Source organism: Onychostruthus taczanowskii, unplaced genomic scaffold (assembly GCF_017590055.1).
Source record: "Onychostruthus taczanowskii isolate IOZ18803 unplaced genomic scaffold, ASM1759005v1 scaffold35, whole genome shotgun sequence".
NCBI lineage: Eukaryota > Metazoa > Chordata > Aves > Passeriformes > Passeridae > Onychostruthus > Onychostruthus taczanowskii.
The window spans coordinates 7,580,112-7,643,036 of record NW_024500905.1 but is presented as its reverse complement, the minus strand read 5'-3'; the positions used below and the strand labels follow the sequence as shown (position 1 = coordinate 7,643,036).

The 62,925-nt window shown below is 38.6% G+C and overlaps 1 protein-coding gene across 7 annotated transcripts; it reads right to left on the bottom strand.

Annotated features, from left to right (window-relative positions):
- Nucleotides 1–5,184: 5,184 nt before the first annotated feature.
- SCAF11 (SR-related CTD associated factor 11) lies at nucleotides 5,185–52,616 on the bottom strand. Of its 7 annotated transcripts, none has more exons than XM_041411192.1 (16): nucleotides 51,756–51,893; nucleotides 44,103–44,295; nucleotides 36,592–36,667; nucleotides 35,612–35,766; nucleotides 26,621–26,698; nucleotides 24,823–24,920; nucleotides 23,699–23,766; nucleotides 22,990–23,069; nucleotides 20,613–20,719; nucleotides 19,588–19,677; nucleotides 18,137–18,258; nucleotides 11,832–14,321; nucleotides 9,511–9,854; nucleotides 6,872–7,090; nucleotides 6,308–6,427; nucleotides 5,185–5,930 (listed from the first exon to the last, which is right to left on the bottom strand). In XM_041411192.1, exons 2-16 carry the CDS (start codon nucleotides 44,127–44,129, stop codon nucleotides 5,802–5,804), a joined length of 4,203 nt encoding a protein of 1,400 aa, XP_041267126.1. In that variant the 5' UTR covers nucleotides 44,130–44,295; nucleotides 51,756–51,893; the 3' UTR covers nucleotides 5,185–5,801. The 7 variants fall into 7 exon arrangements, with proteins under 7 accessions (XP_041267126.1, XP_041267125.1, XP_041267129.1 ...); XM_041411191.1 differs by having other exon boundaries at nucleotides 51,717–51,850; XM_041411195.1 differs by lacking the exons at nucleotides 44,103–44,295; nucleotides 51,756–51,893 and adding an exon at nucleotides 52,533–52,616.
- Between the last annotated feature and the right edge of the window lie 10,309 nt (nucleotides 52,617–62,925).

Below are 62,925 nucleotides of genomic sequence, written 5' to 3'. Positions count from 1 at the left end.
AGCTTTGTTGTGGCTTGGCTCTACAGCATCTTCTTGAAGACAAGTATAAATTTCTTTGGAGAAAAAAAAAAGCAAAACTGATTCCAGATTAGCTGTATTTTTAAAATGAGGACTTCTCTTGTATGTACAAGTACATTTCTTCCTTCAAAGTGCTTTGCAGCATAGTAAGGATGCTGAAAGCCTCTCTTGCCGAAGCAAACATTATTCCTCAATCATCAGCCTGAATCCTCTAGGGGTCGTGAAGCTGTCGGAGCAGTAACACAGCACTTTGTTGGCCTGTGGTCTCACTCCACTGAAAGCTATTGCAGCACCCTTGCCTGGAAGGAGGAAATGTGCTGCAGTTGATCACCTCTAGATCAGCCCTCTTTTTCCATTACTTTATGCTCAGCTGTGCTTGATGATGCAGTTCTGGTGTTCCCTGCGTAGAGCGCGATGGCCGGGCAGAACTGCGCAGCTATTGGTGTTAATTACTGCCTGCCTGCCTGCAGTTTGGGGCAAAGCACATCCTGCATTTGAATAATTTTATTATGACTAAAAATACACTGTTCTCATTTTTTCTTGCTAGTTTCAAACTTCAAAGGGGGGTAACCTGGAGGGAGAAGCCCAGAGCATGTGGTGAGGAGTGAGTTCAGTTCCCACCATGGTCCAAGATCTGCTGCCATGCAGCAGCTGCAGACGCACGTACTCATCCCCTTGTGCTTCCTCCCTCCTCCGCCTTTTTTGCCAGGTAATTACTGGGCTGTTGGACATTGCTCGCTTGAGTGGGTGCAGAGAGCTCCATGGCTGATGTCCCTTGGCTTGCTGGATCAGGGGATGTGTGTGCAGGCTGCAGAGCGTGGCAGGGGCAGGAGCTGAGGGAGCCAAAAAGTTGCTCAGTGTCCTGTGTGGCAGAGGCTGCACCTGCAGCACGTGGGCTGCAGCTCTGCAGGGGCAGAGCAGCTGCCTGGAGCTGGTTTTGGTTCATTAATTTGTTCCCTCAAATATCAATTAATGCAAAACTAGCACAGTGGTTCCCCTAAGGGAATGAATGTGGGGGATTTCAGAGAGGGGTTTGAATTCATGAATCATTTTCAAGTGGCAGACAATTCAAAGCTGACTCTAATGAGTATAATCTAATGAGTATCACCAGTTTCTTTGTGGTGGGATGGTAATATCTTCTTAAATGATCACTACTTCAAAGCCATCTTGGTTTTAGAAGCCTGCTGGTTTTCACCTTGGGTCTCGGCTTCTCCTTCTCTGTGGTGAGATAACCAGAAAATATTCGGAGCCCATACCTTTATAAAAAAAACCTGATTTACTGCAGGTGAATAGAAATGCAATAGAGTAACAAATCTCATAAAGGTGAACCATGGTAAAGGCTGTCTTCTGCTAGGATGCTATGTGGCTGTTGGACAGCTGCTCTAAGGTGGATTTCCTGCAAACTGCAATCTGAGTGGGTATATAGGTTTTGTTCTTTGGGGGTTTTGAGCCTGCATGTCCACAGGAAAGTTGCTGTCCTGGAAAAACAGTAAACTTTTCTTTTACACCAATGCCTGGTTGTCCTGACCTTTGGAGAGGACACGGGCTTGCATCCTCATTGCAGTTTTCCTGCTGGCTTTAGTGGGCTCCTGTGAAGTTTGAGGTAACTGACCTGCAACTAAACTCGTAGTTGACCCACAGCACCTCAAAGATGGAATCCCTCACCCTGACCCACGTACTGCAGTGCCTCCACTGTACAGGGGGTGTTGGATTTCCCCTGTACCAAGTATCGCTCGATTGTTATTAGAAATACTTGTTTAAATAGTCCTCTAGGAAAAGCCCTGAGATTCCAGGTTCAGGCCTTGACGCAAGTCCGTGTGTAGGCTACATTCCCAGTCCTAAAAACCCCTGAATTTTTGTAAAGGGCTCTGGAATTTACAGTGAATTCTGACTTCCATGAGTTATTTTCTGTCACAATGCTTGCTACTGCACCAAAGGATCAAGAAATGCCTGGCTATTTCTGATTGATACTCCTTATAATACTCTGTGGGTTTTAAATTTCTTCAAAACTTGAGGACTAATTATATGACAACCTGCTGCCAAAATCTCATGTGTGTGGCAGTAGTTTGTGTTGCATTACAGTCTGGGTTTGAACATTTACCATGTGTAAAGGGCATTGACTTTATTGCTGTCAGCCCCTGTACTTGCTGCACAGTGCAAGACAATGATGATCAGGTCGAGCTTTATTGTTGGTGGGTGAGTCTGGGAGCTGTGACTGATATTGGAAGTGCCGAGTCAAGTTCCAGATCCCAGCCTTGCTCTTCCAGAGCTTCATCTCCTTCTATACAAGTAGTTACTTGTGCTCTTACTGGTTTTCTTACTAACCTAGTGATTAAAAACTTTTAAAAAAAAATTTCATAGACCTCCATTAGTAATAATTAGTACAATTAGTACATTAGTAATAATTAGTAGTCTTCAGTTACTGAAATTGATGATACACTTTATTGTCCTTACTGTCATCTCTACTATTTATCAAGTATTGTTCAATGTGAATATTGTAAGGTGTAGTAATGAAAAATGTTGCCAGCATATCTCCTTGACTGTAACTCTCACACCTGTGCCAACCTTACCTGTGGAGCTACCTCATGAAAGTACAGTGGAGCTAACTCTTGGAAGCAGAGATGCCTGGAATTTTGTTCCCAAGGCAGGCCAGCTCTCCTGCACTAAAATTCCCCGAGGGTATTTCAGTGAAGCTGCTCCCTGCTTAGGTGGCACTTGTGCATAGGGCACACCCACGGTTTGAATCCCGCCCTGTTTGCTTCCCACAGCAGAATTCCACTCATGCCCTGAACCCCTCCCCTCCATGTTTTTCAAGTCCAGGGTGAAGGGGCTCTTGGCACCTGCATTTGTTTTTTTCTAGCTTGGAGCACCTGCAGATGGGCAAGGCAGAGTGAAGACTAACTTAAAACAAATGAGATGTAAAGGACAGGGTGCCCAGACAACCCAGGACAAGATAAATGCATGCGCACAGAAGGAACAGGAGCTACATTGCTTTCCAAACCACACCACTTGAGCCAGAGTCATTTAAAACCAAACACTGCCAGCTGAGAGAAAAGAATTTATTACAAACTGTTAAACACTACATGAAACTAAAATTTTCAGTAGACAGCACTCCAGCCTACATACACAGTACTGTGGACTTTGGACAGCCACCGTGTTCGTAAGGTGTATCTTTAGGATGAGACGTTCAAGCAGCATGCACAGTGAGAAAGGGGAAGGGGTGCAAGGAAAACCCTTTTGATTCGCATAAGTTGACAGAAGGTACACTTTTGTAATTGTTTCCCACAAGGTAGTTTGGATTGAAGGAATCACCACTACCCTGGAGGCAGCAAGGGGCTCAGCTCCCCTCCTCTGCTCTCAGTGCTGGTGCATGTTGGGATGTTCCAGTAGAAGGTGTTTCAATGAGCAGAAATACACCTTTCACCCTACTGGAACACAACCAGGACTCTGAGGTTGCCATACTCCCCTTCTCATGCAGCTGCACCAGCAGAGACCTTGCTGCTCTTCAGCAGAAACAGGAGCAGAGTCTACAGATTAAGGCAATGCATTTATTTAATTCAACATAGAAATTGTAACAAACTGCGTATTTTCTGATAAATTCTGAAGGATTTAATTGTAAAAAATAAAGTTACTGATCACATGCTACTCTATTTGGTATTCTTCATTAGGTTTTGAAATACAGTGGAGCATCACTATAGTCACTGCCCCAACATTGTGGAAGCCAGTGACAGCTTTTCTTCCACCCAGGAGCTGCAAAACAAGAAACTAATTCACCCCTTCCTTCTCCCAGTTCAAATCCTCCCTTGTTTCTTTCCCACCTCCCCCAATTTCCACCTCTCTTCCAAAAGAGGAAAAAAACCCCTTGAAACACTTATCTGACTCCTGAAAGGAGCTTTATAGCAAGGCTCAACTGTATAGACTAGAAAAAGATATAAAAGTGATTAAAATCCAAAAATTCAGAGAAGGAAAATATAATAAAGTACGCATGGCGTGACAAACCAGGATACACATAGCAATTTGCTACATTTTTCAAAAAGTGCTAACCAATTTTAGCTTAAAATAGTTCAAGAGATCTTACAAATTGCTATCATAGTGTAAAACTGAGTATATTGAAAAGCCTAAAACTTGACTTGACTGTAGAAAATGTATTATATCTGTTTCTAATTTACATAGCATTTGTATTTAGGCACACAAAAATAAATATAGACAGTCAAATGCTTCATTAAGTCTGCAGAAAGTTATAGTCAAAACCAAACAATCACCTGCTGTGACAAACATCATGCTTTTACACCTCTCTCTCTACACCACACCTGTGTACAGGGGTGGATATCCCTTATGTCATCCTTAGGCTTCTGCAAAAGTTACTTAAAAGGTGAGACTGTTTTCTGCCAAAACCAGGTAATTTGGGAACTACTGGCTCCAAAGAGAGAATTCCTCAGAAATCTCAACTGATACATTCTGTTTAAATGCTGTTTTATTCCTGCTTCTGGGCCAGGAGGCTTTGGGCTGGAGCGGAAGCCAGGCTGATCCAACACCAACAGCACAACAGGACTGTAGGGTTAGTGACAAGATTTTAATAGCACTGTGTCAGAGTAAGGGAGCAAATCAGAGTAAGGCTCCTTGGAGAAGGATCTCCAGCTGTTCTTCTGCTAAGGAACACATGTGATCTCAGTATTCCAGCAACCCTCCCTGCTGCTGCCTCAGTAGAAGTGGTTTTACCTGAGGTGTAAGGTTTCCCCAGGCACATTCAGTGACCTGACAGCTCTTTTTAGAATGCTTGTGGTACCTCTAATAATCTGTCTCCAGTGCTCAGGGAAGCAGGAAGACAGTTGGCTTCTGATGGCATGGGCTCACCAATACCAGTCTGGTGATTCATGCCACAGTCCCTAATTAATGGAGAAAAGTATTATGCAGCTGAGATTGGCACAACTGGCAGTCTCTGGTCAACTGGGAGCCTAACAATAAATTCCAGCTTTCTTGATTTTACTTGAAGAAGAAGAAACTTTTCTGTTTCTGAACATCTAGCTTTGGTACACTAATCTCCTGCTAGCCTAAGTGCATAACCTAAACTGAGGTTACCAGCGTGTGGTGATTGAGGACTTTCAACACAAAAATTATTCAAGTTATCCCACTATCTTGAAACAAATTAAAAAACATCACAAACAATACCAAGCAGCATAATTTTTATTTGGTGTTACAACAGCTGTGCAGCACCCATGCTTTTGGGCACCCCATTTTACTGTTTATGACTTTTCTTTTTGAAATCTAACAGTTGTGTTCAGACAACTCTATGTGCTTTTTTAATATACACATTGTGACCCCTGCATTCAGCCTGTCCAGTTAACAGTAGAAATATTTGTCAAGGCAATGAATTATTTCACCTTTGCTATAATTAGGGAGCAATCAAAAGAAAAATTTTACTTTAATCTGACTGATCACATGTACTGTACATACCTGTTCCAAACCCAACGTACTCGAAGTTTCTAAGTTAATGCACTCTCTTATTCAAGTCAAAATGCTGTACATCTAAGTATCCACACAAGCGTACATTCCTAATGATTCTTCTTTACACCTGTATTCTTTTTAGAAATCTGTTTTTAAAAAGGAATAAAGAAGTTGCTCTGCAGATCTATATTTCTTTAGAACAAAACATCATACACTACCTTGAAAAATAGTTTTATCAAAACCAAATTCAAATCACTGTCATGTACAATTTTCAGTTAACAGTTCACATTGAAATTGCACTTTGCATATAGAATAAAACTAAAAAATGAAAACATATTCTATTTCCTTTCACAGGAGACTGCCTCTTCAGGATTTTTCTTCCGTGAATGCTTGTATTTGTCTACATACGCTTTCACTAGATTTGCCACTTTTGCAGAATTAACTTCTCCGCTCTTGCTATGACAAACCTGCAACAGTTTAAAGAACAAAAACGTTTGAAATGATTCAAACATTTCCATTGATTTGCCACAGTTCCACATTAGTCATTTATTTCCCGACACTTCTGATTCTCCCATCCCAGGCAAAACATATTTTAAAACTCCTAATACTTTCCAATTGCTTCCTAAATACTTCTGAATTCCCATTCAATTCTTCCACACAATAACCAAGTTCTGTTCTGAGAAGCCAAAGAAAGCTCTTGTGGATGGAGAAAGAAGAAAGGTATTTTTGCTTCTCCCTCTTCCCCCTTTCCAGCAACTATGAGCTGTTCCCAAAAATGAGAAACCCACCCCAAAGCTTGCCCCAGAGTGAAATGTGTGCAGCTTGGATTACTGCACCAACTTACTTTATCTACAGCTTTCCTCACAATTTCTTTGTATTCCTCCTTAGTGATATCTTTGTTTTGGTAGAAAGGTTTGATTGCAAGCTTGACCTCTTGTGCTGCTTTTTCTTGAATTAACAATTTCTGAAGAGAAAACAAACTTGAGTATTACATTTCACTGCCTATGTATCTTTATCAATCACACAAGTTAAAACTTCACAGGAAAAAGGTTGCTACAGAAGATTAGACAACCCCTTCCCCCCCCCCGACATACACATTTCAGCCCTCATGGGAGCTGCCTGTGCTCTGCTAAGCACAGAACATTTTCCCACAGCAATTCAAGTGATATTTATAATAAGTGCTTTAAAGAAGACTACATTAAAAAGAGTCAGAGGCTAACCTGTGTCCTATGGCTGCCACAAAAATATTACATACATGATGGTATGGAGTATATTACACTGAAGGGTTATTGTCATAACTTGCTATTTTTTAGTACATCAAAATGCATTTATATAAAAATTAAATTTTATATTTTAATGTAAATATATAAACAGTGTATATAAAATATATGCTGAACTTTGAACTTGCCTGGTCCTTCTTCGAGCTATCTGCACTGGCTTCCACTGTTACACTTCCTTTGTTTTCTCCCAATTTTACAGCTGCATTAGAGCTCTTCATGTGACCTGATGACGTTGCATTACCCGAATTTGGTCCCTGAACTGTTCCCACGTTTCCCAGGACTGCTGCTGGAGCAGGCAAAGCTGGAGCACTCATGCTGTTACTTACATGAGAAGCATTTGGAATACCCTGTTTTAAAAAGTTAGCAGTAGTTAATACGTTATTCTTCTATACGGCAATGTGGCTTTCTAGGAGTCTCAGCTGCTTTAGAATGAGCACAAATACTGCATGCTTTGCTTCTTTACCTGATTTCCACACTGCCCATTATTTTGGAAGGTACACACATTACATTAGATCGACTCAAAGAAAAAAAAAACAAAAAGAAAAGCTTGAAAAGTAAAGCATCTTCCATGTCACCACAATGGCTGCAATTTCTAGCTCTGATCCCAGTAATAAAATACCCTGCAAATAGGCACGGAGGTACAAGGAGAAGGAAGTTTATGGCTGCAGAATCAATCTGATTTACAAAACAAGGATGTGATAAGTAGACATTTTCTAAAAATATCACCACCCAAACACAGATGCAAAAGGTACCACCCAAAGCCACACTTGCATTCCTGCATCATAATGATGTTGCTTTGAAAACATCTATTTTCATGTTTGTTTTCAGCTTGAACTTGCAAATATAAATACACAGGCAAGAGATGAAATGCTGGCTGAAGTACCAGGATCTGTTTTTCAGCAATAGCCATTTTCTGGCCATTTCCAAACATCACCAAAAGACACTGTACATACTTTGGAACTGAGAAATTAAGTAGCACTCAGACTTCAGATAGAGGCCATTTTTAGCAAAAGCCCAGAACATCCTCCTGACATGTTTCTGGCAGGCCACACTAAACACTGCTTTTTTGCAGGTCATCAGCATTACTCTTTACACATCTGCATTTATCTAGATGGAAAATAATGAAACAGGAATCTGAGCTCTTTGGAAAGGACAGAGAAATGGAGCTGTTATAAGCAGCATGCTAACGCTCACCAGTGTGCTGTCTTCATTTCCCTTTCAACAGGAAGGACAGGTGGTGTCCTGCAGTATTCAGTCATTTCTATTGTGCTACCACTGAGGGGTTGTTGAATGAAAGCTCAAAGAAAAAGCAGCAACAGCTGCAAGAGCATTCAGGTTCATGGACACGAGTCCACAAAAGCAGGTAAGAGCAACAAGTGTAACATGGGCTTTACAACAGGTAACTGCGTTTGCAGCAACACACAATCTTTACAGAAACATATTTATTGCTGCACTAGATACTCATTTCAGAGGTTTTGAAGCCTATGTTCTGACTTCTTACATTTTTAGAGGTTAAATCTACTGGATTTCCAATTGTGAAAATATTTTAATTAACACAGGAGGTATTAATTAAATCAACAAGCAATCTACCAGTATTTTAGTTCCAGCAGTACCTTCTTGGTTTACTTTGCAGTGTATTAAGTTATTTCATATGGCCTGTAACCCCTCTCAGTATTTCCCACAGCACTCAACTCTCCTTGTTCTAAGTTAATGACTATAAACAGATGACAGCAGTGAAAAGTGAGAACAATGTAGGTAATTTATCAGCTCACTTCAGATCTTTACAGATGATGCATGAAAACAGAGGGTTAGAAATCGTTTGCTCGCTTTTTCAACCTGGAATGTAGGGGAAGGTGGTTTAGGTTAGAAAAGGCAGCAGCAAAAGAAAAGCACAAACCCCAGTCAACTCCTGAGGAGCCCTTTACTTAATATAAATACAGTATCACATCTTGCAGGGCCATGGGTTCTCCTCCAAGTTGTTAATATTATTTTCCTTGATAAAAAAGCTCTTAATATGAACAGCCAGCTACAGGAGGAGCTCACATACATAAGAGTTGTTTTAAAGATATCATGAGAGTCATAAAAAGATGGTCTGACCTGCCCTAAGCATGGCAGAGTCTTTTTGAAACTGGAGAAATAAAGTGGGAGTTAGGTTTCAAACAGGGCATGCAAAACCAGGAGAATCAGGTAAGAAGGCAGAAGTAAAAAACACCAAAAAGACCTCAGAAATTATTAATAAAAAGGCTCAAAAGATTAAACAATAAAAAATGCGTGTGTGGAGAAGCCACTGAGATGGTGACAGCTGGAGAATGGAAGTGGAAGGGTGCCATGTAGTACTTGGTAATTTTCCTCTGTTGGTAGACCCCCATGGGATGAGAACTGCAACACAGAAGTTTAGATCACTCTATATGCTGCTGAAAAGGTATTCAAGCATTTCCTAAAATGCTCAAAAATCAGGTTTGAAAGGGGAAGATTTAGTTTTGGAAGCAGGTCACTTCTAAGATAAAAAAGATAATGGACAACACTGATGAAATTTCTCAGTGTTCCATTACCACAGAAACCTGGTTATGATGCTGTATGCTGTTATTTTTTAAAAGCTACAACCCATATGCTCATGGATGCTTCCACTTCAAATTTGGTGCAAGGTGGAAGAAAATAGGCAAGAGAGAAAGAAACTGCAAGTATAAATTTATGATATTGAAGATAAAGAATCCTTAGCTGGTATTATTTCACCACTGTTCTTGCCATGGCTTCTGATAAAGCATACCTGCAATTGTTTTCCATCTTGCTGTGAAGCAATGTAGTTGACTTGTTGAGATGGTGGGGGTGGAGGTGGAGGCGGAGGTAATCCCTGAGAAATATTTGTGGGAGCAGCTACCTGTATGAGAGGCACTCCAGTAGGGAGATGCATGGGCATTGCAGGGTGGATGTTGAAAGGATTTCGTTGCATATTCATCAAGGGAGGATGGACACCCACTGGATACGGGAAGATGTTCATAGGTTGGTGCTGTGCATTCACTTGTGGCATTACATTCATTTGTTGCTGCATCATATTTATTGGTAACTGAGAGCCATCATTTTGCTGGTTGCCTTGATCTTTGAGGTTTGGATCTGCCAAAACAAAACCCAGACAGTATATCAAGAAGAATTCTGTACTTCATAAAGCAAAATGGGAGCAAGGTGTCTGAACTCTTAATTAAGGATGGATTATCAAAAAGCTTTCTATAATCTGAGTATTTTCAAGATATTGCACAGCACTCACCACCACACATGCCAGGAAACCAAATGCTAATTTCCAAGTTTAAAAAATGTAGGTTACTATGAAAGCCTGCATTTTGAATTTGTTTTCTATACTCGTTCCCATAACAAATCCAATAAATTATTTCATCACAATGAAACTGCAATTTTTCACCTAAGAGTGGGAAGACAACATAATTTACCCAGTAAATTTGGCTTCTGCAATTGCAGAAGGTTAGTCACATATTACTACATCAGCAAGTGTCTGCTCCTGATTCACACACACTCACTGTACAGTTCTGGTAATTACAGAAATACTCTGCTGAGATTTTTCACACTGAGCAATAAGTCATCCTCAAACCATTTAAGAGGTATTCATATTCAGAAAGAGCTGTTCAAAAACCCTGTAATGGTACAACAGGTAAAACCTAGAAGTAAAAATAACCTCTTGGGGTAGCAGGTAGCACTTCTTAAATAAATTACTTTGATATCTCATCTTCTTTTCAACAGAAGCCAATAAGTTAAAATCTAGACATAAGCAGCAGCCTTCCAGAAGTCAATAAATCAGTTTGGAGAAATGATTGATAGGCTGCAATTTAGATGTCCTTCCATAGAATCCCTTCCTTGAGGAACCCTGTCATCTAATTCACAGAGATCACAATCTAAGGCCTTACATGTTAGCCCAAATCCTCATTTTTAAAGATAATTGGATAACAGAGTCAGTGAGGTTGGAAGGGACCTATTGAGACTCTCTGGTCCAGCCTCCCTGCACAAGCAGGGTCAGCAAAAGCAGGTTGCCCTGGAGGACCATGTCATGATGGCAACCTATCCTGTTTTAACCAGTTATCAGAGATATTCTCAGCTTCCAAAAGTGAATAACAGCATGACTGTGCCTGAACTACATGAAAAAGTCTTTGAACCACAATATGCTTTCAGCTACAGGTTTGGTAAGTCTTCCCTGCAGCAGATAAAAGGGTGACAATGTTGCCTCAAAACTAGGAAGCCACTGATGCAGTTATCTCTCAGAAGAGGGAGAAAACTGCTTGCACATGGAATGAAAATGGATAAAAATGAAAGGCAAAGCAAGGAGAGAGTGCAAGAGTGCAAAAGTGTAGTTGTCTTCAGAAATATATTTCATAATTCTTTAATTCAATTCACACCTATCCTTAAAGGTTATTAATCAGGGCATTAATAATCTGTGGATGACTTCTAAAATATTCAGAATCAATCTCATCAACAGTTCAGTTAACTTACTTTCTACCAAAAAGTTTATTTCTGTCAGGGTGGTTGTCTTTTAGATAAACCCCTCCAAAACTGATTTAGACTTATATTAACATTTTGGAGGCATTTTAAAACTGAAATACAGTAAAGGCACTGGTTTTGTATTTATAAATTGCCCTAGATTTTTTTAAAGCATTTAAACAGGACTGCGCTTATCTAGGAGCAAGATAAACATCAACATGCTGCTTGGCTAAGATCTGCCATGTGGGTCTGCACAGGCAAATTCATGTATTTTTAAAATGAAGTAGCCTTTTTAAATTTGTGCAAATACTAAAAGTAATTACGAAGATATGCCTTCTCTTCAGCCAAATCAATTTACTTCATCAGCGCTCTTCAGATGCACAGTCCTTAAACCTGAACTTGGGCTTTAAGCAAAACCAAGAAGCCATCAAAACACAAGAAATCACCAAACTCCACCTTTACCCCTCCATATTGCAAAAAGAGTATGGATTCACCCCAAATAATTTTTTTAAGAACATATCAACAGATGAGATCACAGGACAATGTGACAGGATTGTGCTCAGCTACTGCATCTGTGACTAAGCTATTATACTTCAAAACCACGAATACCTTGTTCAGGTGTTTCCTCTTCTTGTCTCATTCCCCATCCAGACTGTGGGCTTGATGAATTGCGTCCCCTTCTGGAATAATAGTTCTGCACATCAGCAGGTAAAGTCTTCCTCACAGCCCAGCTGGACGCAGATGTCCACCCAGACCTGTCAGCGGGTGTATCGAACGAATACTCTTGCTCATTCTTACGCTTGCATGGCTGCTGTTCTGAGAACCTTGAAGCTTCACTCCCAGAACCATCTGAGTTCCCTGAGAGAGGTTTTCTGTTTTGCCAGTGACTTTCACTCTGGTCTCCATACATGAAACCGCTTCGGCCATGGCCACCTCGGCCACGCTGACCTCTCCCTCGATTTGGAATCCAACTTGAACCAAAGTTTTTATTCCAAGACTGTCCTCCATTGTCATGCCTGCCTTCTTCCCAATGTGGTTTCTCTCTCTCTCTGTTCCTGACTTCAGGAACAGAGTTTATCCTCTCCATTACCCAGTCTGGACAATCATTTCTCTGCTTATCTGAAGAACATTGATCATCATTGCTTTTTTCTGTAATATTGTCCTTCTCTTTTTTAAGATTTTCATTCTGTTTCTCTTGATCACTTCTCCTGTATCGATCATTTCCTCTGGGACTTCTCCAGCTGTCATTTCCCCATCTCTCTTTCCATCGAGGTGAATGACTTTCCCTCTCATTTCTAGTGAATGAAGAGCCTTTATTTCTAGTCCTAGATCGTGATCTTGACCTAGAGCGTGACTGTGACCTAGACCACTTCCTATTTCTTCTTTCTCTGTCACGATCTCTTCTTTGATTATCTCTATCACTGCTTCGAGACCTAGATTTTCGCCTTGGAGATGAATCCTTAGTTCGTGATCGAGAAGATGATCTCCTGCTTTCCCTGACAGTTTCCCTTTTGGGAGATCGAGATGGTGGTTTTTTCTCATCTCTGAGTGTCTCTCTCTTTGGAGAACAAGATAAGGATCTCCTTCCCTCCTTCACAATTACCTTCTTAGGTGATTGTGAGCTCCTGTCTCCAGTTGTCTCCCTTTTAGGGGATGGTGATTGAGATTTCCTGCCCTCTCTCCCAGAAGGAGACCAAGTTGTCGATGGAGAATGAAATCTAGATCTTCTAGTTCGAGCCTTTTTCTCTGTTTTGAGCTCTGGCTGGCACTCTCTTGCTTGAGGAACAGTTTCATCTTTTTCATCAGAACCTGATACACAGTTTCCCACATCACACTGTACGGAGTTCACTTCTCCTTGCTCTGTACTTTCAGGTGGTACTAACTGCTCAATCTTCAGTTCATTCTGGTCACTGCAAAATGAGTCACAGTCCATTGGTATCATTTCATTATTATCTTCACCAAAATGTTTATGTTCAGCATTTACTGGGGAAGACTCTGAAGCTCCACCCTCTTCACTTTCTGAAATGGTGTCCTCTTTTAAGGGCTGTTCTGATGTACTGTCCACAGAAATACTGTGTATTAATGCATCTGGTTCTTCATCTTGAACAGGTTTTGTATTTGCACAGTCTACTACTGGTTTTAGTTCAGTCTCAGAATTATCTGTTTCCATGGTTTCAGGATGCTCAGGCAATTCACTTCCAGGGCTCTCCAATGGCTGATCTTTTCCCAGAGGTTCCAAATGTTCCAACAATTCATTTTCTGGACTAGCTATGGGTTCATCTACTTTTGTCAAAGTTTCTGTGTTCTCCATTAATTCTTTTTGAGGACTACATGATGTCTGATCTACTTTTTCAGAAGTTGCATGGTCACATACATCATCTTTGGGACTAGCTACTGTTTCCACTTCTTCAAGAGTATTTTCACAATTGTCCTGACTGCCAAGATCTGCCTTGTTTTCAGTAACATCTTTTACTTTAAATTCCTGACTCTCACTTCCTAAAGTTAGTATTGGGAGTTCTTGGAGAGAAAAACTAACATCTGCATTGCCTGAAGTGTATTCATCTCTGTCACATTCTCCTGTAGTTTCCTCGGTTTCTGCATGCTCACTACAGCTTTCCAATCCATTAGCAGATTCTGTTTCTACATTATTCTTCTGTGGGAGGCTTGCATTATTGCTTTCATTATCTGACTGGTGGTCTTTATCTAAAGTTAAGACAACTTCAGGCTCAGCAATGTCATCATCTTCCACTGAACCACAGGGTGATTTTTCAGAATGTGCAGAACTTCTAAGTTTCTTTTTAACTGCAGGTGCTTGTTGTTTAACTGCTCTTTTAGACCTGCGTTTTGGAGGAGTATTCTCTGCTTCTGAATGAGTTTTATTCAGAGATGGGTTACTGCTTTCAGGGGCACTGCAAGCAGAACTGCTTGATCGAGGGGAGCTCCGAGACTGAGTCAGAGCCTCGTTTTTGCTGTTTCGTGCAGACCTTCTCGTAGGAGTAGTAGCAACTGATTTCCTCCTACTTCCTCTAGTGCCAGATGAACCAGAAGCTTCCTTTTTCTCTTCCCCTTCTTGGGTACATGCAACAGCATATCCTTTGCCTAAATATTATAATAAAAACAGAAGACATTAAGATTTGATAATAACCATTTATCTGAACATATTTAAGAACATAAAAGGACCTTCTACAGCATAACAGATATCCCCAAATAATACAATTTAAGATTTAGAATGTAATACTGCCACAGCTTTTTTTATTTTTAAATGAAAACTGGTTGTTTCAAAGAACAGAAACAAGGTGAAGTGACACATCAGACATCTGAACACACAGTTTAGAAGCAGTGCTGGCATGACTACATGGACACTGATAGCATGCACAGTGAAACTGTTATTTGTTATTTATGAACCGGCTGCTCAAAGATAGTCAGCATTTAAGCTGTTAGAAAAGTAATGAATTAACCACACAACAGTGTTAGCATATAGCAGTTCCTGTCACTATAACAGGCTTGTTGATATAGTGAAATGCAGCACTAGAGAAAGGGACATTTCCCAGCGGCCATTACTGGACGATCACATCATCCAACAGCAGTGCAGCAGTTGATCAGATACAGCAATGACACAGTGCAAACTTATTCACCAGATATAGAGCAAACTGAACTTAAACTCTGCCACAAGACACTCAAGGTGCCAGCAGCACCTACAGTGTGCAGCCTACAGTGCATCAAAAAACCAAAAGCTCTACAAAGAATGACTAAGGCACACCTAGCAAGCAGCTCAGCTCTTGTGTTGATACTGCACTAATTTATTTAATGCCATCTACCATTCAACAAAAGTCTTGGTAGGGAAGCTAAAGGTTTTATTCACTGCACAGGGAGACTGATTGACAGCTGTGAAAGCTTCTGGTAGATAATTCAGGAATTAAAAATTAATGATAATTAAGTAAATATGCTTGAATGTAATACTTCAGAATTAAATTAATTTCTTGGGATGTCAATTAATTTATTTCACACTTTGTGTGGATTTCAGGAAGAATCAAGGATGTGGTGTTAAAATGAATTCTTTCACAGCTTCAATTTCATACATGAACAGTGCAAACTAAGAAAGATTAAGTGCTATAGATTTTGCAATAAATCTCTCACATCACAAACGTGATTTTAACTCTGTTCATTATTTCCCATGCTTCTGCTACAGTAAAATATTTGGCTAATGTATTCACAAACATATTTTAGAGAAGTAAGACTGGAATAAGAAAACTAAGTAACTGCAAAAAACCCTCTTTCTACCACTTACTACTTTGATAGCAGAATAAAAAAACCTATCACTGTATTAAATGCAAACAATAATCTCAAGAGAATGAATTCCATAACCACCTTGCTAGCTTTTAAAAGAGCACAGGACTCCAATCACATCCTCTGACCTTCCTTGCAAACACACAATAATTTGCTTGAACATGAAAAAAAATTACTGGTTCTGGATTTTGCATGTCTAATGATCAAAAAATCACTTGAGAAAATGAAAATCAACATCAATTGTATAGGTACAGAAGGTACCATGTATTTAAAAGGAACCATGTATTGAAAAGAAAATAACATGGTGGTAAAGAACTTCAGAGGAATTTCAGGTGACTGACAGTATTTCAGGGATTTACTCTAACAGTCTCACCAATCATTTTGTTACAAAGTGACTTTACAGTGGTTAAGCAGCACTTATTCAGCAACAGGTGGCTGTCTCAGACTAATTATGTCTTCAAACCTACTACAATAGTCAGGAAACCAAGATGTTACATGACATTTCAAATTTTAATATCTGTGACAATTTTCTTCACGGGAGAAGAAATCATCTTGCAAGAATAAAAAACCCCCAGCAGAATACAAGTGGAATGTGGGAATCTGGACAGAATTAAAATGCGAGTTATTTTTCTAGCACATTCAAAACCTACATGTGAAGCACAAACCCTTTTTTAGCATGCCCTACCACTTGTAAAATTTTAACGGAAAAGCTTCACAAGCTTTGGACTTGGACCAAATAAAAGGCATTTCAGCTCACTGACTCTTTATTGAAATATATTTTAATCACATAAAAACTGCATAATGCCAGCACAAATCTTAGTGGTATTCGTAGATTCACTAAAGTATTTTCAGGTCAAGTTAGTAAAACAGACTATTTAATGGTACCAGACTACTAAAACTGCAGCAGCCACAGGGATGATTCAGACACTACAGTTATATGGTCATCATTGATATTTGTATGCCTCCTTGTACAACCCTGGAAGCCAGTGTCAGCTGTTACTCTGCTGCAAAGCTGTATACTTTAGGTGAGACCAAAAGTTGAGAGAAGCGTAAAAAGAAAATAAAAAACGCTTATGCTATGATGTTTCAGGCACCATTTAGTAAGAAATGAAAGAACCAGTTTGCATCTTTTGAAAAATGCATTTATTTTCTTCATTCTCCTTTTCTTCACCTTTTTAAAAAGTTGGTGTCCTTTTACATATACACTTGCTGTACATCTCTAGCAATATTCAGATTAGGTTTCTCTTTACCTTTGTCTTTACCTTTTCTTATGCATGTCATCCTTTTACTCAGATGCCATATAAAAATGAAACGGGGTAGGAACACTCACTCAACAGAATGTGACTAAAATCCTCAAAGGACATCTCCATATCCACCATCCCCTTGTTTTACTAGGTAATCTTAAGACTCTTACTTCTTGCATGCTCCTTATCAATAGAAAGTATTTAAATAAAATGTGAAGATGACTTAAAACTCTGAATCTTAAAACACTGCAGTATGTTGGCACTATCTTTGAATTCAATCTCTGTCCACAGTACAAGTATCAAAATTCTAATCAAAACAACTGACAAGATTCTGCTCTAAACATAATTTTTTAATGCTTCTGGTGCGTCCTAACAAAAAAGCTTGACTATAGAAGTAGAAAAGTAGACAGGGAAGTCAAGAGGTACAAGCTAACATGTATATTACTAGAAGCAAAATGGTTAAGGGTCAGTTACATTGCACTGCCAAACATAAGAGACCTGAGGAAGCAACCTATCCATTTTTCACTGGGAAATGTGGAGGTGAAATACATACCTTTAAAAAGAATAAAGAATATGAATGCAACTTCTTCATGATACTTCTACTACTTAATTCCTTCCGGCAATTTATTTCCACACAATTTTCATAAGCCAGGAGACCCAAATCTGTCCTATCTCTTTGCCTACTAGACAAGTGAAAATGGTGTGATTCCCAATTCAAAGAATGTATTAACTCAAGCTTTATAAAATATGACTCCTTTGTTTCCACTTCTTTGAACTCATGCAGCGTTTTGGAAGAGAAACTACATTCTTGCTGAGTATGGAGACAGAGGCTGTTTAAGGAACTGGAGGAAGGCAACTCCTTCCATGTCTTGTCTTCTGCTGCTTTCCTGACAGACCATGGAGCTCCAGGACTTTTGCAAGGTTTTGCCCTGTAGAGCTTGTAGGCAAATTGAAAGAGATCCTTACATTTCACTGCTTCCTGACTAATATTCTTCTCTGCTAGAGAGGTTTGTTCCCCACTCTGCACAATATACCTCTGAAATATGCCATTCATAATGCATCAAAATAAGATTTATCCTTGAACAATGGGAAATGAAGAAGAGCATGAATGGAGAAAATGTTGCAATTAGAAATGGAATTAAGTTACAGAAATACTTATTAATTTAATCTTCAAAAGAATAAGTTACACCAGCTTTGGGGTGGATGATTCATGTTCTGTATTCCTATTTCAGAAATTAAGTAGCTGACTTTGAAATACTACCTTTGAAATAGAAACTGCATCAAAACATATTTTCTTTTTCCCCATTAAGGGTAACTAACTCTATTTAATTTCTGATAATCATCTTGTAACAATACTCCACATGAGCTATAAAGAAAACTTACAAAAAAAAAGTTTACCAAAGTTTTCCAAAGGCCTGATATTTGTTGGAAGAACTCTTCCAGCCACTGCAGAAGAAGTGAGAAGAAAGGTCTCAGCTTCAGCTCCATAAGATATTAAAGGAACACTGCAAAGTAAAAGCAAAAGCAGTAACATTAGTTGTTTTAGCTGTTTGCAGCAAGTCTTGGAAACAATGCACAAAACCAAAACACATTAGGCAACTACAATCGTTTTAACTTCACCAGAGCTAGAGAGAAACACAACACTGGCAGCGAACAAAACCTTCCTTGTCATATTTAATTTCAGATTTATTTTACTGCCTAATCTATTAAGACTGTCTGAACAAGGTATGTTATGTTAAAGCAATATACATCTGGCTTTCTTTAAAGTCAAATATAGAACAGTAATAGGCCAGTCCAAAGTAGTAGGTTAGAGCACTGGAAATAAGGGAATGAGTGCTGATTTAGTACATCAGCAGAACAGCAACCTTTTCTGCAGAAACATGAGAAATAGTCTACATAAGAATGTAGAAAATACTCCTTTATTTTTTCCTTCATACAAACAAACAAAAAAAGAAATTATTCAGACTCCCTCAGAAAACCTTGAGCAAAAACAGAGTTCACACAGAGATCTACAATTTTTGCATTATCGCTGAGTTGGAATGAAACTTCTCCTAAGAAAATGTACATGTAATAAATTTATTATTTCAATCCCAGATGAAATTTTTATTATAATTTAAAAACTCTTCACTTGCAATTTTAACTTAATCTTTTCTTTTACTCCAAAAAAATCAAAGAGATATGTAATGAAATTAAGATCATAGAACCAATTTCTTATTGTATTATTTTAAAATCAGTTATTTTTATGGTTCTGCTTTATACTCACAAAAATACCCTTAGGGTATGCTTTAACACACATCTGTTCCCTGACAAAAAAACCCATAGAATTATTTTATGTTCTCTGTTTCACTTGATACAACTCCTGTTAGTTCTTTTTAGATGTAAACAGGATATTTTTATAAATGATTACAGAAAAAGTGATAGAACCAACCCATGAAAGCAGGGTACAGAGTGCTGTGGGGAATCAGAATCAGACTGATGCTAAAGCAAGCATAGTCTGATATCTAGGGACAGAAATAATTTTAAAAGCTCATTGAATATTAGCTTCCAAATAGAAAACACATTCAAATTCACATTTCTGTGAAAAGCTGAAATGTTAAGACACACAAGTCAGTGGAGTTACTATGCTTGTCACAAGTACCAAGAAAAGTATTAAGACTTACAGAAAAAACCTATTGACATAAAAACACCAAGCAGCAAATACACAAAATATTTAACAAGTTAAATGCAAACATTATTTAGTCTAATGAAAATGACATTCTATCTAAAGACCAGTTTGAATTAATCAAACTCCAAACTTGAAGTATGAAGATCCACTACGAATCCAAAACACAGACCTTTCAACTCTAGCAATCAGAGATGAACAGGACAATTCCAGTTCTTGTCTCTTCTGTCTGATCCCTGAATTGATTTCTGTGAATTCTGTACTGAAAGACAAATTTCATACAAGAAGTTATAAAAAGTAACTTTGTGCTATGATAATTTTGTATTCAGTAACTGCTCCTATCAATGACTTAAATAATTTAACTGTATTAGAACTTTCAACAGTCATAATTAAACTATGCATTGGTTATTGCTTAGAGGAAAATCACAGTCTCAGCAAACATAAAAGAAGTCCAAAATAAATAAAGCAGATGGAATGGAAAACAGGAGGTGAAGTGTGTCTGCTGGAGAGTTGAAAGATGGAGAAACTTTACATCCTTGACTATTAAGTTCTGTTGCATGGATGGCAAAAAGTTAATCTTTTACGGACTGTCAAAAACATACATACTTTTTTTTTTTTAAATTAGGCCATATTATCCAAGTAACATTCTTTTAGACTGTTCTTTTTCTTCCACCTATTCAATGAAAATTTATTCATACATGCGTCCTTAAGTATTAGGCTTAATTAAGTATTTTGCTTCATGCAAAATTGCTTCATGTATGTTTAAAGTATTCCTCTTGGAATCAAAGAACAACAAAGCAGATTGTTTCTGATACAAACCAGGGTATTCACCATTAACTTTTTTGGTAACTGCTGTTGTAGTAAGAGGGCTAAGCCTTTCCTATCCAAGGCTTCAATTCAGCAACGAATTAAACATGAAGTCAAAATACAACTCTTGTGAAATCAATGAGATTAAAATACTCGAGTGTGTGCTTCTGATGCTGAACACAGGACAGAAATTGAGTGTGTCCTTAACAGTACTCATATTAAAATGTTTGTGTTTACCCTTTAACTGCTCTTCATCAATGAATAAATACTCTGCCAATCTTCAAACTATTTCAAGGCAGTATATATACAGTACAGGTAGGAGCAGAAGGAACTTCAGAATCTACAATACAGTTACTCATCAATTTGTATGACACACTAGTACACACTAACCAGTCATTTCTACAGCTAAAAAAGGATTCTTCACTGCTACCACCAGCCAGAAGTGTGCTGAAGAAATTAGTTCTGATGCGCTCATTCCAGCAGGTCTGTCTTCTGGGCTACACAAAAAAATTATGAATTAAAGACCCCAAAATAAAATAATTAACATTAAACACATGAAGATGCAATGAAATTAAATTAGGTCAGCAAGACTTTAGTTCATAAAAAACAGACACCATAATAGCTCCATAGGTATATGTAGATATTTGAAGTTATAGTGAACAAATTTTCTCTATTCAGTCTCTAAGTTTTCAACAACTGCTCTTTGCAGACAAATTTCATATTTTATATAAAGCAAAATCTTTCATGCTTCACACAGACATCATGAATAAATAAGCCTGATCTTCACTACTGCACAATTCTGCGACCTAATGCACCATAGTAGGTACAGCTCAAGCACCTTCACACCCCTGCACAGCAATTCACCAAGTGTTTTGTTTCAAGTAACAAGAAAACCTAATGAGGGTAGCTGGGATTCTCCTTGGTCCTCAGGTAGGATTGTGGAACATGAAGATTATCTTGGTGTGTCTAGTTACTGGACCCTCACACAGAGGCACAACACTCAGAACCCACTTTGTATTTCAAAAGTTACCACCACCACAAATTTATGCTGCTAACACGGCCCAGCCATGTGCCACGTGCTGGCCCGTTGCCATTTGCAGGCACGCAGGGAGCTCTGGGGCTGGGCACTGCACTGGCAGCAGGGGAAAAACCAAACCCCAGCAACAAATCACCCGTCCTCCAGATACTCTTCCCACACTAATATATACCTACACTGATCCATTTTTGTTCCAGCACAAGAAGGGCCCATACCACCTCAAATCTCACTAAAACTTTCCTGTTCATTCCCTAGGACTGGGGAATTACTCCTGTAATTTTAATTCAGAAAAAAATAAACTTTGTAGTGGAATGTATAAGAATACATGTTTCAATATGCAGTCATTATCTGTATGCTCCCTCAAACTTTGGCACACAAAGCTGCTTCTGCAGGAAAAATATCCTATTTTACCAGCATAAAAATTTTAAGTTTTGCCCAAAAAACTGTTTGGTTTAAGTTTTATTTTAAGAGTAATATACATTTTAAATATTAACCTTTCTCCCTCCAATTAAGAGCTAACGAGATGTTCCGTAAATATCCTTACGAAGTAGTTGCTAGTACATCATGGCTTTCTTTTAAATTTTGAACATTTCTTGGATAATTGAGTCCCATGCTTCCTCCTGAAGGTTTTTAATGGTTATGCTTTTGTTTATGTACCTTTTTTTTTTTTTTGCTACAGATATTATTTGAGACATTAATGCTATTAAACACTTTCCCATAAATCAGTAGAACTAAAAATGAAAGCATTCCCCAGGCATGAAGTCACATTAGTGGCTGATCTTTCCAGTTCAAAACCCCCTCAATGCTGTGAAATGTACTTTAAGTTTACAGGACAACAGAACCCAAATTTCCAAATACCTGAATTAGAAGGGGCAAACCGGAGCTATCCCTGACAACCATGGTGTAATGAGTACCAAACAGAAGTTACAATTCACCAGCTGCTGAAAATACACAGGATGTGCCCCATACTACATAAACAAAGCAGTCACCAGAACAGGGACTTGAACAAAGCTTTTTCTTCAAATATTCAAACTTCAGGTAAGACAGAATGATGGCAAATATTGCATTTTCACTGCAGAATTAAATTTATGGCCTAAAACTTTTTCTTGCACATGCATTTACAGGTACTACTATGAGTAAGAAAGCACTGATCAAAAACTTGCATCTCAGACAAAGTATTTTTGAAAGGAAGGATGGTAGAAATCAAACAAGAGCCTTTACAGCTCCTTATAAATCTGGCATCTGGTGATCCTGTGTTTATAGGCTAAGATTTATGAACAAGAAACCTGGAAACAGAAACCTTCTTCACAGAAATCTCACACTTAAAAAACTCCAATTTGATGCAAACCATAATGTCTATGCCACATTCACATAAATTACTTGGTTGATTACGTCTATATATTTTATTGAAAATAATGAAAACCTTCATATAATGGTGCTTGAATGACAGCTTGTACATGAAACCATCTTCCTTTGGATGAAAGGAGATGGATGAAAACAGGGTTCAGGATCTTATAATGTAATGTAAATTAAAATATTTACCACCACCACAAAACTAATTTTAATCTGAGAAAGAAGCTCATATAACCTGGCACTATATTCTAATTATTTCAAGACAAAAAGAGAAAAATAAAAGAGTTTGAATCATACCAAAATTAACAAATAGAAGTTAACCTTAAAAATAAGCAGGAAGGTAGTCTTTAAAATGCTCTAACAAAAGAAAGCACTTACAAATGTTTCCTTATCAGAACCAACCTTGTTTATCTTCACAGAGAAAGCTTTCTTGTTTTGTTTGTCATGCAAAATATTACCTGTGGAACAAGGAACAAAACTTTGATCTTAACTTTAGCATATTAGTTCTTGATTGTTCATCAAAATCATTAATGCAATGGGAGGTTAACAAAATGTGTATCTTGAGTGCATTTACAATGTTTACATACAAACTGAGTAAAATGAAAATGCACGCACCTTCACAATAGCTTTTTAGATACCAAGCAGTTTTTACCTCTTCAGATATTTTCTTCATTTCCTAAGTTATGAATAGACTTATCAAACAACTTTTCTTGAATAAACCCCTCAGAACAGCAACGCCAAAACACAGCTAAATGTTGCTTGTGTTTGAACTCTCACAAAAAAAAAACTTCTGTGAATAAAAGCTAGGCATTTGCTGTTCCCCAGCTGCCTGATGCAGAAAATTACTTGAGGCTGAAACCACATCCATTTGAGTTATGACTGAAACTGAAGAGGCACTTTTCCAGTAATATAAAAACAGGAGTGTCACATACTGCAATTCTGCTCTAGAAGTTCCACATTTCTACTACTTGGAATTTGAGTTTTATATACAAATGTAAGGAATTTTAAAAATTAAATTAGCTCATCAAGAAAAGATATTCTAGAGTTCCTTAATAAAATACAGCAATTCTGGCAAACACCAACTTACTGTATTTTTTCTTCACAATTCTGCTCAATTTTATTGTTACTGGCCCTCTGTCTGGACATACAGCTCTTCTGCAAGATCAAAAAAAAAAGACATTAAAAAAGCAGTTTCTAAGCATCCAAACAAAATCCTCTCCTATTTAAAAGTACTTTTATTTTGTGCAAATAAACCAAGTTCTAACTGCTATTAAAACCTGAAATTGCATCATGAATATCATCTTTTGTAACTCAAAAGCCATAGTGCTTCAAACAGCTTAGGAAAAAAAAAAAAGAAAACAAATTTACACAAAAGTTAATATCCTGTATTAAATCAGAATGCTCAGTTTTGTTTGATTTCATGGCAACACATGAAAGATGTTATAACCTGCCTCCTTTTAAGAACATCAGTCAGTGTAGATTCAGAATGGTGAATCTTATTTTCTTATGAGTTAAAAAAAGTAATTTACCTCCAGTTATCTTTGCTGTAATGAAGTCTGCTTCACATTAAACTTCAAGAACTCTGTATTTTTCATACATTCCATTAAACACTGACTTTAGATAAGCACTACTTAGCAAAGTTCATCTGTGTAATCCTGAGCTTCCCCTTATACAATGGAGTAAATGTTACAAGATAAAGATGAATGCAGATAAATGTAACAAGTTTACCAAACCAAAACAGAAATGTTATTTCCATATAACAACAGAAATGTTCCCTCTCAAGCTTACTAGAATAAAACCAGTTCTTGACTACAACTATGTTTTACAGAACAGGAACATCACCAGTACTTATCATAACATGAAAGGAAAGTGGATGTTTGTTTAGAGAAACAAAGAAAAATATTTATATTGTTAGAATTTGATGTAGCCATACTTCAAAAGAATGTAAAATTTTTCAGAATTGCTTGAAAAATGCAACTTTCACAGAGCTCAATGCAAGAAATACATTGCCCTTTACTTCTTCCTTGCTATTTTAATTATTCAAGTGGGAATTACAGCAATGATAAAAGTAGAATTAAACTACCACTCATGAAAACTATTTTAAAACAAAAATAATTTTACAAAATTTTCAGGCTGTACATATTAAACCAGTTGATATTATTTCTTTTGAATATTCCAATTCAAATGCTAGAAATTACACGGCAGACCAACCTCACAAAACTTCTCATCTTCACACGGCTGTAAGTTTCCTTATTGCAGGCACAGTTTTCCTCTTCTTCCTTCCTCCTTAGTTGTTTTGTAACCTGAACCTGTGTTGTAAAATAGAATCAATCCAATCTAGAATGTCATGACACTTGGGCTTTAAATTCATACAAAGTCTCTTCAGGTCTGTACAGAAATAAAACCCAAACAGAAGGACTAGAAAACATATAAAATCTTAGTTATTTTTTGAAGTAGACACGACTTTGACTTCACAGTTTGGAGATTTTTTTCACTTGTTTTTCATAAAATAGAAAAAAACCTACACCTTGATATGCTATTAACAATACCTGAGATGCATACTAAGTTCACAAGACAAAAAAAGCCCCGAACATTTTGACTGCCATGGCAAGTGTCTCAGAGCTATGCATTAGTTTCCATTAAGAATCTATAGGTTTTTCAAAACTAAGTTGGTCATTCAGAATACACAAGGTTCACCTTGGGAAAATGCTGAACTACCACTCAACTTAATATGCTTCCTCATAATTAAAACACACCCAATATTCTTCTAGAGTAAAATAATTCATGTATTTTATACAACACTGAGGTTTTTTCACATCTCAAAAACACTGAGAGCAATACAACTTTTATTTCACACTGTGAAGTTGTTTCAATGGCTACAGTGCAATTGTTTGCATTAGAAACTTCATATTTCCTCATCCCCAAAATCTGGCTTTTTTATGCAGCCCCCTAACATATTAGCATTCTAATTCTGAATATCACAAAGAGAAAGCTGCCAGTCTCCTGATAGCACTACTGATGATGCTGACCACTGTGTCTGTATATCTTGGTACACATTCCATCTATTTCTACAGCTCCAGTGCCTTTTTTTCAGGGAAGGACATTTTTCCTCTGCCCACCTGTTTACACTGCAATTCTGTGAACAGACAATCTTTCAAACTGTATTTTGATATAGCTTTATGCTTTTCCAAATGTAAACTTCAGTTTCTCCCATTTCAACTTCTTCCCTGATTCTTCAGAAATCAAGAAGACAAAAAAAGCAAGCACAGTTTCCTAGGAGAAGGAAGCATGTCTAGCACGGCTCCTGCACAGGTGACTGCTTGGGCCTCCAGAAGTATCTAAATGTCACAAAGTGCAAGACCAGCAGCTTATGAACTACTTATAAGAATAATTTCATCACAAAATTTCCAAATTGTACGTGGAATTACCTGCATCTTTCTATATGTGTTTTCAAGATCAGCAATCAGAAGAGGTTTTTTCCTACTTGATAAACTACTCTGCATATCAGTATTTTTAAGAAGAATTCAGAACTGAAAAAAAATCAGATTTTGGCTGAACAACATTTAACATTAATTGATTCCTCTTGCCTTCATGTGTTTTTGTCTGAGAATCGGAGGCTGTGAACATAGAAGATTTACCTCAGCTAAAAAAAAAAGGCAATATTGCAGGATAATTGGTATAGCAGTTGTTTACAAAACCTAGTTTAAAAAACCCTTTGAGACCAATTACTGTACTTCTGTTCTTGGATATATCATGAACGCTCAAAGATACTAGAAAGTAGCAACAGCAGCTTTATGATTATTATTACTATGGTAAATACTTGCTCTGAAAAAATAATTAAGAATAATTCCTAGCTTCAAATATGTAACAGGAACATTGAAATAGTAATTACATTGTTACAAAAGCTTATTTAACACAACTCAATTCATTTTATATGAATGAAAGGCTGCAGCATAACTTGGACATTCCTACCAGGGCAGTTATTTAAGAAAATAAGTCTGGAACATACCTTTATCAGCTTATCCAATGCATCCAGCCTGCACACTGCTTGAAATGGTCTGCGATCAACAGGACATGAAGCCTTTATCTGAAAAATTATTTTTCTTAGTACAAACTTGGTAATGAGCTAAGAGAAGCCTAATTTTCTAAACTTTTATTCACTATTATAGTAGCTTACAGAAGCACACAAAATCCCAATTTGTTCACAGTAAGAATGCATTTGGACACATTATCCATACACTCAGTATTTTGTTTTATATAAGCAGATTGCTCTTTCAGGAAAAAAAATAAAGGAAACCACAATAAAACCCAGAAGTTGTGTTTAAAAAAGGAAATACATTTAATGCATTTTACATCAAGTTACCTTCATTTTCTGGTCTTTTAATTCCTTTTAGATAACTGATTTTATACCAATGTGTCCTGATTTTGGCTGGGATAAAGTTAATTATTCTTAATAGCTGGTACACTGCTTTGGATTCCATGTAAGCTTAATGTTGATAACACACTGAAAAGCATAACCATGTGCAAATGTCCTCTACATTTCATATTGTTCTAACATTTTATTTCTTAATTCTATTTTCAATGGGACATGTGTTGCATTGTGTCTCCCCCAAAACATAAAACTGGTAATGCAAAAAGCAAACAGTGGTTATAATACATCTCTTCTGTTGCTGTCAGCAGACAACAGATTACAGACAAGTGACGCATCTAAAATTTTACAAACCAATTTTCAAGAAAAGGGAACTGAAGGCTATTTTATCCTACTGTTTGATGGAAATAGCCATTTATTGTTTTTCCCTGATCACCTAAATGCTCTCTTATTGAGGATGCACTACATCAGATAGAACACACACACAGAACAATAACACATTTTTAAGCACAGAAATGGGAAATTTCAACTGAAGTGCCACGTAAGTGGATCATGTAGTGAATCAGCTTTAAGAAAAATCCACATTAGATATTAACTTTTGCTGTGAGAGAACTCTATTCTTTTTAATTCCAGATATGTTTGCTGTAGGGGCGCGGTTCTTTGTTTGGTTTGGGGGTTTTGTCATCATTACACCCTCCACACCCACCTTAATTCCACTGGCCTTCAGAGGCTAAGTTCAACACTGTAAAACAAAATTAAAAAACCAAAACACACACCCAGTCTCCAGCACTAATTCAATGACCAAGATGAACTGCAAGCCCTGAAGAGGCATATAATTTCTGCAATTTAGAGAGCTACAGGGTTTCTATGCAAGCAAGATGCTGTACTAGAATTACATAAGCAGCTAGGAAAAACCTGCATATGAACTCTGCCCCAAAATCCAGTCATGCACTTCATTCCTGTCTTTTCATCTGGCCTTCTAATTTTCCAGTTAACTCTGTTAGTTTCTCAATTTCAAGGAGTGCTCAACTTCTCTTTCGCATACCAGCCCCCAAACATGGAGCATTCAGGAAGTTTCTGAGCTTCTGATTTCAACTGAAGTAGATAGAACCAAACAAGATTGATTTAAAAAAACCCCAAACCCATCAAACAAACAAACAAAAAAAATATTCCCAGGGGTAGTTAAAGCCATCACCTACCCTTTGATGCTCTGGTATTTTGTCCTAACTAAAAACTTCCTCTTTTGGGGGATACCATTGTTCTCTGCAGTGTCATGGCCCCAGATAAGAAAACCATATTGGGTAATTAAGCCAGTTCCCTAAGGACTCAGATCATGAAGACAGTTCTTGTCCTGTAGTCAAGGCACAGCTAACCCACGGTGACATAGTAGTGCAATGTTCCATCGGGATGTTTGATAGCATGCAATGTACTGCAGCTTCTGAATCCACTGCAAATATCAAGGTACATACTTTCATTCTTAGATATACCAGATTGTAAAAGATAGGAGGATGTTATTTTTCTTAGCTATTTTTATTCTCGTTTCAGAATCTACCTCAGCTGAAATGTTTATTCAATAGAGTCTCTTCCTACATTAAATTTACAGATGAATCTCAAGTTATCTTCCCAAGTTTAAGTCACAGCAAGTTACGTTTATTCATTGCAATAAAGTATCATAGAATAATGTTACCAGCAGCAAATCCAAATAACAGCTGTTTTTGCTCCACTAGAAAGATGTTCAATGTTCAATTCTTCTGAACAAATGTTTAACAACTTAATACAGTTTTACACAGTAGTAAAAAGGGAAGAAAGCATTCTGGAAGAGTCAAAAACTACCATTAGGTTCAGATATGTTCAGAAACAGCAGATGCTCTTTCCCCTCCTACTCAGTTGCTTTTTGTAGCCTTAGCATTTTCTGTAAGCTGACAACATTATCACTAGAGAAATTCCAGTAAACTCAGGACATTTGGTTGTACATCCCCAGTCCTCAGGTGGAGTACAGTTGTTGGGTACCCAACAACTAGGGTTACTTCTGTCTAAACATGCATCAGCTAACAAAAAAAAAGCAAACCTTTAAAATGTTGGAAAAAATGGAAGAAAAAACCCAAAGTTTTTCCCCTGTCCCTTTTCCCAACAGCAAGACAGGATTTATACTGCTACAGAAAGGAATAAAGATAAAAAAAGCCAACATTCATTACAAGAAGCAATTATGAGGAGTGGTGACCTTTAACTCATCTTTCATAATTTTTGAGAACATGGTTCAGGTAACAAAGGTGTTGAGTCTTCTTTCCTCACACGCAGGTTAGCAATTCTACTCTTCTGAGGTTTCCGTTCAGGGAGCATTGTAAGTAACAGTGAATGTACACTGTACTTTTTGATAAAGAGCATTGAAAACAAGAACAAGATGCTGAGATGGAACAAGCCCAACGAGCAGCTACCACTTTTACTGTGCACAAGGGAGAAGGTATGTGAAATGCATCAAAACCTTAGAAGAATCACAGATTTTTACAATATCTTTTTTTACCATAGCTTTAAAAATCAGAACGTGCAGTATTTAATGTAATCATCAATATCATTAGAACCTCAGCACGGGTATTAGTGGCCTGCTTTCTTTGCTTCCGAACAGTTCTTTCCTTGGAAAAGCACACACTAGTAGCTCAGCACACTTCAAAATATCTTTGCTTTATTCCCCATATGAAACTATTGAGAGTTTTCCTGTTAAACCTGATAACTCTACAGTGATTTATTCTCTCATCCATCCTGTGATATCGAATAATAAAAAAAATTCGCTTCATAAAATAAAATAAATAAGCATTCACAAAAATCTGCAAGCCCTGGAAAGTTATCCACAAGCAATATATTTCTTCTTCAGATTAAAAAAAAATTGTATTTTATTTGTTTTTTATGACCCTCCAGAAAAATCTTACTTTAGCTCCACAGGCATAACTTAATCTCTATATTCCTGTAACTGCTAGAGCAACACAGAACTGTGCTCTCTAAATTCAAGGAGCAATAGTCCCCAATTTTAACTGCATCACTTCAAACAGCATATGAACAAAGTAAGATAAGCAAAAGGATGAAGCAGTTACTATATTCCAGCCAGGAATTTTCAGAAAGCTATACAAACAGGTGCAAGCTAACCCCAAAACATATTTGGCTGATAAAATAACTTTGACAGATACCCCCATCTCATCAAGTTCCATGTTATGAGGTTTCATAGCAAGCAGTAACAAGACGCAAGTACAGAATTCAAGTTGCTGCAGTAAATCCCTCCCCATTTTTTTCTTCAAGTGGCTCATAATAAAGTCTGTTCTCCAAATTTTGTATTGAAAAGCTGACACAAAAAGAAATATGATCCTGCACTCTTAGATAATCTGTTAAACACAAATAATACCAGATTCTCCTAACTAAATTCAGACTTTAAGTGAGATTTAGACTGTTAAAGAAATATCTGTATATTTCACTTCACCTTGTAATAACAGTACAGCAAAAAGCCTACAGTAACACCTCCAGCTTCAGTGAACAGGGAGACCATTCCACCACATGTAGTGAGAAACACCACATTTTAATGAAAGTAGGAAGACATCAGAAAATGCACTATTTTCTAGAAGCATGGAAAAACTTACCATTATTTTTTTTTCAATCTACTTTTAAAAAGCAAGTACATTTAAAAGTTTTATAGTTACACTTTAAGAAAGCACTATTTCTGACAAGTCTTTTTTGGAGGGAAATATCACTCATAATAAGGATACAGAGTGCAAAAGAGCAGATTAGAGTTTTAACACATGATCAGTAGACTACTTAGTTACAAGTCTAAACTGCTCTCTTCTCTCTAGCTACATGACACAGTTGGCTAGGTCTTAAATTCTAATCCAAAATTGCCATAAAGTGTTGACAAATTAAGTTTAATTGTATTGACACTATTGGAAGAACTGGAGTAAAATGAAAACCACTCACTTTTGCACTGTGCTTCAACAGCATTAACATTCATAAGTAGCTACACAAATGTTCTTGCAAAATCACAAAGTAGTTGAGGTTGGAAGAGATCTCTGGAAGTCATCTTGCCCAACCCCCTGCTTAAGCAGGGAAATAGCCAAGAACAACTGTATACTACAAAGCAAACGTGTAATTTGGAAAAAGATATCTAAAATCTACACTTTCCAAAACAATTTGATTAATACAGTTTTTCTGAACATCAGTTCTCAGACGAACTGTCTACGTAGAGATCACTTCGGGTATACTTGAACAATAAGGTTTTTTCCACTGTTATTTTTGTGGTTCTAGGTTGTGTTTCTCTGAACACAATCTATGTTTCGTTCATTAGTGTCATCTTAAATCTTGCCCACAGTGCACTGTACTGCAGATCACTGTGGAGGTTGTTGCCACTTATGCTGATTCCTTCCTATATCCTTCAGAAAAAAAGAATCCAGATCAGAAAGCATACCCATTAAGAATCCCAGTTATCATACAGGTAACTCTCCTTAACCTCAGAAGAATATATATGTGCAATAGCATACTCCACACACACTATGATCCAAACCTTGTATGAGCACAAAGACAACAATTACTCTAAGAACTGAACATTAACATAAGAACATCCACTAGAAACATACTGCAAGACAGCTCTTGGCGCCAACTGCTTTGTTTTATTTAGTCAACTACAGATCTTGTACAGGGCCTACCTGAATATGCCCCAACAATTTGGAGAATTTATGACTGTACATACTCCACTTCAAACTCTCCAGATGGGGAAAAAATAATGCGGGAAACCAGAACCAGAGCATGAGATAAATAAGTTTGATATGTGAGGGTCACTGAAATCAATGTCTGTTAAACAAACATTGTAATAATGCAGACAACACACTAAATCTTTTCTTCAACACTCATCTCTCATGACAGTTCATAAGAGGAATTAATAGAAGAACAGAGATAGAAATCTCCAGTACATTTCTTAGCATGCTGAAGAACAGAAAGGAAGTTAAAAAGCCTACAGTAAATATTTATTGTTTCTAAGACTGTTTTCTTTGAATACAATAGAAAAACAAAGAGAGATATTTTTCTCTAATGCATACAGGCAAGACACCACAGCTGCTAAAGCAGTTGTCTTAGCTGAGGTGGTGTTATCTACTTTGTGCACATTTGCCACAGACGCCTAGTTAATTTTTCTTTGTATCAGTTTCACTTAAATCCTTTCAGAACAAATTACTACAAACTAAAACATGTGCTTACCAATGAAAATACAAAATACAAGTTTATCAGAAAAAAAGTTTAAAAAATTAGTTTTGGTCTAAGTAGTTTTAATGTACTAATAGTATTACAGATGACAGAAACACAATGTAATTGCTTCCTTTGGTGTAACATGACATTACTGGTGGTGTTTAAAGACCCTAGATAGAGGAATTTTGTTGTTGGCTAGACCCTCTCACCTTTTTTTATGTGGCCGGAATAATGTTACCACATACATGCTCTTTACACTGAAAGCAACCCTTCACTTACACTGTCCTTCTACATTCCCACTGAAGGGTGTGTCCAGTAAACTCAGCTCCTGATTTAGCACCTTTTATTTTTTATGATCTTCCAGCACAGACTCGCTGAAATACAAAGCCTCAAGCTTGAAAGTCTTTGTTAGTAAATTACACCATGTTGGTTTACAGCAGTGGTTGACAGCTGGCACAGGATAACAAACATTTATGTTAATCTTCACGTGCCTGCTGAGAACAGCCCCCAGCAGTGACTGGGAGAGCACTAGTTAGCATGGCCAAAAGCACACAAGTTGACAGCCTACTAGGAGAAGAGTTCAATAGTATAGGCAACTGATTTTGTGCAAAGTAACGCTCTCAAATGCCACAATTAACACAGCCAAAGAGAGCAGAACAATTCAAGAAACATATTACTCTGAAGATTAACTCCTTTGTGGGGATTCTTGGTCTGCCCCTCACTTTTCTTTTAGGCTTTAGACCTCTTTCTTCAAAGGGAAAGAAAACACAGTACTGACTCAACTGTAATGCTATTTAATTCTGAAACTAAATGTTCAGATTTCGCCAACAGGATCAAATGTATTAGACCTGTTCCATGGCAAGTTTCCTACCCCTCTTTAGCCTTCAGAATAAAGGCAATTTTTATATACTGCTTTTTTATTGCTTTTAAGTGATTTTTTTTTTAATCTATATTCTCTCACTTCTTAAAAAGTAAGAGGTTCAAAATGTTATAACTGCTGCTTTCAGACAGAAGATCTGCTGGTACAGGACACTTTACCGCAGTTGCAATGTTGAAAATCTCCTGTAGATTGAAGAGGGAGCAGAACAGTAAAATTCTTATCTTTTGCCAAACTATCCTGGTTTTGATTAGAGTCTACATAGTTACATTAAAAAGCCATAAACTCTCAGGAGAACAATGATTATGTACAATTTGAAAACAACAGTTTAAAGAAGCAGCTTATCCTGTTATATTTTGTAGTCCAGATGCAACACAGAAAAATAAAATAAATACCCAACTTGAACACAGACTGCTGGCAAAGCCTCTAAGTGTATGGAGCAGAACTGAAGATATACAAAAGAACATGTAAAAAATGTGAATATCAGTAGCTTGTTTTTCTTTTTTTTAATTTAATTTAATTCTCAATTTTGTTTTTCTTCAGCACTTAAAGAAGAAAATACCATTTCTAAAATAAATTTGTTTATACTCCAAAAAATAATCTTTACCCAGAATCAGGCAGTGTATTTTTTAAACAGCAGGTAATTTTTGTATCTTTTTTATATCTTCATTACTCAGAATTACTTAAATTATGATTATAATTAATCATGAGCCAGAAAAATCCTATGCAACATTTCTCAAGAAAAGAACACATTCAGTTACTACATATTAGTAACAGGCAAAAAAGCATGCAGCATCAGCATGTTTTAAATGGTGACATGCTTATAATATTTTTGTATCATTCAAATCTACAGAACCTCATCTGCTTCTCACAGCTGAAGCCTCTGAACTGTCACCCAGGTTTCAACACTTATTTTGTCACTTTACTTTTAATTAAAACTACTAGATTAGGCAGTGGAGTTCCATGAACGCAACAGGCCTGGCTGTCAAGTAACCTCAGAAAAGGAACCTGGCTGGTTTTACCTATCTGATGTTGCTGATGAAAAGCAGGAGCAGCCTTATGCAGCTTTAGAAACACCCCCACATCTTTTTTATGGCATCACATCTACTTTACCTGTCAACTTTTAAGACAAGTTGCTTTTATTCTATTTGAATAGCACCTCAGACCACAAAAAAAAATTTACCATGACAAGAAAAATGTCGTATCACTCACCTGCCCCTTTAGAACAAGAAAATTTCTCTTCCTTATTGGGCTTAAAAGCATCTGTTAGACAATGTGAATAAACTCGAATCCAGCAGCGAGCCAATATACTGTACTGCTTCCCTGTGCATGTCACTGTTTAATGCTTTTCAGCTGTCATTATAGCAACCAGCTAAGTCACTCAGGGTAAAATTACAGGTGAGAATTTCCTCTTCCCTTACAAATCAAATTGCTCCAATGAATCAAATGCAAAACAGAAAATCTGGCAACAGGAAACTTCGTTTATCATCTGGTTTGTAAATCTAAAGCAATTTTAATGTAATAACCTTTTTTTAATACTTTTTTTTATATGAAGTTCATATAAATTCTTCAGAAAATTGTGTTACCACTGGCTTTCAGTAATAAATAGCGCAAAAATTAAGGTTAAAACATAGCAAGAATAAGCATATTGCATATATACATACCAACCAAATGATACCAATGCTCTAAAGGGAACACTGCAACCAAAATCATCATTTACTTCAAAAGAATGAAAGAAACCAAACAGTGGTCTCACTAAAGTGACAAACGAATTCAAGTCCATAGAAGCAGGACACAAGGCAGCAACCTCCACTCATCCCAGTACAAAGCAATATTAGTTTGGTGTTTTATACTGAAAATATAAAAAATTGAATTGAAAAAATTACAGAAAAGGTAAAGACACCAGACTGAATGCAATTATTGCATAACATAGCTGAGGGAAAACAGACTAAATAGAACAAGGTCATCGAGGATTTCTTCAACAAGTAATTTTTCTTTAACATTCCAGAACTATCTACTAAGTTATTGACCTAGAACAAAAACCAGCCACCATTAAAATGATTTTTTTTTTCACTACAGCAGTAAAGCTTTTAGCTGAATTCTTTTTACAGGTAGAAAACTAAGGTTGTATCACTCATTTTGTAGACTCACATGAATACATATTGGTCCCAGCCCTGAGTTGACACTATGACAAACAACCTTAGGGTTATCACAAAGTAAGATTAAGCTAACAACAATGCAATATTATAGCATGTACATAATACTGTCTGATCTTCCAAACAGCCACCCACCACTCTGTTTACTTATCCCTAATCTCTAGCAACTATTAAGTTATTGCCTAGTGAAAGAAAACTCAAAATACTTAATCGCATTAATAACAAAGTTTTCCAAAATCTATTTACAAATTGGTCACTGAACACTTCTGTGCAAAGCCAAAATCTGTAACTTAAAAAAACCAAACAAACAAAAAAAAACCTGTAGGTATTAGATGCAATAGATTTCATTGAAAAATAAAAACACACCTTGGTGCTCAGTCTTACCTCAGCCCATTTAAGAATACAAGTCATGCAGAAGGTGTGACTGCAGTTCTCAGGAAACCCAATCTCTTGTTCTAGAAGGCAGTTCAGACAGATGGGGCACGTGTTGCCATCATACAATAATGTAGAACAGGAACAACTTTCCTCGTTTTCTTCACCTGGTATTATTAGAAGTTTTGACAGTTTTTGAAATAAAGTCCTTCTAGATTTGAATAATAAAAAAGTAAGAATTCTTTCAAGCACTCCTCTGGCCAGCTTCTTGGAAGCATTAGACCTGAAAACTTGAATTCAACTTGCTCCTAACTAGAGAAAACTGTGTTTCAGATGAAGAAAGCTAAGCAACTTATTTCATAGCCTTCTGTACCAATCTTTACCATCAAAACAAAGTTAATTGCAGGGATATTTCAATAAAGCAGATATCACAGTGTTTTCTCTTGGTTATGTAGTCATTTAGACATAATTCTCCTACATTCTTTCTCCTTGTGTGTTTACACTCACTCCATGACTTAAATTACACCAGCATATTCTATATTATGTTATATACATATGGTCTACCTTTACTTCAGCTTTTCTGTCTTAGAATTATCAGAATCTGAATATCTTCAAATATTTACCTAATCATATACATTAAATAAATAATGCTCCCGATTTTGTTAGAGTTGGAAAGTGTTTTCAGAATACAAAAATGTATGAACTCTTCTTCAAAGAATTTTACTCTGAATAATTGTTTTCTCTGAATAGCAATTGCTATCAACATTTTTGTTTTGCTACCAGAAGTTAACAAGTAATAAAAAGAGAAGAGACAGGAAATTATTTGGGGACCTCACACGCCAACACTAAATATTATGAGAGAGTGGTTATATTTACACAACTTATTTCAAAACAAGCAGCATACTAATTGAGAGAGCAAATGAAAAATATCAGACCTTCACAGCTTGAACCTGAATAATATGCTTCAATATTTTCACACACACAAATTTTACCTTCCATGTCTTCATAAGTCTGATCCTCAGTGTCTTGAATACATTGCTTTCTGTTCTTCATCTTACAAAATGTAGTCTGGAAAACATAGAAACGGTTCATTTAGATTGCAACTTGAAAATAAAAAAATTAGTGAGTATTCTCTATTGTAGAGTAGAAATACATGGTATTAGAAGTTAAGAGATCATTTACAATTTATAAGTATCATTATTGCTGTCTAGCAACTGATGTTTCCAATTTCAAAATTTCCTTTTGTTCAACAGATGCGAAGTTTTTGCAGTGTTTTGAGACTACCACTGGTGCCTTTATTTTTAAAAATGAGATATATTGTGAAGTTTCCATGCAAACGACCCCATGCAACACTGCAGTAACTAACACCTGCAAACTGCCCTATGCAAATAGTTGAAGCAACAAACTTTAAACACTCTGGCACCAGAAGAGTTGGTTGTTTTACAAGCTTAAGAGTCACCGTAGTAGTGGCAAGTGAGAAAAATGAAAGCAGCTTATATTTGTATGACAAAAGCAAGAAGGAAATAATTCAAACTAGTAAAAATGTAGAGAAATTTGTATCAAACAAGGGACAGGTTACAAGCACAGGTGCAGTGCAGCATCATGAATGGGGATGCAGTTTTTAACTGCTCTGTGAAAAAGCACAGATTAAGTACCTCCCAGTGATTCACATCACAAAAGTTGAAAGAATTTGACCATACATAAGAAATAGCAAGTATATGTTCTCTGGAAGCTTACTTAATACATGTAGAAAGAAACACACTTGAAAAAATTATCTATACCAAGGACTGAATCTCCCGCATTTCAAAACTTCTGTAGTCACAGCAGAGATAGTATACACATCTAAAACTCCAACCCAAGCCCCAGAGGGAACAACAGGTTTCTTCAAAACTATATGAAGCTTTAAAAATTATTAGTATTTAAAAGGACAAACTAAAACTTCAGAAGACATTGAAGAAATCGGAGATTACCAAGATCTGCTACTCAAGCATTCAAACCTGAAGCAAACCAGCTGAGGTTTACTCTCACACTTCGACAAGACACTTTGTTTTGCTAGACGAAGCAGCAGGACAGAGCTCCTCAACTAAACTTCCTCCTGTTTCACTCAGAAACTACAATACTTTACCACCAAGACATCCAGAAGAGGGAGACACAGAATTTTTTCCCCCAAGCTTTTCTTCTGATCAAGTTTTTATTGCTTGATCTTGGCAGCAGAAGTGTTTTAATTATCATTTTTTTATACTAAGAAAAGCAACTCTGCTGCATATTCCCATCACATATACTTCTCATTTTCTTAGGCAACCCAATAAATCAGGACTCAGATCTGTGAGTCTCAAAACACAGGCAGTTTGCTAAAGAAATGGTCAAAACTGTGAAACTGATTAGAAACCTGCAATTAGAATCCAAACTGGCTTCAATATTCCTATCACAAATTACTTGATTCCCCAAAGGGAACATGGCAATCAATCCAACTGAGAGTGGGGGAAAGTGAAAGGACAAAGAAAGAAAAGCCTGGATTTAAGGGATTTCCCCCCTACACTGCTATCGCATTTTTATATCTAAAATGATTTCAAAAGATATCATTAATACATGGCATCAGCTGTAGGCTGGTTACCAGCACTAATACTAGCACCAACCGAACTGCAGCCAATGCTGTAAGCTGCGGGCAAGTTCTGTTGTCACAACAGCCACTGTCCAGGCCTCCATCTTTTGCAAACTAAGCAAAAGGAAACCCAACCCAAGTCAAGCTGCTCCTTTAAAATTTCATGTCTTCAACAAGCAAAATCTGCGTGAAATTAGAACAGGTAAGACCACAAAAACCACATTTGAATTTAGGAAATTGTGGTCTGTTGCTTTCACTCTGATTTGCACAAGTGGCTTTGGCCCCAGAAAGTGTAAATCATGCAGTAGTGCGCAGTACAGATGCTTTTATACACAAAACACAAGAACATCCCTTCTGCTCTACATCTTCAAACCTCAGCAATGCTTTACAGAAGCTGAAAATTCCACGAGCTGTACTCAAACATGTTTCAACCCTAGAAGTCCCAGGACACCTTATAGCTGAGGCAGTTTCAAGACAAGATGAAGAATTCTACTCTCTACATACATCCACAGAAAATTATTTAAATAGACACAACCTAGATACCAAATTAAGGAGTAGCTTTTGAGTTCACACTTATTATAACAGAGGTCGTGAATACACTAAAACAGATTGCAGAAACAGAATACAGAAGCTCTTCAAATTTGTTTTTCCCCTGAAAAAGTAACCTTTTGCTCCATTGTACTCTTTCTAGACACAGACATCCCATAAATTCCAACACACTTATAATTAGAAAAACAGAAATCCTAAAATTCTGACAAAGTATCAGTAATCCAAGACATGCAGCAACTGAAAACATTTATGTGGTGTTACCCATTCTTCTCACAAGCCTATTATTTAAACAGATACTGAGTGCTGCTAATGCATTTCACAGATCACTTTGCACAGCACAACTTCATCAGTTTGACACTGCATTTTGCACAACACAGAAGAATTTAATACTACTGAAATTTTTATAAATAAAGTAAAAGATATAATCGAAATTTACACACTATTTAACTAATTAACTTTGAAAAGACTGTTTTCTCCACTACTTTAAAAGGGGCATCACAGGCATTAGAATAGCAGAAGAGTTAACGCTGGACTGTTATTACATTTATATGATTAAAAACAGAGCTAGGAAGAGAGAACCTGGTGGTTTAGAAAGAGCAAACAGCATAAAAAAATAGAATTTTTCTTATTTTTCCCATAATGTGATAAGAACAAAAAAAAAAAAAAAAAAAAAGGCAAAAAAGCAAAAACCACCACCAAAACAAAACCCAAAAAAACCCACCAACAAACCACACCCCTCTCCAAACTCTAGATAATCCTTCCTAAGAATGCCTAAAGACAGCATAACATTACAGCCAAGATGGTATTTTTCTGGTACTTGTACATTCTCAATGGAATTACTTTCTAAAAGAAATATCTTACTTTATTTCATATTTGACATAAAGGTATATTAAACTGAGAACAGTGATCAGAGACACTAGCACAGGTACACAACACTACCTCATTTCCCTGTTCTCTTAAAATAATTAAATGTTTAACTTTCCAGGCTATTCTTCCAAGGAAATTAAATTCCTCTTCTTGTTTCAATGGAATGCATCTGCCAATAAAAGTGCTTAAAGAGAGCTGACTGTAGATTGTGGTAAGGATTTGTCCTTGTCCATCTGAGGAACACAGCTTCATGAAGAACTTAACTCCAAAAAGCAGACTAAGTGCCATGCACACATTAAACTATTTCCTATATCACAAAAGTACAACTGTGATTCACACAAACTACTTCATATAACTCACAACCTAAAAATACAGATGTATTTCAACACTAATTCATTGTGCATGTGGAAAGAAAAGACTTGGTCTGTTCAAAGTCATGCCTCTTAATTTCTTAATGAATCTATTATATTGTAATATTAAATAGACATAGGAAAAGCATTGCATTCAAAAAATTACAGAAGCCTAGTTGTAAGTGACACATTAAATTAGCACGTGCCTCCTTTTTGCCTAACTACAAGACAAAGTCTTTACAAGCATTCTTTATACCCTGTAAATATAATGCAACAACTAAATACACTCTTCCTCCAACACACTAACAGTCTAGAGACTTATCTACACAGAAGTACCCCAGTTCAGCTGGAAAGGGGGATGGAAATCAAGAACACATGCAGAGAAGTCTCCAGTGAGAAAGTGCAAAATTAAGCCAAAGATACCTTACTCATTTCTGCAACAGATTTAACTCGGGAAGCATTTGTAATCAAACTTTCAGCTTCTTAGACACATGTTGCACTAATACTCAGAGTAGCATTTACTTGACTGTTCTGTTTCTATTAAAAATATTTTATTTTAAAAAGGATTTGGGGGACTCTTAGTTGTGTTTTGATTTTTTTAATAACTCGAGAAACAATCAGTTTCAATATGAAACAACAAACATATATTTAGTACACAGAATTTATTTGCTTAACAAACAACAACACCTTTTAGCCCCATCAATGTTTGGGCAGTAATAGGTAGGACTCTGTTTCTCCCTATGCATTTTCATAGTCATTAAGAAACCTGGGAAAGACATTTAAGCTGCTCCCTCAGCAAATACATTTTTAAAGAAAACAAACCTCAACAACTAGTCACATTCACAAAAACAGGTTTTTGTTGGTGGTGGTTTTTCCTATTGTAGTTTTAGTAGTTAATGACAGAACATGTATCCTCTGAAGTTCCTCATACGGGCTCATCCTAATCTCTGGACCATTACTGGGAACATGTTCAGCTGCTGATGAAAAACATTTTTAAACATTTTGCCAGAACTTTTGTGCTGTCTAAGAGATGAGCTGAGAAAACACTTATAATTTCCAATGGCAGTTGAACAGTTGAAAAGCTTTTGACCTACCTGTATCACTGTGCCTAACACAACAGATACACCAAAAAAAAAGAAGAGAAAAAAAACCCACATTACTGGGTATTTGTCTAAGTACATCAAGAACCTTCACAGCTGTTTTATTTTTATTTTGGAAAAACATCTGATTTGTCAGAAGAGCCTGGAAGGTAGACTTGCTTCAAGTGACAATTGAGTAATGTTGTTTGCCCTTCAAAAAATGAGGGCTACATTGAGAATCTGGAAGCACTTATCCTGGATTTTCTCTTTTGTGCAGTAAAATCTCTTGGTCCGGCACATTACTGAGAATAGAACCAACAGTGGCACTCAAAAGCAGTCTTTTAAAGAGGGTCTTTACTCTTTGTAAGCTCAAACTGCACCTTGTCTGCATTCCCAAATCAAATCCCATAGAACCAACAAAGATGAGGAGAAAGAAAGACCAGTGGTATGCCTTGGGGAATAAAGAGAGTAATCTTTTTCTATAGGTGGTTTAAGCCTATTCATGTAGATCCAGTGTCTTGGAAAGAATCACTGCTATTCAGACAAGGAGATACTGCTGATTTAAAGACTCTTTCCAGACCCTCTAAGGATGCAATTACCCAAGAGAGCTGACAGCTTGCTGCCACCCAAAGAAGCAGCTATGTGTCTCACCACCAGTGATGGTGAGCAGACTCACTAAAAGCCATAGGGGTCCAAAGACATTGCAAAATGAGGGAGGGAAGACATAAAAAGTCATTGCCCCTTCTGGCAGTGGTAAGGTGCTAAAAAAGCCTCAGACTTTGTTGTCAAACTGCATCCCCTTCAAGGACACAGCAGTACCTAGCTAGATCAGCTGCCAGGTCCATGAAAACACAAGGTAAAGTCACAGGAGAAAACTACCAAAGCCAAATGGCTAGAACTATACCATACTAAACAGTACACTGATGTCTGTTGCTCTTCTCCTTCCCTACACAAAAAAAACCCCAAAAAGTCACCCCACCCAAAGCAACACAGTGGATATTGTCCTCAGATTTTCCACAATCTAGCAGCAATATACATGTATACCTCAATTACAGATGCTGTGGCTACAGCTATGTTCCTGCTAGGATCAATGCTTTCATTTTTGTGGTCCACTCAACAATAACAACACGAATGGCAGCAGCAAACACTCACTCATGTCCAGTCAGCACTGGACAGGACAACACCATAACTGCCTCCTAAACAGGGGAGGCAGGCACAACTCCATCGAAATGTACTTGAGAACTGCTGCAGTGACTCAGATGCCGTGACTCAGATGCAGCAACTATCCCTCAGTAACCTGTCTAACCATCCAGAAAATCAAGAGTTTTAAGAAAGACTTAGAACCATACAGGACACACACACACACACACACACACGGTAATCACCTTCCTATATATAATGCCTATAAACTGTCTCAAAACCTGCAGTACAGATCTTGTTAAATCAGTGGCATAGGCAGTGCTCCTCAATGAAGTTTAACAAAAGAGTACCTGCAAGTCTTAGGCAAAAAATAAGAGTAGTAAGAAAGATGCCATTTAATAAGACCTCACATATTTGAGAATATTCTATAAACTGTGGGGGACACCATGTCTTTTACAGAATGTTGGGTGTTGAAGTGCTGCTACAAATCAGATTGAACTCTTAGAGTTTAGCAAGCAAAACGTTCTGTTTACTGGACAGTGTAAAAAGGTAGAATGGATAGCAGAAGTTTAGGATCTCTCCTGAACTCATTTTAAAGGTGATAATAAACTGTGGAGAAATCTGCTGAAGTACACAAGTCAATGTACATCAACTATCCCACAAGATTTTCAGTATCTGGCAGCAGCTGCGAGGTTAGCCTATAAGACCATGTGACATTACATGTCAAAGTATAGCTGTGTGACACCTCTATACTATCAGTGTCTTTCAGGGCAACCACTGACAACCAAGATGGCCCTGTGTTTAGGTAAATTCAATTTACAGAGAAAAAACTAGATAAAGCTAAACTTGCCAGTCAGCAAGGAACAGAAAAACAAAACAAAAAAAAGGCACTTAGGGGAGTTAGTTGTCACAGTGCAGCTTAATTTGATTCAAAGTATATGCTCCCAGTTGATCAATCTAACCTGTAATATAAAGTTATGCTTGTGTCCCAGCTGGCTCTTTAGTGACACTTCTCAAGTCTGTGAGAAAACCCTTTCCTACTCTGCTAGAGGACAAATTATGTTACTCAAGCCTCTGTCAGCTCTTGACAATGCAAAAGCAGCAAGGGCAAAGCTGTGCAGCTTCCCTACATGCTAAACTAAGGCAATCTTGCACGGTAGCTCCTCAGTAAGTCTGCACTGATAACATTGCTTTCCAAAGATGTTCTGAATTATATAAGTCAATTCCAGACCTAATCTTTACAGAAGTGCACAGCTGGGCTCATAACAGCCATAAGGAGGAAACATTCTTTGGAGCTATAGTTAAGTCCCTTGGAAAAAACAACTTCATTTATACAGAAGACAGGATGAATAAAACCTTCTAAAGACTGATACAAGGCAATGAAATGTGTATTCACAGAAATTAAAAGCCCACCTATTTTTCTTTCCAAGCCAGTATTTTGAACAGAAGGCAACGTGCACTGTGCTGCTATCTCTCCTGTGCATGCACGCGTATGACAAGACTCCCAACAGAAGAAGCTCTACACCACAACCACCCCTGTAGGAAGAACATGTGTTTGCCACTGGCTAAGTCACATCATTTCGTATCCTGACAACAAAACACTGAAATACTGCAGTAATTACCAGAATAATGAAATTACCAAAAAAATATGAAAGAGAAAATAGTGTACATAACATGCTCTCACAGAATCTAGAATTCAGCACTTTGGTGTTTCTTCTAAGTAGTCTGTAACTAAACTGGGTGAAGTTGAGATTTACAAATAACAGGAACTCATTAGGCATTAGGTACTATTTTCAAAGTGCACATGGTCCAAGCAACTAAATTGAATCAGCTTAAACTCAAGACCTTGCCTTCTGCTGTTCAGGCTCCTTAGTCACATGCATACTTTTGCAGCTGGAAGGGATAGCATTACATACCAAAGTCAGCAAAAATGGCTCTGCCATTTCCAAGAACACGGTTGTTTTTTTTAAAGTACTTTTTTCTAGCCACTTGGACGCACTAGTATTTTCATGCTTTCCACCACAGTGCAGACATTTGGCAGTGGGTCACGAAGAGTAAGAACATGCTTTCCACACAAGTAACCCTTCCAAATACAGCCATGTCACAGATCTGGGGGGAAAAAAGTTTGCATTTAGTCAATAAATCTTTGCTAGTTGTTGCATCTAATTTCCCCCCGCCCCTAAACTTCATCTGTGCTTAGCATACACAAATAATTTTAAGTTCCTATCCCACTGCTACACAGCACATACAACATTCCCACAAGATGAATGAGCCTACTTCAGCCACTGCTATGGCAACACAGCAGGACTTGTTGCAGTCATCTCTCTGATGCTAAAAAAACTAGAAAGACCATCTTTAGTTTTCTTAATACCATCCTAATCATACCCAAATAGCCAGACTCAAACATCAGGGATGCAGGAGCTGAACCAGAAGACCTTGCAAAGACAGAAGCAGAGAATAAGACTTTTTAACAGGAAAAGGAAAAATGATAAGCAAAACTGATGGAGTAAGACTGAGCTCAAATTAAAAGCTCAGGGGCAGCAGCAAGAAGCATATTTAAGATGCAAAAAATAATGGGGCAATAGAAGAGTGGTAGGTGATTAGAGAAGCATCTTGAGCTGTAGACAAAAAGAACAAATGCAGCAAAGGAAGAAACAGAATGCAACTGTCCAACTATAGACTACCACTATTTTTTTCTTTTACCTAAACTACAGTACTCCTATTTTTTTGCTTCTGGATGTTGAACCCCTGCAAAATGAAGGACATTCTCTTAACAAAATCTATGTAATGCACAGGCTTCCCTATAACTTACACAGGAAAAAAAAAAGGACTACAGGAGATTGCATAGAATGACAGATAAAAATAGATTTGATAAAAATACCCTGAACTTGAGTCCTCTATTGAAAGCACACTGTTCTTTCATTTGAAACATCAAATCAAAGGTTTAGACTCGTGTCATGTTTATGACATATTCATGATTTAAAAAATTGCATTTCTACAAAAAAAGCCACAGATTACAAGTAAAATATACAGACACTGAGTCAAAAACAAGTAATAGAGAGGAAATAACATACCTATTTAAAAGCACATGTTGCCTCTCTGAGGCATACACTTTAAAAAAAAAAGACACTAGATGAATGCTATGGTGTCAAAAATACAGTCCTCGAGCTCCTTCTTGCTTTGAATAACAGCATTTCATAAGCTCAGGTCAAAGACCTACACTAACCTCTTACAAAACCTGAACAAAAATAAATGCTGCATTTGTGGGAAAAGAGAGCTTGTGAAGGATTTATGACTACTACAATATTTTTAAGGATAATTGTATTTTGTACAAAATCTCCACAATATCTGTAGAATAAGAATGCATTGAATGCCATTTCAGAAGTAGAAGATAGATGGGGATAAGCAGTTTCAATTACTGTTGATCTTGTTTTCACAGCCCTTACTCAGCAATAACTTTCAAGACAGCTAAAATAAAGTTAGAAAACCCCAGCCAGGAACAGAAGACAGGTTTGTAAGAAAAGTTCCTTCTCAACATGAACAGCAATGCAAAGAAAGGTAACACAAACTACTAATGCAAGATGGCAAAATCTGAACTTGAAAATACAACCTGAACTTCATCACCTTTCCTTCCTTTCCTTCCAATTTGTGAAGTGAGTCTAATAGATAGTCATGCTAATCACCTTTTCACCTTCACCATATATAGGGCATCAAGAAATTATCTACAACACAACAGTACTTTACTGTGAATTCTTAAGTGACCAACATAGGCTTTGTTATAATTGTTATTCTATGCCATAACAAAAAGAACTTAAACTTTCCATATAACAACACTAAAAGCTCCCCACAATGAGGAACTCCATAGTCATTCAAAGTTTCTTGCCAGAATAAGAACCACAAAATAACCATTGGAACGCACTAACTTATCCAAGACTTGCATAAGGTACCTTTCTTGCCTAGGCTGATGAAATTGCATCTTAAAAATCACAACTGCGTAGATTTAGAGAGAAGAATATATTTTACTTTCATTGTTATAGGTATCTTTATTTGCTAACATCTCTAAACCAAAACTCCAATGAGCTCAAGGTAGCCCTAATAGACTGAATTTCTCCAGCTGTTTCATAGGACTTCCAATTACTTTTTATTACACCCATCTATCCACAATGATCACTATCTCCTACCTAACAACTGATAAACCAAGAACATTTTAAAAAAGCAAAACTGCATATATAAAGTGCTTATTCAGTAACTATATGAAAAGCATAGGAGAATTTCATTGTGCCTCCTATGTCCAGAACTGCTGAAGTCATTCACTCTGAATAGTGAGCAGGCCAATTAAGACCACATGCCTACCTTCAGATTCTACCTTAACATCCAGATTTTTAATATCAGTTCAACTCATTTTCATGTAAGTGTCTCCACCTCTCCTGTGGCATAGCAAGAAAAGCACAAATTTTCATTGCTCCAGTTTTGGCCTGTATTGCTATCTAAAGATATGGACAGAGATGAAGACTTCTAACAGACACTAATCACATGGAATTTCACATTCTTTATTACTGCTGGCAGTCTAACAAAAGCCAGGTCACAAGACAGAGACAACAAGGGTTAACTCAATTGACATTTCCAAGCGATTTTGTACTAGCTTGAAAAAGTTTCAAATACCACTAAACGCATCACTCAGGTTTACTCATAAATAGTACCTGCAAAAGGAGATCACGGTTAAGCAGTACTTTCACCCCTAACTGTTGCATTTTAATGTGAGTTCACCAATCCTTAAACTAAAAAATGCATTAAGAGAGACATTTTTAGTGTCTTTTAGATAAAGTGATCAGATACTGCAATTCATTAGGCTTTAGAAAACAGCTAGTAAAAAACATTTCTACTTCAAATTCTCTCTACATTTCTTTTATACACACACACATGTATACACACACGCAAAATCTGAAAACCTTAGAAAGTTAAGAAGAAATACCACAAATCACAGAACCATAAAATTAAAATATTACTTTTCCATTTTTGCTATGACAGAGTATTTTGGAGTTCAAATTCCAGTTCTGCATTCTCACGGAGGAAAAAAAAAACCAAAGAACAATACTACTGTTTCATCAAAATAAATTAGTGAGCATTAACTTGCTAATAAAAAATAAACAGGTGAAAATACTCAACTTAGCACAATATACACAAATATAAGACAGACGAACAATGCCTACACAGGTGTGTGTGTGTGTGTGCATGTATTTGTTTCCTGAATAAATTAAATGCAGTATTTTGATCATCCTTTGTGAAGTCGGTTAACAATTTCCCAAATTTAGAAGTGACAACTTCCACATTTAGTTATATTGGATTTGTTTCTACAACTGCAAGTCTTTTGGAAATTTGTTGCACTGCAACAAAAGGACATAGGAAAGTTAAATTTTTCAAGAAGAGGCAACTTCCTCTTTTTTTTTTTTTTTTTTTTTTTTTTTTTTTTTAGTGCCATGATTTGACACCGGTTAAACACCAAGCACCCACAAAAAAACAATACACTCATTCTCTTCTGCTATAGTTGAGAAGAGGAAGGGGAAAGAAAAACTGAAGAGCTCATAGGTTGAGATAAGGATTAGGAGAAAACACTAAAGGGCAAAATAAACAGTATAAAGAAAATTTATTAACAAAATTAAAAGATATATTGAGAACTAAGATAAACCTCTAGAACACCTTTTTCCTCTCTCCAGCGCCTCCTGCCTTCCCACCAACAGCACAGAGACAAAGCATGGGAGTCTTTAGTCAGTTTGTTATTTTTTAAAATAAAAATCTTCAATTTAAAAAAAAAACTTCAATTAAAAAATCTTCAATTGGATTAGGGAAAGGAGTTTGATTTTTTTTTTTTTCTGCTGTGCCATGGTGTCCTCCTCATGGGAGACACTTCTTTGTGAACTTTTCTAGCGTGGTTTTAATTTTCACAAGTAGCAGTCCTGCCCAACCTGCTGCAATGTGAGTTCCTCCCACAGGCAAATAGTTTTCTCACAACTGTTTTTCGTGGATCATTAATTCATGGGGCATAGTTTTTTGAGGATGAGCTGCTCTACTTTGGAAGCAAGGGTCCTTTCTCCATCTCAGGAAGCAAGGGTCTTCTCTCTTTGTCTGAGTTTCCCACTAGATTACAGTCTTTAGCATCTACTTGCTCTGCATGAGCACCTTTTCCCATGGGCTGCAAATGGACCTCTACATCCCTCCAAAGTTTGTTGTATTATAGTCCTCACCACAGCTTGAGAGGTGAGAAAAATCTCACCTCCGATGTCTGGAGCATGTCCTCCTCCCACTCCCTCCTTTCACAGACCTTAGTGTCTCCATTGTGTTCTCCTCACGTGCCTTCACCTATTCCTTTTCTCTGACTCAGGAGAGAATTGTCATTTGGAGGTTCGTTTGCTCTCAAGTTCTGTCAATTGAGAAGTTTTATAGGGTTTTGTAGTGCTGAAAGGCTGAGCCCATCTGGGCTCTGAATCAGAGAATTGCTCATCATGCCCCTCTTTGTCAGCCATGGTCCCCTCCAGCACTGCACTCTTTTCATGGTGAAAGAGGCGCCAAAAAGGAGAAGCTGCTGCCACCGCCCCTGCCCTTCTGCCTGCAGCATGGCTGGTTAAAAGCAGCCAAGCAAGCACAGCTCCCCACAAACCATGCTGAGATAGCCCCGGCCGCACAGGTGCTCACCCTGGCTGCATGGTCCTGGCTGTGGGGCCACTTGTGGTGTCGGCATGGCCCCCGGTAGCAAGGCCCCGGCAGCTGCCTCACATGGTTTTTTCTTTACTTAAATATATCATCACAGAGGCGTTACCAACTTCTCTAATTAGGCCAGTCAATATGTCCATCATCAGAGCCTTCAGGGATTGGCTCTGCTGGACACAGTAGAAGTTTCAAGGAGCTCCTCTCTCACAAGCAGCCACTGTGGCTTCCTCTGCCCACACCAAAAGCCAGGCTGCATTAAAACAACACAGTTGGTTGGTTGGTTTTTTTAAAGCCCCCAACAGAGAAAAACTACTTGTTGGATGCAGTGTGGGACACTTACAGATTATGCACATTCAACCTTTGAGAGCCCAAGGCATCGCCCTCATCATGCCTTTGGTGCTTCACCAGAGCCAGATGCAGAGCTGACAAACCTCTCAGAGAGAGCTGTTTGAGAGAGCAGAGCTGCAGCTTTAGCAAACAGAACAGTAGAGGTACACTCACCTTCCAGCTAGAGCCCTCCCTTTGCTACTTCATGACTGTTGCTGCACAAGGGAATCAATTGGTTCAGGGTATCAAAATTAAGCAACTTTCTTGCAAATTGTGTCCATATTCTCACCAGAGGGGTGAAAATAGATTAAAAAAGTAGGGAAGATACAATATCACTGCACACACACCCTCTGCAATTAAGCTCACTGCCTTTCAGGGCAAGGTGGACTAGTACATACAGATGAAACAAAATGTGCCTACACTGCTGAAAAGCCATGAACTAGCCCTTGTTTGGAAGCGCGAAAGCATGTGCAGTTAACAGATCTCTGGCACTGATGAGCACACAGGATGCTTAACACTGCATCTCCAACCTGAAATTTAAACAAAGGCAGAAAAACTGGACAATGTCAAGTTATAAAATCTACTTCAGTCTTAAAGGGTTTTGCAGATTAACCATAACCATTTAAAAATTCCTTCAGAAAAACTGATAACAATGTTTGACAGCACTGAAGGTCAGTTTAACCATGAGGAATTGTTCTGTACGTTTTTATAGGTATTAACTGGAAAGACAATTTTTGTCCTTCACCTTAGACTGCTGGCAAAGAAAATCTGAACACTGAGCAGTGGACTGACAGAAAGCCAGGCTTCAAGAATTTTGCTGCAGGTATGACAAGTCAGCCCTGCAAACTTTTACCAGCAGTGGTTTTTTCACTTCTATTAATATAAAGTATATTTAAATACATCATTATTTGAAAGACAAATTACTCTTTAATTACTATATAAAGCCAACTTAAGTAACTTAAAAGTTTTTGCACAGGTTTTTTTAGTACTCAGGACAGCGGAAGAGTGAGAAGATTCTGCAAAGAAACCCTGTAACAGGATAAAACCAAAAGCCAACAGACATATGTAACCTGAGAAGAGCAATCATGTACGATGTGCAGAACTGCCTGTAAGTTTTATAAAACCAGGGACTAGAAGCCATGCAACAACTGCACCAAACTACAGCCAGATGAGAGCACAGAGAAACTCTTTATCATCTAGATGTTTCCAAGGCAATAGCTGGCTAACTGTAGAATAAGATAAACTGCCTGTTGGGTCAAACTCAACCATCTTCACATACGCAACAAACTCAACCTTCACATGTGATGGAGAACCATAAAATCATGGCCAAAACATTCACCATATACCATGCAACTTTGGGAAGTTGTTTCCAAAGACAACCCAAATATGAAGTAAAAACTACTCAACCCAGGATTACTGCTATTCAGGAAGGTCAGAAAAAACATTCTCTTCCACGACCATTTGGAAGACAGAGATTTCCTCACACAGACACAAAGTCACCTGCTCTGCTCATTCCAAAGCAGACTTTAAGGTCAGTGAAACACGAAAAAAAAGAACATATTTTTTAATTTGTGTAATTTGTCATTCTGAAAATTGACACATCAGCAAATGTAAACTGCTGAAAAGAAAGCTTAAAAAGATGAAATATTCTGACTAAAAGCCTAAACAGCCTCCCCACCTCCAGTATGTCTCATCTTATCTCGGGAAATCACAAAATCAAACACTGTATTCCTAGAAATGTTAAAGGAAACACTTGAAAAAGTACTTGGGATCATTTCCAAGTGTTTTCCATGCCACTGAAGAGGATGCTATCCAATTTCTTTTAATACTGTGAGTTGCTAAATACAGCTTTTCCAGTTACCACACATAATCAACCAAATAATAGCAAATCTTTTGTCCCTCCGTCATTTCATTTAAGAAGCCTACTACTAATTTCTGCTAAGAGCAAATGGAATCATGACAAAATTACTTTCTGATGTGTAAGAGTCTGAACACCTACATAGGAAAATTTAAGTCAGATTATACTTAAAACTATGATCCACTGCAAAGAAAATCAAAAGCCCCCAAACACATCAGTGATCTACAGACTTAACACGGGATACTCAGCTAAATTCCCCTTTAAGGTTACCGAAGCTATAAAATTCCAAACTTAAAATAGCTGTTCAATAATCACGGACGTTCCAATCCATCATATAATAATTACTTAGATGGGCACAGCCTTAACTGCCTCCTGACATTTTAAGCAAATGGCTCTTTGCCAACAGCACCTAGTTACTGATACTAAACACACGGTAACTACCCGGCCTTTCTCTCTGTTATCTCGTTCTCCCTCAGAATTTTAAAGTAATTAGTAGTCTAAGAGCAAAACATCGTGAGAGGGCGGGGACAAATTTTAGTCCTAACAATACTGCTTTGTTTTGAACTTATAAACGTGGACATGGACTGTCAAAGATGAGTTACATTTTGGGCTCAGGCTAATAATATTCTTTAATACTCACCAAAGGGGGAAAAAAAAAAGAAACTAGGACACCATGTACCATAAAACAGAAGAACTGGCGATTATCTCACTGTCTCGGTAAATTGCTTCCAGGCTCCAGCGCTCCCCCTGCACAACTTTGCTGATGCCTGAGTCGCGATCCCACAGCAGCACAAAAGCAGAGCAAGGCTTTGAGCTGAGCCTCTCCGTGCAACTTTCTCCACAACTCCAAGGTCCCAGGAGCCGCTCCTGCAGCAAAAGCCGCTGGTGTTCCCAGCTCCAGGCGTGCGCCCACCTCACCGGGAGCAGAGGGACGGCGGTGCTCCGCGGGCCGTATCTTTGTTCAGACCCGCTCACGGCTCGGCGGGCACGGCTGCTGCTCCTCCCGGTGCTGCTTCTCAAAAGCTTTCGGCACCGAGCGGGTCGGCGGATCGCCCCGGCCGCCCCGCTTTGTTTCCCCTCTCGCCCCAGGGCGGCCGGCGGGCACGGGAGCCGGACCCGCGTCTCTCCGCGGCGACCGAGCGTCAGCGCCGGGCCGGGCCGGCTCCCGCTCGGCGCCACGACGCGGGCGGCGAGGAGGGGTGGGGAGGGGAGAGAAGGGGGGAAAACGCGGCCGGAGCCGGCAGCAAACTCCGCCCCAGCCCGACGGAGCGGCGGGAGCGCCCCAGCCCGGCGGGCTCCGCGCGGGGGCGAAGGCCCCGGCCGAAGCGGGACTGCAACGCCTCCAGCCTGCCCTCCCCTCCCGGCCCGCCAGCGCCCGGCCCGCGGCCCTGAGCACTTCCCCTCGCCGCGCGGAAATTCCCGAGGGAGGCGGCGGGCACCAACCGCCGGAGCTCACCTGGCGCCGCGGCGTTCCCTGGCGCGGTCTCTGCCCCGCAGGGAGCGGCGAGTCCCGGCGTCCGCGCCCCCTCCGCCGCCTCGGAGCTGCACATGTCCGCGCGTGGCCGAGGGAGCGCGGCAGCAGCGCCGGCGGGGCCCGGGCGGGGGCGCTGCTCCGCTCCGGCAGAGGCGGTGCCCTGGCGGCACAGAGAGACGCCTCCGGCCCGCCCCGCGCCGCCCCCGGGGTGCATTATGGGATAGGTCCTCCAGCACCGCCTGGCGGGGAGGGCGGGAGTGGGAGGGCACGTGACCCGGCGGCCCCGCCCCAGCCGGGCTCCAATGAGGCGGGGCGGGGCCGTGCGTCGCGGGTGGGGGCGCCCTCTGGTGGCGGCACGGCGGCGGGCGCGGCAGAGGGGGCGCGGTTGGTAACGTCATCTATCCGCGACTCTGGGCGCCCCGAGTGCTAAACCTTTTTTTAATTGGATCTGTTTTATTAGTAGCAGGAACAGTAGCACTTTAATACAGCTGGGCACACTGAACGAAGCCCTGTGACCACAAGAGTGTGTGACGGGGCAGCGTGGGGCCGGCCCCGCGGGGAGAGGAAGCGGTTCCTGCAGGGCCCCATGGCGCCGCGTGGCCAGCGGCGGCCCGTGCTGGCTGTGGGCACGGGCACGGTGACGCGTACCCCTCGTGCATTGCCGCAGCCAGTTATTTTAAAAGCAGCGTGCCGTGGTGCCGCTCGTCCTGATTCTGGCAGACAGGAAAACAGCTCGGTGCAGCTGCCCTGCTGTGCGCCGGCCCCTTCAGAGCTGCGTCACTGCAGCGGCAGGCTCCGCGTCTGTGAGCAGCGGAGCTCGGGCTCGGAGGCAGCGGAGAGCCCTCGGTGAACCGCCAGGGCAACGCACCTGCCATAGCAACAAACGACAGGCAGGGGAAGCAGCTCCCCAAAATCCGCAGGCTCGGTTTAGTGTCTCCTTGCGTTCGCAATGAAGTCACGGCCTGAATAGAGTAAAATGTGTCAGCGTCTGTTTATCAAGAATTATGATACCTTATTAGTTGTCATGATTACTGAGAGAGTATTAAGTAATTGTAATTACTTAAGTAAGAGCAGGCTGCGGGACAGAACGTAAGAGTGACAGGAAGGAAAGAAAAGACTATGTTCATTGGAAGGCTTCAGGGAAATGTAATAAGTAAAACTACTCCCCTAGTTGGAAAATATTGGAAAACATGGATTTAGGAATGGAGATTAAATGTTTAAGGTAAATCTGACTTTAAAGAGATTAAAGTTAATAAATTCCTCAAATTCATCAATGGGATTATATAAACAAAGGAATAAGGTGTTAGTAAAGTTTGCATAGAAGAAAACTTTGTTATAAACACGAGTGCTGTGTTTTAACTACACTGAGACCTTGAATGATCTAGAACTAGACCCTGGAGCAATTAGGAAGGGAGAATGGAGACCTGCAGCAGCAAACCAGCAGTGTGCTTGCCTAGCCAATCACAGGGCTCAGGTTTTGTTGCAAGGAGGGCATACTATACACGGCTACTGTATGATACTCTTTGTAACTGTTGAATCTTTTAATTAAAATGTTTACTAAATCGCTTGGGGCTCACAGGTGCAGAGAGAGGTTGGAATTCACTGTTTCTGCCATGAGTCGCCAAGATGCTGCTGTCACCCACTCATGCTACAGAGATCGTGTTGCGAAGAAGAGCCAGGCAGGCTGAGGAGAAATATCTGTGTGAGAGAGGAATGCAGAGAGAAACACTCATCACCTCTGATGTGCTGTCTGTGCTTTCATTTGATCTTCTGATTGTCTGTCTCACATCCATCCCAACACTGGCTTTTATGGCTACTCACACAACTTGAAGATATGTAGGAACAGTCAAGTGGCTCTGGCCCTCTCTCACTCACCTTTTGAGATGGATGTGTTCTGTACAATGTTTATGATGGGGGGGAGAAGGTGTGACAGGCATCTGTGACTTCCCTCCTGTCAGCTCTGGCAAATGTCTTTAGTTTTCCTATGTGTACATGAAGTTTGAGTCTGCAGAGGTTTCCAGTCCAATCAGGGCTGAAGGACAGTCCTGTCCAGCTGGATGTCTGTTCCCAGAAGCAGTCTGTCAAGGATGAGCAGTTGGTCAGATCTGCCAAAGGTGAGCCTGAGATGTTGCTCCTTTTGTGAGCTCTGTGCCTGCTGAAAGGGGGAGCAGGGAATTTAGGTTTTGTATAGGGGTATAGAAAAAGAGGTCATGAACTCTGATTTTCTACTAATCTCAGCAAACCGTGTGATATAGGCACTTTCCTAAATGTATTGGTCATTCATGCAACCATTAGTATTTTTCTCAAAAATCAAGACAGGAGGATGATTTGACCTGAAGGGTTAGCTGAAATTCTCGTTAGGGATTGAGATGAAGATGGCAGGAAAAGAAGTATTAGCTGGGGCTAAGTTGATAGGAATGGATACAGAAATTGTTAACATTTCTGAATTAGTGGATGAGTTGTCAGCACCATGCAGTTTTGCTGAAAGGAAGAATCTTAAATTCAAAATAGAAATATCTGGGAGCCAATCTTGTGATTTTTGACATTTGATGATTTTGCTTTACGGTGGTAAAAACATCATGTCTTTAGTCTGGTTTAATGTGTTCTGAAGTCTTCATCTTCTTCGAGTGACTGATGGCAGAGGTTATCCTTAGTCGAGGTGGACACCACACCAATAAATCCTTTGCAGGTGAAGGATAGGATTAGTAGAGGCAGTTACTATTGCCAATTTTCTTTTCTAGGTAGGTATGAGTAGGGCTGTTTCTTCATTTCCAACTAGATCCAGAATTTTCTGCTGAAAGGCTATGCATAAATCTCAGGCTGTAGGAGACACACAATTTTTAGTGGTACTTTGGAGGCCCTTTGTGCATGCTCTGTGTTTTGTTTGGGAGATTTACTCTGCCCACATTTTCAGAGTTTCCCAGTATCCATGAGAGCTGGAAACTTCCCTGAAGCAGAGCCTCTCACCAACTTGTGTTTCTCTCAGGATGCCAGTACAGTGTGGAAGCGCAAGCAAAGCCATATTCATGGCACAGCTCTGAGTATGATCAGAAGCCAGATGTGCCAGAGAAAAACTGGAATACATGCAGGGAGAAGAGAGTGTGAGTGAGAGTATGGTCATTTGGAGAGGGGAGCAACAGGGAGTGTGATTCTAGAAATAAGAGAGATATTAGGGGGAGGGAGAGGGGGAGATGATGGCAGAGCTGACAGAGAGATTTTGATCGCAGTGTGGTAGAGCAAAGGAGGGGAGGTGATGCTTGATGAAAGTAGGGATGAGTCAAAAATGAAACTCCTGGAGGACAAAACGGTAGTTATCCCTGAGAGCAGAAACCAGAATTGTGATAGAGCACAGAGGGGAAGAAGGAGACAACAGCTTATTTGTGCTGTGAATTTAAATTCTTAACTTGGAAGTATTCTGTGCCATCCTACACCATTTGACATTAGTACAATATTGCAATGAAGGCACAGGTAAGTGACTTTATTATTATTATTATTATTATTATTATTACTTTTTTTAGATGTAATGAGCCTGAAATGGTATTTCTGGGATCTTGAAGCTTCCAGTAGTTCATTCTGTCTCTGGAAGAGAGGAGGTGAAAAAACTTTAGCATAGTGGATTGTTCTTCCTGCTGTCACACTGTTGGGACTCATCAGTTAAACCAGTGAAATATGCTATACCCAGGGAACAGAAGAACTATTACAGTACTTCTGCTGTCCAATTTCAGATGCTCATTTAAGTAATAAATGATTCATCTATTGGGCTCTTGCATTTTGAGCTTTTAAAGCATGTAGATGTATGCAAATGGCATAGAAAAGGTGGACTCAGTTTATTCAGAGCTCGTTCACCCTCTCTGCCCCATGCAGGGTCAGTCATGTATATGATGCTCCTTCACTCAGTCTGTTCTTCAAGATCTCCTGTCATGGAATCTCTTTCCAAAGTCTCCTTCCTCAAGCAGGCCATTTCTCTAGTTTAAATTTATACTTTTGAAAAGCTGTGCTGATTCATATCTGTGTTCCTTCCTACTGCATCAGAAGCCCATTCATTTGTCACTGTCCACCATAAGCACTGGTATCAGATCATCCCCTTTCTCTTTGAAACAGATTTTTGCTTGCTTTTACCATTTTTAATTAATTTTCAATCTCTTCTGGGTTAAACAACATTGAAAGGTCTACCAAAATCAAATATATGGTAAGTTCTTTGTCTGCCCTACCCAAGGGGCTTCATATTTTCCTATAAAAGGAAACCAGAGTGATTTGGCAGCAGTTGTTCTTGAAAAATTAGTGTTGGACATTGTTTTCTTCTTAACTTTGAAATAATTAAAAATTGTTAGCTTGATAATTTTTTCAGAGCGGTTTTTTTGGGTCTCTGTCTGACCCTCTTTCCAACAAAAAATTTTTGTTACTGTTTTTAATTTGAAATTTAACTTTGTCTTGCATTTATATAGTATGCAAAACCCCCAATTAACTGAAAATAAACTAAGTAGATTAGCTCATTGTTCCAATAATGTGGTGTTCTGAAGTCTCTGTCTTTGGTACTGGCATTCTCATTTCTTTTTAGGGAATTCTTAATTTTGAAATTCTGCTATATATTTGTATATATCTCCAAGTAAGTAGATTGTATGTTGTCTTTGTTAAGATGCCTCAAATACTTGGCTGTACAGAGAACATTATTTCAGTGGTGGAGCTTTTAATTTTTTCCTGTTTTAAAAACTTGGATTGAGAGACTTGTTTTTTATTTATATGCAGTAAGTCTTTGCTTGCAAGTTTCATTTCAGTTTAGAAATACAGACTGATAGTCTATAAATAAAAGTAAGTGGGATAAGTTAACACAGACTGGTGAGGACTTTCAGACTTCTTTTTAGCCAAAGGTAATATAAAAGTATGGTCTACCTAAAAAAAAATCTTTTTGAGAGTATAGTCAGTCACAGTACAGACAACTGTTCTGTTTCCTTTTTTCTGCTATTTGTTTTAATAAATCACAGAATCACAGAATATTCTGAGTTGGAAGAGATCCACAAGTATCATGAAAGTCCAACTCCTGACCCTAGGACAAACCCAAGAATCACAAATGCTAGCCACCATGTTGGAAGCAAAGTTATCAAGCCTCTCCTTGAATATTTTGGTTGGTTGTTTGTTTGATTTGTTTGGTTTTGGTGGGTTTTTTTTGGTCTTCTAATTCATTCAAAGATACTGGTCAGTTGCTACTGGTTCTACTGTATACATTAGAACTGGCCACGTTTGCCATTTAGTGAAGTACATACAGTTGTCCCTGTTGGCCTAATCTTTGACAAAACTGCGTTTCAAAAGATGGACAGGATCAGATCAGAGAAAATTTGGCAGCACGCATTTCAGATTCACAGTATTTCTATGTTCAGTACCCACATGTCAGTTTCCAGGAGTTCCCTGTTCAAGTAAAGTATATTCTAGCTCTGAAGCTGAAGATCTTGGACAAAACCTTGGGATATCAGACTTTCTCAGTTCTTTGTGGATAGCAGCAACCCTTTTGTATAGGTTCAGAGGAATTTTTTAATGGTCTTGGCTGGAATTTTTCTCTTGTTATGCCAGGTTGTTGGTCGCACTTTGACTGTGCTCCATGGAGATAGACTGGAATTCTCTGGAATACATCCCACTGTAGAAATGAAAGATGCTATTAACTGCAATATTGAATATCTGGAAGCAGAAAAGGCTTCCTGTGTTTAGGGCTCTGAGGAAACAGGATGTGAGATAATTAGCCATAATTTATAATATATAGCCATATTGTTTCCTCAGCAAGAAATGGGATGGGTGTTATCCTGTCAACATTCTTTAATTATTCCAAGAGCTCCCAAGAGCATTTTGCATCCTAGTACTGTGATGTGACCAACCACATTTATTCAGTTTTAAGCCAAAAAATCCTCGGAGCTTTTAACACTAGTATGTGCATACCTAACTATTTCTAACAAAAATCCAACAGTGCACTCCTTAACAAAAATAGCCACCATTCTTTCCTTGTTCCAAATTATTTGTTCTCGTGTGTGGGATGATGACCTGTCTAACCAATTTAGTTCATTGAATTTAAGCTGAACCGTATTACATAATGTTTCTCTTCACCATTCTGAACAGGCTTACTGGTTTCACTCAAACTTGGTGTAACAACAGGTTGACATAAATATTGTTTAAAGTGTTGTCTGTAAGTACCAGCCTTCATCGTAGAAGAACTGTAGGAGATAGCTAAATAAAAGCAAAGTTAAACTCAAATTAAAGGCACACATGAGCTTGAACTCATTGGATGAAAAGATTTTGCCCTGGGACTGTGTATGACAGAGCGAGAGGAGGGTGAGAGGGAATGAAGTTAACTGGCGTCATGGTTTAACCCAGCCAGCAGCCAAGCCCCAGGCAGCTGCACTCCACAGACAGAGGAACAGCTTTTTATTGTGTCCCAACACCCACAGACATCAACAAACTTAGAAAACAGTGTTCCTTCCCTATTTTTTTGTTTGTTTGTTTACCTCAAGGCATGAAAACATCTTAGCTATCAAGCATTTATGCAATCTGAATCATAGTGGAGAACATCATAATACTGCAATCTAATAGCCTTGTTTCATGTGAATCAATATTGTTGTACTCACATGTATATCTAAAAGATTTTTATTTTTTAAACAGATGCAAAATGTTCATTAGTTGATTTTTTTACATGACAGATATGGACAGATTGATTTTTCTGAAATTCCTTATTTAACCTTGAGAGATTAAGAACATTCTTTGGCCTTTGGTGGTTCTAATGTAGAAGAGCTACTTATATTTAATTTAAAATGCTGAATCTTTAGCACAGATTTACTTTCTCCAAAGTACTGATTAACTGCTGCAGTTCAAAGGTGCTTTGAAATCTTCATCTTCCTTAGTTGTCCAGCGTGTTGAATCCTGCAGTGTCCTTTGCCCTTCCTTGAGATTTTGCATACACCAGATTTCTCAAAGTTTCTTGCACTGGCCACTCCTCCTGTTGAGGAAATCTGTATCCATAACTTTGTGGTTTAGCAGTGGCAGCAGCAGGATGAACAGGAGCCACTGAAATCCAACCTACCATGCCATCAAGTTGTGGTGCAAGAGAAGTTAAACATGATGCAGAACAGTGTCTCCAGAAAATGTCTGTCTTTTCATACCAAGTGACATTACTTTCCCCTCCTGCCTAATCTGTCCCTTTCCCAACAGTTTCCATTTTGGAAAAAACAACCACACGCAATACAAATAAATCACAAACTGATGGTACTTTACAATAATCTGTCATGCAGTTTGAAACATTGTTTCTGTTCTCTGTTGTGACGTGGTAACCATGAGCAAAATGGAACAGCAGATAACCAGAGATGGAAATATCCTCTTTGATTGCTCCACATCAGTCAATCAAGCTTTTCACGAAGTACCCAGAGAGGGCAGAATACAATCCATGTTCACTTTAGGAAATGTTTTGGTGAGGCAGTGATGAGAAAAAATTATTTTACTTAATTTACTTAACTGTTTTGATTTTGAGATAGTTAATTTCATCTTTTCAGCAAGTGTGAGTCAGCCAAGTTGATTCTCTGTGATGATTGCATGGCTCTTCTTCACAGAGAAGGCAAAAAACAGAAATGTAATTCAGTGTCTATCAGATGGGAAAAGGAATTGCTTTGAGGTAGCAGCTGTCAGGGGCTGGGAAGCTTCCTGGAGAACTTTCAGGCCATTTTTTCTACTAACTACTTTTAGAGCTGTGTATGTTTCTTTAAATGCATTCAGAAAATGTCACGTCCTAAGCATAACAGGCAATAATCCAAGTGACTAAAATAAGAACAAAACTTCGCCATAACTTTTTAAATAATCATTTCAGTCTTCAGATTATTTGCTGTATAGCTCATATGAATTACATCAGTTGCCTACACCACCGCCATCAGCTTTTCCAAACAATCGTTTAGTTTTGTATTATTATCAAATACTTTATCTTGACAGCATAATTAGTGATTTACTGCACCCAAACTGGGCTATGTTATTACAGTCCCTAGACAGTAATCCCCAGCTGATCACCCAGTGAAGTCAGCCAAGAGGTTGCTGGCTAATGGTCCAATTCAAACTGAAGTGCTCTTCGCTATCTAATAAACACATTTGTTCATAGCACACTTGCTAATAAGGGCACCACTAAAAAGAACATCCCTTAATCGTGTATAATATCACTGGAGTATTTTTAGTGCATGCTAAACAATCTTTTTACTCAAAAGAAGAAATAAGGATCCACTCTACTAAAAGTATACCCCACTTAATACACTCTGAGAACAGTATGTTCAAAATCGTGTTGAAATTAATTATTTCTGACATGTACCCCAAAATAACACTTTAACAAGCCTCTGCTTTTCTGCAGCTGCTCAGGATGCCATTATGGAAGAAGGCAGCTAGGTGGAGGAGTAGTTAATGTTATGGTGCTCACATTCATGCAACCACCATCAAGGCTGGACTAGAGGTGGTGTTAGTTTTATGCTCTGGGAAGAGTTTTGTTGAATTGCTGAGATTACCCACAGGTTATAAAATTAAGGAGAAATACGATTATTTCTTAGGTCCATCATCCCATGCTCTGGGTTTTTTCTAGACTGTTTTGGTTTATTTTTTTCTATGGTTGCATTAAAAAATATTCTTGTCACTTAAGCCATGATTTTTTGCAGTGAAGCTTTTTCCATCTGAAGTTTGCTTGTCCTTTGTATTTAAAGTGCTGAAAGAAAAATACAGCCAAAACTCTAAGTACTTTCACACCTGTAAATATTAACTAAAAATAGGAAAGTAACCTTCCCAATAATAATTCTTGAGCACCTTCTGATACCCCCTCTGCTGCAGTCTTTGGCACCAGAGCTGTGTGGCACACTGCATGCTGTGGGTCCCTGTCCCTGCTGCTCTTAGCTCTGCATGGCAGAACCGCGAGGTTGCCATGGCATGAACCCATCACCCAAGCAAGGCTCATGGGACACAGAAGTGGAAGAGAAAATTTGGATTGCTGTGTGAAAGGAAAAGCCATAATCTCTCCAACAGATCCAGAGGATAAGAAGAGGGACTGGGTTGTAACTATCAGATAATGTCAGAAATCAGAAGGGATTTGAGCCATCAAACCCAATTAGCCAGCTGTTGAAGGAAAGAACATCTAAATTATGTTCTTCCCCCTGCACCTTGCTGCTATCATAGACCTGTTTAGGTTGAGTGACTGCAGGTAAATGGTCTCGGTGCCCACAACTCCTTAGTGAGATGTTGTCCTTCGTTGTCTGTGTCTTCTTTTTACATGGAATATATCCTTGTGATATACCTACACAGAATGGTTATGTATCCATTCTTTTATCAGACAGATTCTGTGAATTCACAGAATCACAGTGTTCTTGTGGTTGGGAGGGACCTCTAGAGGTCATCTGGTTCAACCTCACCTTGCTCAGGAAGGGTCACTCAAAGCCGTTTGCCCAGGACCATGTCCAGATGGCTTTTGAGTATTCCAGAGATGGAGACCACAGCCTCCCCGTCTGTGGAAATCTGGGCAATCTGTGGCCTGGTATTCAGATATATGAATATAGATATATACAATATATCAGATATGCCCTGATATATCTGTGCCCTGATAGTCAGAGGCAACAAGCGGTGTTTCAGGTTGTGTCTGTTGTAATGGATTCTGTCTCTGAGCACCATTGAAATGAGCCTGGCTCCATCCTCTTCTTCCCTGCAGTTGTTTGTGCACACTGATGAGATCCCCTTGAGCTTCCTCTTCTCCAGGCTGCACAGTCCTAGATCCCTTGGCCTTGACTCCTATGTGAGGTGCTCTTGTCCCTTCATTGTCTGTGTAGTCCTTAGCTAGACTCTCTCAAACAGCTCAGTATCACGCTTGTAGTGGGGAGCCCAGAACTGGACATAGCACTCCAAGTGTAAACTCCCCATTGAAGGATCACATCCCCCATCCTGCTGGCAATACTTTGCCTAACACTTGCCTCCTTTGCAGCTAGGCCACTTTGCTGGCTCCTGTTCAACTGGGTGTCCATCAGGACCCTCATGGCCTTTTCTATCAAACTGCTTTTCAGCAAGTGTGGAAAAAAAAAAAAAAGCTATCAAATAGAATAGTTAGAATAGTTCTATAAATTTCCAAATTTCCAAAAGAGCTAAGTAGATCCTATTAAGGCCATCTTCCCAGGTTAGTGAAAAGGAAGCATTATGAAGCCTGAATAAAATAGCCACATTTCTGCTGAGGGAGCACATTATATATTTTGTAGCTATTAATAAAACTGAACTGTTAAGGGGAGTCAGTAATGACCTGCTCAATTCAGCATTAAAATTGTGGCTGAATCTGTACCTGATCTGTGGCAAACTTTGTGTTTTCAAGTATTGAGGTACACTGCCCACTAACATTCTA

What these genes read in the sequence shown, in the direction of transcription:
- SCAF11 (XM_041411189.1), bottom strand. Translation starts at nt 51,758, where the DNA reads ATGGTACATGGTGTCCTAGTTTCTTTTTTTTTTCCCCCTTTG. An exon ending in AATTGTGAAGAAAAAATACA is followed by an intron (nt 23,070 to 23,698) that starts GTAAGTTGGTGT and finishes CTTGTTCCACAG; the next exon opens with GTAATATTTTGCATGACAAA. An exon ending in ATAGCTCGAAGAAGGACCAG is followed by an intron (nt 6,428 to 6,871) that starts GCAAGTTCAAAG and finishes TTTTCTCTTCAG; the next exon opens with AAATTGTTAATTCAAGAAAA.